This window comes from Ornithorhynchus anatinus, chromosome 1 (assembly GCF_004115215.2).
Source record: "Ornithorhynchus anatinus isolate Pmale09 chromosome 1, mOrnAna1.pri.v4, whole genome shotgun sequence".
In the NCBI taxonomy this organism is placed as follows: Eukaryota; Metazoa; Chordata; class Mammalia; order Monotremata; family Ornithorhynchidae; genus Ornithorhynchus; species Ornithorhynchus anatinus.
The window spans coordinates 33,059,164-33,127,603 of NC_041728.1; the positions used below are offsets into that span (position 1 = coordinate 33,059,164).

The 68,440-nt window shown below is 49.8% G+C and overlaps 3 long non-coding RNA genes across 3 annotated transcripts; all 3 read right to left on the reverse strand.

Moving 5' to 3' along the window:
* Positions 1 to 49,977: 49,977 nt before the first annotated feature.
* On the reverse strand, positions 49,978 to 50,718 carry LOC120638327. Its single transcript, XR_005659931.1, has 2 exons — positions 50,627 to 50,718; positions 49,978 to 50,109 (listed from the first exon to the last, which is right to left on the reverse strand). It is a non-coding gene; the product is annotated as an uncharacterized LOC120638327 (long non-coding RNA).
* Positions 50,719 to 52,129: 1,411 nt separating this feature from the next.
* Positions 52,130 to 55,271, reverse strand: LOC120638328. Its single transcript, XR_005659934.1, has 5 exons — positions 54,122 to 55,271; positions 53,690 to 53,789; positions 52,787 to 52,891; positions 52,364 to 52,432; positions 52,130 to 52,256 (listed from the first exon to the last, which is right to left on the reverse strand). It is a non-coding gene; the product is annotated as an uncharacterized LOC120638328 (long non-coding RNA).
* Position 55,272: 1 nt separating this feature from the next.
* On the reverse strand, positions 55,273 to 56,065 carry LOC114814349. The gene is made up of 3 exons (XR_003762146.2): positions 56,001 to 56,065; positions 55,620 to 55,636; positions 55,273 to 55,460 (listed from the first exon to the last, which is right to left on the reverse strand). It is a non-coding gene; the product is annotated as an uncharacterized LOC114814349 (long non-coding RNA).
* Between the last annotated feature and the right edge of the window lie 12,375 nt (positions 56,066 to 68,440).

A 68,440-nucleotide genomic window follows, 5' to 3' on the forward strand; every position in this document is an offset into this window, starting at 1 on the left:
CTCTATGTGAAACCGAAGGCTTCTCCACGACTGATCGAGAGAAGACCGCGCCGACGGACAGGTGGAACGGGAAGGGCGGAGAAGACTCCATACGCCCATAGGTTCCTTGTATCCGAGGAGGAGAGCCGAGGGAAATCGATCGCTCCCCGACCCGGAGATGCCCCGGACTTCCTCGGGTCTCCCTTTCCGCCACCGAAGCCTCCGGCCCGAAGCCATGGATCTCGGCGAGATCCCCGAGGCTGAGAGAGACCACGGGACACAGACCTCTCCAAACCCGTGGGAGAGCGTCCTCCACCTCACCCCGATCCACCCGGGATACCAAACCCACCCGGGGACCTCCCCGCACACAACTGAGGGCCGTTCTCGCCGCTCCGCGGCCACGGAACCCGAAGAGAATGAAGACGCGGAGTCAGAACCCACACAACCGGGACCGGAACCGACCGACCTTTCGCGAGAACGGGACTACCCCACCCTGGCTCCAAACTGGATCCACACCAGCACGCTAGTCCGACACTAGTATTGGTCGGGGTGATGCCAAAGATGAAACGAGTATTCACGTACACACAGGCATACAGACACCCACACAGTTTCTCTTCCTGAGGATTCTGCTGCTCTTCCTCGAGTCACAAACACATACCACTTTTCTGGGAAACTCTCCCTTCTTGGGGATCCAGTCAGGGTCCTCCAAACCACCTCTCCCCCTATAATTGGACCGATTATGATCCATCCTACACTTCCTCTATAAGCTTTTCTCCTCAATATCTGTTCCTATCCCAGATAGCCCTGGGCAAGCCCAGGGCTGCCCACTACACAAGACACCCCACCATGCTGGAGACAGACCACCTCCTTTTTCCTATCTCCAGCCGATAGGTTCGAGCCTCCTGACTCGAAAGCTCGCTCCGAGGGTCGAGACGCCCGACCTCTCGTTCCATCTCTCGCTAGTGACGTCTGGCTCACGCGCCGCTCCTCGGGATGGATTTTCCCATGAGAAAGACTAAACTGTGATCTCCCCACCCGCCCATCTCGCTACTGGGAGCCACCAGGATGACGAAAAAAACCCTTCGTGGGACACTGAGGATGGATGGTATGACTCAGAGACGGGACCTGGAACACACAGAGCAGAAACCCTGCTAAAGCTTTCAAAGTCCCCGCTCTCATCAGACCCACCACCCAACCACACTGGACCCGGTCCTGGCCCAGAGACCCAGTCTGACCTTTCCGGGAATAGATGCCGAGGACGACAACCACCTCCTCTTCTTCCCTACTCCCCCCCGCCAGACCGCTCACACTCGCTCCCCCAAGGCATTCTCACAGACACACACACACACACACACACTCAAACACCCCCCCACACACACACACACCCAATTTGACATTCCGACACGTGTCCATAAAGTTCATTTCCAAGGCTGGAGCCCCCGAATTCTACCGAGAGGGCTCCGCTCTGGCCCCTCCGAGTCCTGTCTTCACAGTCACGGTGGCCATCCATGGTCTTCCTAGAAAGGGCTCCTTGGCTGACGGACATGAAAAGAGGCTCCCGTGCCAGCCGACGGAGGCCGAGGCTGCTTCAGGCACCGCGTGCCGTACCGGGAGCCCGGGGCCGGTTAGCGAGGCTTTCCGTCCGAGGACCGATTCTCCTTTGCCAAACGCTTCAGACGGTACTCTCCACACTGTAGTCACGGCCTAAATATTCAGTGGAAGAAAGCCTCGATGCCCATACTTCTGGACTCCCAAGAACATCGAGGAAAAAGCATCACACTCATGCCCTACTTCTGAACTACGAGGTCTTGACGTCGACGAGCCCGTATTTGACATGGGGGGGGTGGGCGGTTCACAAGTTAAGACCCCACGGGGACGATCGGACGGAGTGCGTGACCTAGAGAAGCAGGGAAATACTTTCTCCACGGGACTCCGCCCGGAGGGGAAAGGCCGATGACTCCGACAGAGAGACCGAGGTGATTTCTTCTCACCCGCCATGATCCGATCGGATGATGCCGCTAGGAACAGAGAGGGAAAAAGGGTGCCACGGACAGAACCGGATGAATCTGGGGTCTTGACATATGGGCCTATACATACACACGCTCTCATTGTCCTTCTCTCCCTCTCTCGGGGACTGGCAGTTTCACGATTGACCGTGTCCACCTGCTAACCTGTAAACAACACCCGACGGAAAAGCAGAGACCCCCATTTTGAGAACCGTCTAATGCCGAAGACGATGCCCAGGAGAAAACTGCACACTAGAATCCACCCTACTCCTCCGCCCGACTCCTCTCTCCCGAAACAAATATCCCTCTCTTCAGTTTCCAGAATAGATGGCTGCTTGCACCAAGGCCAAGGAGGCTCCCCATTTCCATTTATAAGCCAGTCCAAGTCAAGGACTAGGCCTCAGTGTACAAGGCTCCGTACTGGACACTACAATCTCCATTAAACTCATACGCTAAAAATGACCCCATCCCTCACCACTGACATCCCTACCTCACACTCAAGTCCCCAGGAGTCCTTGCCTAAAAAGATGACCCAGGAAACCAGAAATCTGCCTGTCCTGCTCCTCACCAAACCGACTCTTCCCTGGTCTCTTCCCTGGAAGCAACTGTCAGAGCCAGAAAATAGTCCCTTCAAAGGAGATCGAGGATGGACAGAGTGACCCTGGAGGCGGGACCGTGAGCACCCAGAGCTGAGACCCTTCTATAGAATTAAGGGCTCGGGGTCTCCTCGGACCCACAGGCGAGCCAAACGGAACCAATTCTCTAGCTAGAGAATCGGGCCCCCACATCCGGGACCGGATTCCAACGCGATGGTGGCCTCCTCGGCCTCCGGCTCTCTCCCGGAACTCGACACGACTTCACCTTCTCAGAATGCTCGCACACGCACATGCGCATACAGCTTCACAAACCCCAACACCTTCCCTTGGATTCAGTAATTCTCCCCACCACATGGGGATGATCCTCGGAGCCAGGGAGACTCCAAGTGACCCCTATATAGCATCCACGTTGCCATGATATGGGCCCACACCCAGTTGAACACTTCAGGTTCTTTGCCCTACTGGCAAAAATGATGGTGGATCAAAAAACGTGACCCACGTGCCAGCTAAGATTTGAAAGTGGTCCCAGAATAGAGTGGGGAAGGCCTCTCCTCCTACCTAGGCCAAACTAAGAAACTAAACAGAGTCCTTGGCAGAAAAATGGTGTTTGTTCCAGACCAGACCGACCAGAAAATCTCAACATGCCTCTCTTGTCATCCTTTGGATAGGACCAAAATACATCAAACTACATCATGTTGTCACCTGTGAGTTCATGATCCACCTCACGCATCTACGTGATTCTCTCACCTTCCTCCGGAGAAGAGGAAGCGACAGAATTTAAAAAAAAAAACCCAAAAACCTTTAGCACAAAAAAAAATTGTTTTGTCCATCTCGTGAGAGAGGCTGATTTTCGTCCATTGCTGCTACAAATTCTGCTAACAGAGCAACTACAGGTCCATTCAGGGACCAAAAGATTGGAAGACTTGTTCAGGACTGACTCAGAACCTAAATGACCTTATTAAGTAAGAGCAGGGATCTTCACGATCAAAGAAGGAAGGACACAAAGATCCTGGTGCTCCTCAGACCCACAAACAAGGCCAACAAAACACTTTGAACAGAGAGATGGGCAACCCAATAAACATGACACTCCATGAGTTCCAAGAAACCTTGTTTCTGATGACCAGTGCAAAGTATTATGACTCCTCACCTACCATGAGATAGGTTGAAGTGATGCAAAGCTCCAGATTCCTCCAAACACTCTTCTGGGACATGACCATGGGAGTGGAGAGGAGGTGAGGCAGCTCTAGGCTAGCTTAAACTAAAAGGGAAAAAAAAATTTTGTTCTCACGATGCTGTTTTTCTACAGTTCGCCTGACTCCATCACCCCCAAATCAACTTCTGGATGCAAACATGAGCAAGGGCAACCCAACACACCCGAGCTTCTCTATCGTTCCCTTCTGCAACCACCGGACCGCCTCACGCCAAATCCAGGTAAGGCCTGCGTTCTCTCCTGGGCGTAGGCTGACACAACAGGGGTGGGGAAAGAACCCACTACACCCCTCCCCATGGCTGTTTTTTACTCAACCTCCTTTAAATTCGGCTAAGCCACTAGGAGAATCCACTTGAATCTGGTGTCTTGACACCCAGACATACACATACAAGCTCTCTCATTCTCCTTCCCTCGCTCCCTCAGTGACTTGTGGTTTGACTGTTGACCGTGTCCTCCCGCTCCCCTGGAAACAACCCTGGCTGGATCGGAAAACTCCCAACCCTTGGGAGCGACTCACGGTCCAGACAGCGCAAAGGAAGACACTGGATGATAGGCTCGATCCTACTCCTTCGCTCGACCCGTCTCTCCCCACAAAAATCCCCATCCCAGGGATCTGCGGGAGATGACGACCTTCCCCCGAGGCCGAGGGAGATCCCACGGTTCGCGATAGAGGACGACGGTCCGAGACGAGGAGTGGACCTCGGAGCGCCAGGCTCCCGACTCGACGCCGGACTCTCCATGAAACTCATTCCCTGCAACTTGGTCCATCGCTCAACCCTGTCATCCATCTCACACTATAATCCCCATGATTCTGCTGACATGATGCCAAAAATTAAACCAGGAACCTGCCTGTCTCGCTCCTCACCAAACACTTCCCTGGTCTCTTCCCTGGAAGCGACTGTCAGACCCAGAAAAAAAATCCCTTCAAAAGGAGACTGAGGATGGACAGAGTGACCCTGGAGACAGGACTGTCAGCACCCAGAGTTGAGACCCTTCTATAGAATTAAGGGCCCAGGGTCTCCTCAGACCCACATCAAGCCAAACAGAACCAGTTCTCTGCCCAGAGCCCCGGCCCCCAGATCCAGGATGACGTTCTGACTCGACAGTGGCCTCCTGGTTCTCTCCCCAAACCCAACTCTACCTCACCCCCTTCAAAATGCTCTCTCTCTCTCTCACACACACACACACACACACACAAAATCACAAAACCCAACACCTTCCCTTGGCTTCCGGTTTTCTTCCTGTCACAGGTCCGTGATCGTTGGAGGCGGGGACCCTCCAAATGGTCCGTGTATACAGTCGACATTGCCAAGAGATAGGCCCACACCGAGTTGATCGTGGCACGTTCGTCCAGATGCCTCCCAGCTAGTATTCTTCGTGGGTCCGTGGGAGTGAAGAAAAGCTGATGGAGCTCTGGGCTGGCTGAAAAGGAAATGCAAAAAATATCAAATAGACCAAACATTCCCTTTTTCCTACAGCACACCCGATTCTACCACCCCCAAATTGACTGCTCGGTGCACACAAGGGCAAGGACGATCAAAGACACCCTAGCTTCTCTATTCTCGCCTCCTCGACCAATGGATCGCCTCACGCCTGGGCATGAGAAGGCCTTCGTCCAAACTATAAAACCTCTCCTGGGCATGGGCTCACCCAAAAAGATGGGAGAATAACCCACTACACTCCTCCCCACCCCAGGTTTCTACTCAACCTACTTAAAACTCTGGGAGACCCCTATAGGAACCCAGATGAATCTGGGAACTTGACGTACAGACCTATACATACAAACTCTCTCATTCTCCTTCTCTCCCTCTCTCAGGGACTTGCAGTTTAACTGTGGACCGTGTCCACCCTCTCCCCTGGAAACAAACCCTGACAGAGAAGCAAACACCCCCATCTTTAGGAGCAACTAATGCTCAAGGCCATGCCCAGGAGAAAACTGGACACTAGACTCCACCCTACTCCTACACTTGACCCCTCTCTCCCCAGAGAAATCCCCACTGCTAGTTTTGGGGGTAGCTGGCTGCTTGCCCCAAGACCAAAGATACCCCACATTTCCCTATAGAGGACAATCCTAGTAAAGTCCTGAGTCTCATTGTACAAGGTCTCCTACTGAAATCTCCAGGAAACTCATGCCCTGCAAATTACTCCATCCCTCACCACTGACCTCCATATCTCACACTCAAATCCCCACGATTCCTTGTCTAAAAAGATGACCCAGGAAACCAGAAAGCTACCTGTCTTGCTCCTTACCAAAACACTTCCCTGGTCTCTTTCCTGCAAGCCACTGTCACAGCCAGAAAAAATTCCCTTCAAAAGAGACTGAGGATATACAGAGTGAGTCTGGAGACAGGACTATGAGCACCCAGAGCTGAAACCCTTATATAGAATTAAGGGCCCTGGATCTCCTCAGACCAACAGGCAAGGCAAACAGAACCATTTCCCTGCACAGAGCCCTAACCCCCAGATCCTGAAGGACATTCTGACTCTACAGTAGCCTCCTTGTTCTCTCCCCAAACCCAGGTCTACCTCACCACCTTCTAAAGACTCTCTCTCTCTCATACACACATACACAAAAACATTCTTCACAAAGCCCAACACCTTCCCTTGGTTTCTGGTTTTTTTCCCGTGACGTGTTGGTGATCCTCGAAGCCAAGGAGCCACCGAGGGGTCCGTATCTATCGTCGACATTGGCACGGGATCAGCCCACACCGAGCCCATCGTTTCAGATTCTTCCAGATTCCTCCCGGCACTCTTCTTCATAGGACGAGGGGAATGAATAAAATTGAGGGGGCTTTGGGCTAGCTGAAAAGGAAATGCAAAAACAAACAATTGACCACCCATTTAGTTTTTCCTACAGAACACCTGATTCTACCACCCCCAAATCACCTGCTCGGTGCAAACACGGGCAAGAACAACCAAAAACCCCCAAGCTTCTCTATTTTTCCCTCCCCGGACACTGGATCGCCTCACCCCTAGACGCAAGAAGGCCTGCATCCAAACTTTGAGACCTCTCCTGGGCAGAGGCTGACCCAAAAGGGGTCAGGGAAAAACCCACGACACCCCTCCCTGCCCGTGATTTCTACTCGGCCTACTTAAAATTCTACTGACCGCTACAGAAATCCAGATCCATCTGGGGTCTTGACATACAGACATGCACATACACACTCTCTCATTTGCCTTCTCTCCCTCTCTTTTTCTTTCCATTTAAATGGATGACCATGTCCTCCCACTGCCCTACAAACAACCGCTTCCTAATCGGCAAAGATCCAACCTTTGGGGCCAACTCACGGTAAAAACAAAGACCGGGATAAGACTGGACACTGGACTCGACCCCACTCCTTCACACGACTCCTCTTTCCCCACAGACATCCCCAACTCGTCTCTGCGCGGTAGAGGACAGCTTGCCCCCGAGGCCAAGGAGATCCTACATTTCTGCATAGAGGGTAGACCGAGTCGGGTACTAGGCCTCACGGTGTGAAGCTCCCAACTTGATGCTAGACTCTCCGTGAAACTCATACCCTGCAGAGTATTCCAGCCCTCTCCACGGACATCCATATCTCACACTCGAGTCCCCAGAATTCATCATCGGAAAAGATGACCGATGAAACCAGGAAGCTGCCTTTCTCCTCACTAAACACTTCCCTGGTCTCTTCCCTGGAAGCGACTGTCAGACCCAGAAAAAAGTCCCTTCAAAGGAGACTGAGGATGGACTGAGTGACCCAGAGACAGGACTGTGAGCACCCAGAGCTGAGACCCTTCTATAGAATTAAGGGCCCAGGATCTCCTCAGACCCACAGGCAAGCCAAACAGAACCAGTTCTCTGCCCAGAGCCCCGGCCCCCAGATCCGGGACCACGATCCAACTCGACAGTGGCCTCCTCGGCCTTTACGTTCTCTCCCGGAACCCAACTTAACCTCACCCCATCAAAATGCTCTCTCCGACACACACACACACACACACACACACACACACACACACACACATAAATTTCACAAAGCCCAACAACTTCCCTTCGATTCTGTTTTTCTTGACGTCACATGGTCCGAATCCTCAAAGTGGTCTGTGTACATCATCACTGTTGGCACGAGATGGGCCCACACCGAGTTGAGGTTTCTGGTTCTTCCCCCTATTAGCAAAAATGACAGTGGTATAAAAAGTATGACCCAAAGGACAGCTAAGGTTTTAAGACGGTCCTCGGACAGATTGGGAAACGCCTCGCCTCCTAGCTGGGCCGATCGAACAGACCGCACAGAGTACACGGCAGAAAGGTTGTGTTCGTTCCAGACCCGCCACGTGCCTCAACGTGGCCCTTGAGGCTTTCTTTAGAGAGAAGGATGGAGATTGCGGGTTTTTCGATACACCCTGACTCATCCGGACACAGACCCCACGGAGGACCTTCGAGGATCTACAGAGGATACAGCAGTAGTCCTAGGATGAATTCAAGCCGCCGATGAGGGTGTCGCGCACGGTCCGTCGTCTCCACGGTACGTCGGGAGAGAGGATTCCTAACTGAAGAGGACTGGTGGAAAAACTTTGGAAAGACAATAGAGCCCAGAAGGATTCCATGATTCAATGGAATCCTTGTTTCTCAGTCCAAGAGATAGCTAGCATTCCTTCTCACCGGGCAGGAGATTCCTCTAGGTTTTCCTCGTTGCTGGATTCCCCCCGGCAGTGGCCTGCGATACGATATCGAGAGTCGAGAAGATGGTCGTCTGGGGGGAGGGGAAGATAAACAGATGAAAGAAAAGCAAGCCATTCAGTTTCTCTAAAGAGGACAAACCTCCACCAGCACCGAGTCAACCTCTTCTTGAAAAAACACATAAATATTCACCCGCAGCCACCCTAGCTTCCTCACTTATCTTCCCCTGCCAGAGAGCACCACACACCCAGGCCAAAGAAAGCCTCACTGGCAAAAACAAGAGCTCTCCAAACCAAATACTCGATTCACAGGGGTGGAGGAAAATCTGCCCTACTCATCACCCTACCTGATTTCTAGAAAGCTGATGAGAAAAAACAGGTAAGCCAATAAAAGAATCCAGATCTTTCAGGCACAGTGAGACAGGCACCAAGACGCTCTCCCTCCCCACCTCCACCCACCACACACGCTCACCCTCTCCACTCTCAGGTTCTATTTACAGCGCCTTCCAATACCCCTGATAGGGAAAGATACATTCTTGGAGACCCAGAGAGGATCAAGGCACTTCCTAAAAAAACATTGTACTCTACACTCCACGCAACGGCTTGACTTGACCCCTTTTTCCCCAGAGGAATCTCTACTCCAAGTTTCAGGTGTGGAGGATTGCTCTCCCCAAAGACAAGGGCACACCAACTCTCTTGACGTAGGACACTCCAGCTCCACTACCATTCCTCGGTCGTTCTCTCTCTTCTCTCTCTAACGGATGCCCCCTGGAACCGACTCCCAACGAGTCTTCTGTCCTTCGGCACGGACGGTCACCTCCCATTCGAGGCCACATGTTCCTTTTTCTCCAAATAGGATCCAGGAGACCGGAAACCTCCCCGCCTCTCACCTCACCCGACACTACCCTGTTCTCTTCCGGGGAGGCCACCGTCCGACCCTGAAGAGTCCCCTCGAAGGAGACAGGGTCTGTATGGACCGAATCTGCAGGCGGGACCAGGAGCACCCAGAGCCGAGACCCGTCTATAGAATCGAGGGCCCCGAGTCTCCTCACACCCACGGTCCGGCCCGACGGAATCACGGCCCCGCACGGAGCCCCAGACCCCTTTCCGGGGAGCGCCTTCCCCGATGGTACCCGACACGGCCTCCGTGCCCTCACCCCCGACGCGACTTGACCTAACCTGCTCTCCTCTCCCGGCGGGGACACATGCTCACGGACGTGTTTTTTCTGAAAGCCAAACACCTCGCCTCGGATCCGGTCGCTCTGACAGCTGCACCGTCGCCCTCCTCGTCACCGTGCGGACCCCGGGGCGCCTGGATGTTTTGTCACGGTTGGCCGGCGAAGAGCCGTGACCCGGTCGAGATTTTCCGCTTTCTTCCCCCGGTTGGTACAAAACATACCGGATGCAAAAAACGATCCCCTGATATTTTTAGAGAGGCCCATCCACCCGCCCCCCATTGGACCGTGTGAGGCCCCGCCTCCTACTACGGGCCACTAGATCAAGCTACACAAACTTCTGTGTTTGCTCCCGTGGTAGTTCCCAATCCACCTCGCGCCTCAACGTGCCTCTCTCGTCTTCCTCTGAAGATGGGCAAACGACAAAATATAATAAAATATTGTATTTGTCCATCTATTAAGAGAGGCTGGTTTTTGTCCACGGCTCCTGAAAAACCTGAGAACACACCGACTACGGGACCTTCTAGGGACCGGGAAAGTGGAGGGTTTGTTCAGGACTCACTCACAGGCCAAGGACCGTATTAAGCATGGACATCGATCTTCATGATCATCCAAGATGGAGGGGCACAAGGAATTTCAAACCATTGGGAACACTTGGAACGGACCACCGAGCCGATAAGCCTGAAGCTCTAGACGTTCAAAGATTCCTCGTTTCTGATGACAAAAGCAAACTGTTAATCTTCCTCACCTGCCGTAACACTTTTGAAGTGATCCGAGGCTCCGGATTTCTCCCGAGAGTATTCTTCATAGGACCGTGGGAGTGCAGAAGAGCTGAGGGTGGTCTGGTCTAGCTGAAAAGGAAATGGAAAAAAAAAAAGGCCATTTCATTTTTCCCACGGGACACCTCCTTCCACCACGCCCCCAAAATCCACCTCTTGTAGCAAACACAAGCAAGGACAATGCAACACAACCAAACTTCTCCATTCTTCCAACCCCATGCCGCTGGATCCCCTCACGCTCCTACCCGAGAAGGTCTGCATCCAAACAACAGGACCTCTCCCAGCCAAATACTGACATAAAAGGGGTGGGAGGAAAATCTGCAACACTCCTCCCTGTCCCTGTTTTCTAGTCAACCCACAAAACTATCTGCTGGCCATTACAGGAATCCAGAACCACATGGGGGCCTGACGTTTACACATATGCAGACCTACACTCTCTCTCTCACTCTCATTCTCCTGATCTCCCTGTCTCTCTTTCCATTTCAACTGTGGACCGTGTCCTCCCACTCCCCTGCAAACCACCCCTAACAGCAAAGCTGACATCCAGTCTTGGGGACAAGCTCATGGTCAAGGCAATGCCCAGGAAAACACTGGACTACTTCTTCCCTTGACCCGTCTCTCCCCAGAGAAATACCTATCGCTAACTTTCTGGGGGGTACGGCAGGTTTCCCCGAGGCCAAGGTAGCCATATTTCCATTATTTGGGCAATTCGAGTCAAGTACTAGGCCTCAGTGCACAATGCTCCAAACTAAAACACTAGAATATCCATGAAACTCATGCCCTGAAAATTGCTCCATCCCTCATGAGTGACATGCATATCTCACACTCCAGTCCCCAGGATTCCTTTTCTGAAAAACTCACAAAGGAAACCAGAAACCTGCCTGTCTTGCTCCTCACCAAACACTTCCCTGGTCTCTTCCTTGGAAATGAGTGTCAGACCCAGAAAAAAGTCCCTTCAGAGGAGACTGAGGGTGGACAGAGTGACCCTGGAGACAGGACTGTGAGCACCCAGAGTTGAGACCCTTCTATAGAATTAAGGGCCCAGGGTCTCCTCAGACCCAGTCAAGCCAAACAGAACCAGTTCTCTGCCCGGAGCCCCAGCCCCCAGATCTAGGATGACCTTGACAGTGGACTCCTCATTCTCTCCCAGAACCCAACTCAACCTTACCCCCTCAAAATGCTTCTCTCTCTCACTCTCTCTCTGTATCTCTCTCACATGCACACACACACAGAGCACACATTTTTCCAAAAAACCAACACCTTCCCTTGGATCCAGTTGCTCTTGTTGCCACAGAGTCAACCTCCTCATCGCCATGCGGGCCCCGGGTGATCTGGAGGTTGCGTCACGGTTGACTGGAGATGAGCCACGCCCTACTCAATTTTTTCCATTTTTTTCCCCCCTGTTCGTACAAAATGTGCCCAATCCAAAAAACAATGCCCTGAGTGCCACCTGATTTTTATAAGGGGACCTCCTGATGGAGCAGCTAGGGCCCCACCTCCTACTTTGACCCATAAGAATCAAACTACCCACACAACTTTGTGTTGCATCGTGGGAGGGCCCTATCCACCTCATGCCTCAATGTGCCTCTCTCGTCTTCCACCGGAGAGGAGGAAACAACAATATTAAAAAAAAAAAAAAAACACAAAAAAATTGATTTGTCCATCCCATAAGAGAGCCTGATTTCGATCCCTTGCTCCTGAAAAATCTGCAAATGCAGCAACTACAGGACCTTCCAGGAACCAGATAATTGGAGGGTTTTTTTTTTTAAAGGACTCACTCAAAGGCTAATCACTGTCTTCAGCCCATGCAGTGACCTTCACGATCATCAAAGATGGATGGGTACGAGGCCTTTAAAGCCATGGTGAACACTTGGAATAGACCATCAGGCCAAATCAACATGACAATCCATAAGTTCAAAGAATCCTTTTTTCTGATGACACAAGCAAACTGTTATTCCTCCTCACTTTCCATGACATTGGTCAAATGATCCTAGGCTCCAGATTCCAACCCAACAGTATTCATCTTCCCTCCCAAACCCGGTCCTCTCCCAGACTTCTCTATCACCGTGGATGGCACGACCATCCTTCCCGTCTCTCGGGCCCGCAATCTCGGTGTCATCCTTGACTCGTCCCTCTCGTTCACCCCACACATCCTATCCGTTACCAAGACCTGCTGGTTTCACCTCTACAATATCGCCAAGATCCGCCCTTTCCTCTCCACCCAAACGGCTACCTTACTATTACGGGCTCTCGTTATATCCCGGCTAGACTACTGTGTCAGCCTTCTCTCTGACCTCCCTTCCTCCTCTCTCGCCCCGCTCCGGTCTATTCTTCACTCCGCTGCCCGGCTCATCTTCCTGCAGAAATGATCTGGGCATGTCACTCCCCTTCTTAAACAACTCCAGTGGTTGCCTATCGACCTCCGCTCCAAACAAAAACTCCTCACTCTAGGCTTCAAGGCTCTCCATCACCTTGCCCCTTCCTACCTCTCCTCCCTTCTCTCTTTCTACCACCCACCCCGCATGCTCCGCTCCTCCGCCGCCCACCTCCTCACTGTCCCTCGGTCTCGCCTATCCCGCCGACCCCTGGGTCACGTCCTCCCGCGGTCCTGGAACGCCCTCCCTCCTCACCTCCGCCAAACTGATTCTCTTTCCCTCTTCAAAACCCTACTTAAAAAACTCACCTCCTCCAAGAAGCGTTCCCAGACTGAGCTCCTCTTCCCCCTCTACTCCCTCTGCCATCCCCCCTTTACCTCTCCGCAGCTAAAGCCTCATTTTCCCCTTTTCCCTCTGCTCCTCCACCTCTCCCTTCCCATCCCCACAGCACTGTACTCGTCCGCTCAACTGTATATATTTTCGTTACCCTATTTATTTTGTTAATGAATTGTACATCGCCTCGATTCTATTTAGTTGCCATTGTTTTTACGAGATGTTCTTCCCCTTGACGCTGTTTATTGCCATTGTTCTTGTCTGTCCGTCTCCCCCGATTAGACTGTAAGCCCGTCAAACGGCAGGGACTGTCTCTGTTGCCGACTTGTTCATCCCAAGTGCTTAGTACAGTGCTCTGCACATAGTAAGCGCTCAATAAATACTATTGAATGAATGAATGAATGGAGAAGAGCAATTGGTGCTCTGGGTTAGCTGAAAAGGAAATGGGAACAAAAATAAAAATTGACAAACCATTCCTTTTTTCCTACTGCACACCTGCTTCCACTTCCCCTAAAATCCACCTCTGGTGACAAACCCAGGCAAGGAAACCCAAGACACCAGAGAAGCTTCTCCATTCTTCCCTCCCCATGACACTAGATCCCCTCACACTCAGTCCCAAGAAACTCTGCATCCAAACAACACCTCTCCCGACCAAATAGTGAGCCAAGTGGGGTGGGGGGGAAATCTGCAACACTCCTCCCCATTCCTGATTGATACTCAACCCACTCAACAATTTGGCACAACACTACAGGAATCCAGATCCATGTGGGGGCTTCACACAGACACACACACACCCACTGATACTCCTTATCTCCCTCTCTCTCTTGCTTTCCGTTTGAACTGTGGACCATGTCCTCCCACTGCCCTGCAAACAGGCCCTAACAGAAAAGCAAACAGCCAATCTTTGGGACCAGTTCATGGTAAAGGAAATGCCCAGGAGAACACTGGACACTCGAGCCCACCCTACTCCTTCACGTGACACCTCTCTTTCTAGAGAAATCCTAATCGCTATTTTGAAGGGTAGATGGCTGCTTGCCCCAAGGCCAAAGATACCACCCACCCCATTTCCTTAGAGAGGGTAGTCCTAGTCCAGGACTAGGCCTCAATGTACACTGCTCTATATTGGACACTACAATCTCCATGAAACTCATGTCCTGTAAATTACTCCATCCCTCCCCACTGACCTCCATATCTCACACTCAGATCCCCAGAATTCCTTGTCTGAAAAGACAACCAAGGAAACAGAAACCTGCCTGTGCTGCTCCTCACCAAACACTTCCCTAGTCTCTTCCCTGGAAGCGACTATCAGACCCAGAAAAAAGTCCCTTCAAAGGAGACTGAGGATGGACAGAGTGACCCTGGAGACAGGACTGTGAGCACCCAGAGTTGAGACCTTTCTATAGAATTAAGGGCCCAGGGTCTCCTCAGACCCACAGTCAAGCCAAACAGAACCAGTTCTCTGCCCAGAGCCCCGGCCCCCAGAGCCAGGATGATGTTCTGACTCGACAGTGGCCTCGTCGGCCTCCACGCTCTCTCTCGGAACCCAACTCAACCTCACCCCCTCAACATGCTCTCTCTCCCTCTCTCACACACACACCCCCAAAGCCCAACACCTTCCCTTCCCTTGGATTCTGTTGTTCTCCCCGTCACATGCAGATGATCCTCACAGCCAGGGAGCATCCAATTGGTCTGTGTACATCTTCCACGTTGGCACAAGATGGTGCCACACCAAAACAAATGTTTTACTCTTTTTTCCCCCCTTATTGGCAAAAAATAAAAAAGAGGGTGGATCAAAACAGCATAACCCAAATGACAACGAAGGTTTCAGACTGGTCCCCAGATAGCCTGGGAAATGTCTCAGCTCCTAGCTGGGCCAATAAAATAAACTGCACATAGTATTGCTCAGAAAAGGTATCTTTGTTCCCGACCAACTGCACAATGCAACCTGACTCTCTGGTCTTTTCTTGGACAGGACGAAAAAAAAATTATATTACCAAGGACGTGAACTCTCTCAATAGACCCTTACTGTTCTGTGAACAGAGCCAATGTGGGACCTTCCAGAATAAACAGAGAATACGACAGTCGGCCTAGGATGAATTCTAGACTCACTAACTGCAAATGGAGGGGCTTAGGCACAGTCCAGCGTCTCCGCTCCACATCAAGAAAAATGTTGCTTAACTGAATTAAGCTGGTGATAAACGTTTGGAAAGACAATGAAGCCCAGAAGCCTGGTTTCAAATTGCAAGAGAAAACTGACATTCCTTCTCACCTGCCTTAACATTCCTTGAAGTTTTCCTCATTTCAGGATTTCCCCCTGAGGTGCTCTGCGATACAAGATGAGGAACAGACAGGATGGTGGTCTGGAGAGGATGAACAACAAAAGGTGAAAAAAGGCAAGCCATTCAGTTTCTGTAAATGAGACAAGTCTCTACCCAGCACCACATCAACCTCTTCTTAAAAATACACAGATTTGAACCCACAGACACCCAAGCTTCCTCACTTAGTTCCCCCGCCACAGAGCACCAGAAACCCATGCCAAAGAAAGCCTCGATGCAGAGGTGAAGAGTTCTCCAAGGCAAATACTGCATCAACAATGAAAGGGGAAAATCGGCAATCTTACTTGAAAAGTCAGGTAGGCCGATAAAGGAATGCAGATCTATCTGGAGTGGAGAGATAGATGGACAGACAGACAGACAAACACACCAACACATACTCCCTGATTTTCATTTTCCTGATTTCTCCCTCTCTCTCTTTCCATTTCAACTGTGGACCGTGTCCTCCCACTCCTCAGCAAACAACTCCTGACAGAAAAGACGACATCCAATCTTGGGAACCAGCTAATGGTCAAGGCAATGCCCAGGAAAAAAAAGACTGGACACTACACTCGACCTTACTTCTTCCATAGGCCCGTCTCTCCCCACAGAAATCCCTATCGCTACATGCTTGGGGGTATGGCAGGTTTCCCCGAGACCAAGGTACCCACATTTCCATAGTTCAGACAGTCTTATTCAAGTACTAGGCCTCAGTGCACAAAGCTCCATACTAGACACTAAAATCCCCATTAAACTCATGCCCAGAAAATTCTTCCATCCCTCACCACTGACATTCATGTCTCACACTCCAGTCCCCAGGATTCCTTTTCTGAAAAAATCACAATGGAAACCAGAAACCGGCCTGTGCTGCACCTCACCAAACATTTCCCTGGTCTCTTCCCTGGAAGCGACTGTCAGACCCAGAAAAAAGTCCCTTCAAAGGAGACTGAGGATGGATGGGGTGACCCTGGAGACAGGACTGTGAGCACCCAGAGATGAGACCCTTCTATAGAATTAAGGGCCCAGGGTCTCCTCAGACCCACAGTCAAGCCAAACAGAACCAGTTCTCTGCCCAGGAGCCCCAGCCCCCAGATCCAGGACAACATTCTGACTGGACAGTGGCCTCCTCGGCCTCCATGCTCTCTCCCGGAACCCAACTCAACCTCACCCCCTCAAAATGCTGTCTCTCTCTCTCTCACACACACACACACACACAAACACATTCCCTTCCCTTGGATTCTGCTTTTCTCCCCATCACATGTAGATGATCATCACAGCCAGGGAACCTCCAATTGGTCTCTGTACATCGTCGACGTTGATACAAGAAGGGCCCAGATCGAAACGAACATTTTCCATTTTTCCCCCCTATTGGCAAAAAAAAAAAAAAAAAAAAGGTGGCAGATCTAAACAGCATAGCCCGCATGACAGCTAAAGGTTACAGGCTGGTCTCCCGATGGACTGGGGAATGCCTCGCCTCCTAGCTAGGCCAATAAAAGAAACTGCACAGACTACTGGCAGAAAGGGTGTCTTTGTTCCCAACCAACGGTACACCTCAACGTGGCTCTCTGGTCTTTCCTTGTAGAGGAGGAAAAAACACAGAATTCTAATCCTGAGAAGATGAACTCTCTCAGTACACCCTTACGAGAATGGAGACGGAGCTGGGAACGGAGCTGATGCGGGACCTTGCAGAATGTACAGAGAATACGACAGTCATCCTAGGATGAATTCTAGACTCGCTAACTGCAAACGGAGGGTGTTACACACAGTCCATCGTCTCCGCGCCACATCAGGAAAAATGTTTCCTAACTGAATTAAGCTGGTGAAAAAGGTTTGGAAATACAGTGAAGCCCAGAAGCCTGGTTTCAAAGTGCAAGAGAAAACCTACATCCCTTCTCACCTGCCGTGACATTCCTTGAAGTTTTCTTTGTTTTGCAATTCCCTGCGGCAGTGCCCTGCAATACGAAATAAGGTGCAGACACGACGGTGGTCTGTGGAGGGGATGAAAAACAAAAGGGGAAAAAAGGCAAGCACGTTCAGTTTCTCTAAATGAGACAGGTCTCTACCCATCACCACATCAGCCTCTTCATAAAAATACACAGATTTGAACCCACAGACACCCTAGCTTCCTTAGTTTCCCCCCACCACAGAGCACCACAAACCCATGCCAAAGAAAGCCTCGATGAAAAGGACAAGAGTTCTCCAAGGCAAATACTGCATCAACAATGAAAGGGGAAAATTGGCACTACCTGTCATTTCTAGGAATCTTACTTGAAAAATCAGATAGACTATTAAAGGAATCCAGATCTATCTGGAGTGGTGAGACAGATGGACAGACAGAAACACACGCACCCACTCCCTGATTCTCCTCATCTCCCTCTCTCTCTCTTTCCATTTCAATTGTGGAGCGTGTCCTCGAACTCCCCTGTAAACAACCCCTGACAGAAAAGCAGACATCCAATCATGGGGACCAGCTCATGGTCAAGCCAATGCCCAGGAAAAGACTGGAGACTAGACTCAACCCTACCTCTTCCCTGAACCCCTCTCTCCCCAAAGAAATCCCTATCGTTGCTTTCTGAGGGTATGGCAGGTTTCCCTCTGGCCAAGGTACCCACATTTCCATAGTTCCGGCAGTCTTAGTCATGTACTAGGCCTCCGTGCACAAGGCTCCTTACGAGACACTAGAATCTCCATGAAACTCATGCACTGGAAATTACTCCATCTCTCTCCACTGACCTCCATATCTCACACTCAAGTCTCCAGAATTCCTTGTCTGAAAAGATCACAAAGGAAACCAGAAACCTACCTGTGCTGCTCCTCACCAAACACTTCCCTAGTCTCTTCCCTGGAAGCGACTGTCAGACCCAGAAAAAAGTCCCTTCAAAAAGGAGACTGAGGATGGACAGAATGACCCTGGAGACAGGCCTGTGAGCACCCAGAGATGAGACCTTTCTATAGAATTAAGGGCCCAGGGTCTCCTCAGACCCACAGTCAAGCCAAACAGAACCAGTTCTCTGCCCAGAGCCCTGGCCCCCAGATCCAGGACAACCTTCTGACTCGACAGTGGCCTCCTCACCCTCCACGCTCTCTCCCGGAACCCAACTCAACCTCACCCCCTCAAAATACTGTCTCTCTCTCTCTCACACACACATACACACACACAAAGCCCAACATGTTCCCTTCCCTTGGATTCTGTTTTTCTCCCCGTCACATGTAGATCATCGTCGCAGCCAGGGAGCTTCCAATTGGTCTCTGTACATCATCGACGTTGGCACGAGATGGGCCCACTCCAAAACGAACGTTTTTCGCTTTTTACCCCTTATTGGCCTAAAAAAAAAAAAAAAGATGGTGGATCAAAAAAGCATAACCCGCATGACAGCTAAGGTTACAGGCTGGTCTCCCGATAGACTGGAGAATGTCTCGCCTCCTAGCTAGGCCAATAAAAGAAACTGCACAGAATACCAGCAGAAAGAGAGTCTTTGTTCCCGACCAATGGTACACCTCAGCGTGGCTCTCTTGTTTTTCCTTGGAGAGGAGGAAAAACAGAATTCTATTCCAGAGAAGGTGAACTCTCTCAATTCACCCTTACGGTTCTGGGAACGGAGCCCATGCAGGACCTTCCAGAATTTACAGAGAATACGACAGTCGTCTTAGGATGAATTCTAGACTCACTAACTGCAAATGGAGGGGGTTACACAGTCCGTCGTCTCTGTGCCACATCACAAAAAGTGTTTCCTAACTGAATTAAGCTGGTGAAAAAAGTTTGCAAAGACAGTGAAGCCCAGAAGCCTGGTTTCAAAGTGCAAGAGAAAAATCGACATTGCTTCTCACCTGCCGTGACATTCCTTGAAGTTTACTTTGTTTTGCAATTCCCTCCTGCGGTGCCCTGCGATATGAGATGAGGAGCAGACAGGACAGTGGACTGGGGGGTGATGAAAAACAAAAGGTGAAAAAGGGCAAGTCGTTCAGTTTCTTTAAATGAGACAGGTCTCTACCCATCACCACATCAACCTCTTCTTAAAAATATGCAGATTTGAACCCACAGACACCTTAGCTTCCTGACTTAGTTCCCCCCCACCACAGAGCACCACAAACCCATGTCAAAGAAAGCCTTGATGCAAAGGACAAGAGTTCTCCAAGGCAAATACTGCATCAACAATGAAAGGGGAAAATTGGCACTTCCCATCATTTCTAGGAATCTTACTTGAAAAACCTAGTAGGCCATAAAAGGAATCCAGATCTAACTGAAATAGTGAGAAAGATGGACAGACACACACACACACACACACACTCCCTGATTCTCCTCATCTCCCTCTCATTCTTTCCGTTTCAACTGTGGACCATGTCCTCCCACTCCCCTGCAAACAACCTCTGACAGAAAAACAGACATCCAATCTTGGGGACCAGCTCATGGTCAAGGTAATGCCCAGGAAAAGACTGGACACTACACTCGACCCTACTTCTTCCCTGGACCCTTCTCTCCCCAGAGGAAATCCCTATCGCTACTTCCTGGGGCATACGGCAGGTTTCCCCGAGGCCAAGGTACCCACATTTCCATAGTTCCGGCAGTCTTAGTCATGTACTAGGCCTCTGTGCACAAGGCTCCATACGAGAGAGTAGAATCTCCATGAAACTCATGCACTAGAAATTACTCCATCCCTCCCCACTGACATCCATCTCACACTCAAGTCTCCAGAATTCCTTGTCTGAAAAGATCACAAAGGAAACCAGAAACCTGCTTGTGCTGCTCCTCACCAAACACTTCCCTGGTCTCTTCCCTGGAAGCGACTGTCAGACCCAGAAAAAAGTCCCTTCAAAGGAGACTGAGGATGGACAGAGTGACCCTGGAGACAGGACTGTGAGCACCCAGAGATGAGACCTTTCTATAGAATTAAGGGCCCAGGGTCTCCTCAGACCCACAGTCAAGCCAAACAGAACCAGTTCTCTGCCCAGAGTCCCGGCCTCCAGATCCAGGACAACCTTCTGACTCGACAGTGGCCTCCTCGTTCTCTCCCAGAACCCAACTCAACCTTACCCCTTCAAAATGCTCTCTCTCTCTCACACACACACACACACCACACACATTTTTCTGAAAACCCAACACCTTCCCTTGGATCCAGTTGTTCTTGTGGCCACAGAGTCACCCTGCTCATCGCCATGCGGACCCCGGGTGATCTGCAAGTTGCATCACAGTTGACCGGAGTTCAGCCAAGCCCAACTCAGTTTTTTCAACTTTCTTCCCCCTGTTCCTACAAAACATGCCGAGTACAAAAACAAACAATCCCCTGAATGCCACCTGAAATTTATAAGGGGACCTCTCGATGGACCAGCTAAGGCCCCACCTCCTACTTTGACCCATAAAAATCCAACTACCCACACTACTTTGTGTTGCATTGGAGGAGTTCCCTATCCACCTCATGACTCAACATGCCTCTCTCCTCTTCCACCAGACAGGAGGCAGCAACAAAATTTTAAAAAAAAAATTCACAAAAAAAATTGATTTGTTCATCGCACAAGAAAGCCTGATTTTCATCCCTTGCTCCTGAAAAATCTGCAAATGCAGCAACTACAGGACCTTCCAGGAACCAGAAAATTGGAAGGTTTGTTGAGGACTCACTCAAAGGCTAATACTGTATTCACTGTATTCTGCACAGGCAGTGATCTTCATGATCAGCAAAGATGGACAGGCACGAGGTGTTTAAAGCCACGGTCAACACTTGGAATGGATCATCAGGCCAAATCAACATGACAATTCATAAGTTCAAAGAATTCTTATTTCTGATGACAAAAGCAAATGGTTATTTCTCCTCACCTTTCATGACATTTTCAAGTGATCCTAGGCTCCAGATTCCAACCCAACAGTATTTTCTTCATAGAAAATAGAAGAGCTACTGGGGCTCTGAGCTACCTGAAAAGGAAATGGAAACAAAAAAACAAGCTGACAAACCTTTCCATTTTTCCTACAGCACACCTGCTTCCACCTCCCCTAAAATCCACCTCTGGTGGCACACCCAGGCAAGGAAACCAAACACACCATAGCTTCCCCATTTTTCCCTCCCCATGACACTGGAACCCCTCACACCCATTCCCAAGAAAGCCTACATCCAAACAAGACCTCTCCCGACCAAATACTGACCCAAGTGTGGTGGGGGGAAATCTGCAACACTTATCCCCATTCATGTTTGATACTCAACCCACTAAACAATTTGGTACACCACTACAAGAATCCATATCCATGTGGGGGCTGCACACACACACACTCCCTGATTCTCCTGATCTCCCGCTCTCTCTTTCTTTCAACTGTGGACCATGTCCTCCCAGTCCCCTGCAAACAACCCCTGGCAGCAAAGCAGACATCCAATCATGGGGACCAGCTCATGGTCAAGCCAATGCCCAGGAAAGACTGGAGACTAGACTCAACCCTACCTCTTCCCTGAACCCCTCTCTCCCCAAAGAAATCCCTATCGTTACTTTCTGAGGGTATGGCAAGTTTCCCTCTGGCCAAGGTACCCACATTTCCATAGTTAGGGGAATCCTAGTTAAATACTAGCCCTCCTTGCACATACTAGACAATAGAACCTCCATGAAACTCATACCCTGAAAATTGCTCCATCCCTCACCACTGACCTCCATATCTCACACTCGAGTCCCCAGGATTCCTTTTCTGAAAAGATCACAAAGGAAACCAGAAACCTGCCTGTCCTGCGCCTCACCAAACACTTCCCTGGTCTCTTCCCTGGAAGCGACTGTCAGACCCAGAAAAAAGTCCCTTCAAAGGAAACTGAGGATGGACAGAGTGACCCTGGAGACAGGACTGTGAGCACCCAGAGATGAGACCCTTCTATAGAATTAAGGGCCCAGGGTCTCCTCAGACCCACAGTCAAGCCAAACAGAACCAGTTCTCTGCCCAGAGCTCCGGCCCCCAGATCCAGGACAACATTCTGACTCGACAGTGGCCTCCTCACCCTCCACACTCTCTCCCAGAACCCAACTCAAACTCACCCCCTCAAAATGCTGTCTCTCTCTCTCTCTCTCTCTCACACACACACACAAAGCCCAACACATTCCCTCCCCTTGGATTCTGCTTTTCTCCCCATCACACGTAGATGATCGTCACAGCCAGGGAGCCTCCAATTGGTCTCCGTACATCGTCAACGTTGGCACAAGATGGGCCCACACCGAAACGAACGTTTTCCATTTCCCCCCCCCGGCATTGGCAAAAAAAAAAAAAAAAAATAGGTGGTAGATCAAAACAGCATAGCCCGCTTGACAGCTAATGCTTCAGGCTGGTCCCCAGATAGACCTCCTAGCTAGGCCAATAAACAAAACTGCACAGAGTACTGGCAAAAAAGGTGTCTTTGTTCCCGGACCAACAGTACACCTCAGCGTGGCTCTCTGGTCTTTCCTTGGAGAGAAGGAAAAACACAGAATTCTATTCCCGAGAAGGTAAACTCTCTCAATACACCCTTACGGTTTTGGGAACTGAGCCCATGCGGGACCTTCCAGAATATACAGAGAATACGACAGTTGTCCTAGGATGAATTCTAGACTCACTAACTGCAAATGGAGAGGGTTACGCACAGTCCGTCATCTCCGCACCACATCAGGAAAAATGTTTCCTAACTGAATTAAGCTGCTGAAACAAGTTTGCAAAGACAGTGAAGCCCAGAAGCCTGTTTCAAAGTGCAAGAGAAAACTGACATTCCTTCTCACCTGCCGTGACATTCCTTGAAGTTTTCTTCATTTTGCAATTCCCTCCTGCGGTGCCCTGCGATACGAGATGAGGAGCATACAGGACGGTGGTCTGGGGGGGGGGATGAACAACAAAAGGGGAAAAAAGGCAAGCCGTTCAGTTTCTTTAAATGAGACAGGTCTCTACCCATCAACACATCAACCTCTTTTTAAAAATACACAGATTTGAACCCACAGACACCCTAGCTTCCTCACTTAGTTCCCCCCACCACAGAGCACCACAAACTCATGCCAAACAAAGCCTCAATGCAAACGACAAGAATTCTCCAAAGCAAATAATGCATCAACAGGGAAAGGGGAAAATCGGCACTCCCCGTCATTTCTAGGAATCTTACTTGAAAAATCAAGTAGGCCGATAAAGGAATCCAGATCTATCTGGAGTGGTGAGACAGATGGAGAGACAAACACACACACACACACACACACACACAACTCCTTGATTCTCCTTATCTTCCTCTCTCTCTTTCTTTCCGTTTCAACTGTGGACCGTGTCCTTCCGCTCCCCTGCAAAAAACCCGACAGCAAAGCAGACATCCAATCTTTGGGACCAGCTCATGGTCAAGCCAATGCCCAGGAGAAGACTGGACAATCAACTCCACCCTACTTCTTCACGTGACGCCTCTCTCTCTAAAGAAATCCCTATTGCTAGTTGGAGGGGTAGATGGCTGCTTGCCCCAAAGCCAAAAGGTACCCCACCATTTCCCTGGAGAGGGCAGTCCTAGTCCAGTACTAGGCCTAAATGTACACTGCTCCATAGTGGACACTACAATCTCCATGAAACTCATGCCCTGGAAATTACTCCATCCCTCCCCACTGACCTCCATATTTCACACTCAAGTTTCCAAAATTCCTTGTCTGAAAAGATGACCAAGGAAACCAGAAACCTGCCTGTCTTGCTCCACACCAAACCAACACTTCCCTGATCTCTTCCCTGGAGGCGACTGTCAGAACCAGAACAAAGTCCCTTCAAAGGAGACTGAGGATGGACAGAGTGACCCTGGAGACAGGACTGTGAGCACCCAGAGTTGAGACCCTTCTATAGAATTAAGGGACCAGGGTCTTCTCAGACCCACAATCAAGCCAAACAGAACCAGTTGTCTGCCCAGAGCCCTGGCCCCCAGATCCAGGACAACCTCCTCAGCCTCCACGCTCTCTCCCAAAACCCAACTCAACCCCACCCCCTCAAAATGCTGTCCCTCTCTCTCGCACACTCACACACACAGGCAAAGCCCAGCACGTTCCCTTCCCTTGGATTCTGTTTTTCTCCCCGTCACATGTAGATGATTGGCGCTGCCAGGGAGCCTACAATTGGTCTCTCTTCATCGTCGACGTTGGCACGAGATGGGCCCATGCATAAACGAACGTTTTACGTTTTTCCCCCCTATTGGCAAAAAAAATAATAAAAAAAAAATGATGGATCAAAGAAACATAGCCCACATGACAGCTAAGATTTCAGGCTGGACCCTATATAGCCTGGGGAATGCCTGACCTCCTAGCTAGGCCAATGAAAGAAACTGCACAGAGTACTGGCCGAAAAGGTGTCTTTGTTCCCGACCAAAGGTACACCTCAACCTGGCTCTCTGGTCTGTCCTTGAAGAGGAGGAAAGCACAAAATTCTATTCCCGAGGAGGTGAACGCTCTCAATACACCCTCACGGTTCTGGGAACGAAGCCGATGCGGGGCCTTCCAAAATGTACAGAGAATATAACAGTCGTCCTAGGATTAATTCTAGACTCACTAACTGCAAATGGAAGGGTTACACACACACAGTCTGTCATCTCCGCACTACATCAGGAAAAATGTTTCCTAACTGAATTAAGCTGCTGAAACAAGTTTGCAAAGACAGTGAAGCCCAGAAGCCTGGTCTCAAAGTGCAAGAGAAAACTGACATTCCTTCTCACCTGCCATGACATTCCTTGAAGTTTTCTTCATTTCAGGATTCCCCCCTGCGGTGCCCTGCGATACAAGATGAGGAGCAGAGAGGACAATGGTCGGGGGGCATGAAAAACAAAAGGGGAAAAAAGGCAAGCACGTTCAGTTTCTCTAAATGAGACAGGTCTCTACCCAGCACCACATCAACCTCTTCATAAAAATACACAGATTTGAACACAGACCCCCTGGCTTCGTCATTTATTCCCCCTGCCACAGAGCACCACAAACCCATGCCAAAGAAAGCCTATATACAAAGGACAAGAGTTCTCCAAGGCAAATACTGCATCAACAGGGAAAGGGGAAAATTGGTACTACGTCATTCCTAGAAATGCTTTCTTGAAAAATCAGGTAGGCCATTAAAGGATTCCAGATCTATCTGGAGTGGTGAGACAGATGGACAGACAGACACACACATACACACACACACTGATTCTCCTCATCTCCCACTCTCTCTCTTTCCGTTTCAACTGTGGACCGTGTTCCCCCACTCCCCTGCAAACAACCCCTGACAGCAGACATTCAATCCTGGGGACCAGCTGATGGTCAAGGCAATGCCCAGGGCAAGACTGGAGACTAGACTCCACCCTACTTCTTTCCTGGATCCCTCTCTCTCCAGAGAAATCCCTATCTCTAATTTCTGTGGGGTGCAGAAGATTTCCCCGAGGCCAAGATACCCACATTTCAGTAGTTCAGGCAATCTTAGTCATGTACTAGGCCTCCGTGCACAAGGCTCCATACGAGACACTAGAATCTCCATGAAACCCATGGCCTGAAAATTGCTCCATCCCTCCCCACTGACCTCCATATCTCACACTCAAGTCTCCAAAATTCCTTGTCTGAAAAGATGACCAAGGAAACCAGAAACCTGCCTGTCTTGCTCCACACCAAACCAACACTTCCCTGGTCTCTTCCCTGGAAGCGACTGTCAGACCCAGAAAAAAGTCCCTTCAAAAGGAGACTGAGGATGGACAAAGTGACCCTGAAGACAGGACTGTAAGCACCCAGAGATGAGACCCTTCTATAGAATTAAGGGCCCAGGGCCTCCTCAGACCCACAGTCAAGCCAAATAGAACCAGTTCTCTGCCCAGAGCCCCGGCCCCCAGATCCAGGACAACCTTCTGACTCGACAGTGGCCTCTTGCTCTCCCAAAACCCAACTCAGCCTTACCCCCTCAAAATGCTCTCTCTCTCACACACACAAATACACACACACACCACACTTTTTCTGTAAACCCCACATCTTCCCTTAGATCCAGTTGCTCTTGTAGCCACAGGCCCTCCTCATGGCCGTACAGGCCCCAGGTGATCGGGAAGTTGCAGCATAGATGACCGAAGATGAGCCACACCCAACTCAATTCTTTCCATTTTCTTTCCCCTGTTGGGACACAACATGACAAATCCAAAAACCAATCCCCTGAGTGCCACCTGATTTTGATAAGGGGACCTCCCGATGGACCAGCTAAGGCCCCGCCTCCTACTTTGACCCATAAAAATCAAACTACCCACATGACTTTGTGTTGCGTCCTGGGAGTTCCCTATCCACCTCATGCCTCAACGTGCCTCTCTCGTCTTCCACCGGAGAGGAGGAAGCAACAAAAGTAAAAAAAAAAAAATCACACATAAAAATTGATTTGTCCATCCCATAAGAGAGACTGATTTTCATCCTTTGCTCCTGAAAAATCTGCAAGTGCAGCAACTACAGGACCTTCCAAAAACCAGAAAATTGGAGGGTTTGTTGAAAAATCACCCAAAAGCTAATGACTGTATTCAGCACAGGCAGTGATCTTCACAATCATCAAAGATGGAGAGGCACGAGGCCTTTAAAGCCACGGTGAACACTTGGAATGGACCATCAGGCCGAATCTACATGACAATCCATAAATTCACAAAATCCTTGTTTCTGATGACAAAAGCAAACTGTTATTGCTCCTCACCTTCCATGACATTGTCCAGTGATCCTAGGCTCCAGGGGCCAACCCAAAGTTATTCTTCATTGGATCACGGGAGAGGCTAAGAGCTACTGGGGCTCTGAGCTAGCTGAAAAGCAAATGGAAAAAAAAACCAAATTGACAAACCATTCCGCTTTTCATACTGCACACCTGCTTCCACCTCCCCTAAAATCCACCTCTGGTGGCAAACCCAGCCAAGGAAACCCAAGACACCAGAGAAGCTTCTCCATTCTTCCCTACCCGTGACACTGGATCCCATTGCACCCAATCCCAAGAAACCCTGCATCCAAACAAGACCTCTCCCGACCAAATAGTGATTCAACTGAGGTGGGGAGAAAATCTGCAACACTCCTCCCCATCCCTATTTGATACTCAACCCACTGAACAATTTAATCACGACTACTGGAATCCAGATCCATGTGGAGGCTTGACACACACATACACTCCCTGATTTTCCTTATCTCCCTCTCTCTCTCTTTCCGCTTAAACAATGGACCGTGTCCTCCCACTGCCCTGCAAACAGCTCCTGACAGAAAAGCAAACATACAATTTTTGAGACCAGATCATGGTCAAGGCAATCCCCAGGAGAACACTGGACACTCAACTCCACCCTACTCCTTCACGTGACCCCTCTCTCTCTAGAAAAATCCCAATCGCTAGTTTGAGGGGTAGATGGCTGTTTGCCCCAAGGCCGAAGATACCACCCACCCATTTCACTAGAGAGAGTAGTCCTAGTCCAGTACTAGGACTAGGCCTCAATGTACACTGCTCTATACTGGACACTACAATCTCCATTAAACTCATTCCCTGGAAATTATTCCATCACTCCCCACTAACACCCATATCTCACAATCCAGTATCCAGAATTCCTTGTCTGAAAATATGACCAAGAAAACACTTCCCTAGTCTCTTCCCTGGAAGCGACTGTCAGACCCAGAAAAAAGTCCCTTTAAAGGAGACGGAGGATGGACAGAGTGACCCTGGAGACAGGACTGTGAGCACCCAGAGATGAGACCCTTCTATAGAATTAAGGGCCCAGGGTCTCCTCAGACCCACAGTCAAGCCAAACAGAACCAGTTCTCTGCCCAGAGCCCTGGCCCCCAGATCCAGGACAACCTTCTGACTCGACAGTGGCCTCCTCTTGCTCTCCCAGAACCCAGCTCAGCCTTATCCGCTCAAAATGCTCTCTTTCTCTCTCTCACACACACACACGCGCACACACACCACACATTTGTCTGAAAACCCAACACCTTTCCTTGGATCCAGTTGCTCTTGTGGCCGCAGAATCACCCTCCTCATCGCCATGCTGGCCCCGGGTAATCTGGAAGTTGCATCACGGTTGACTGGAGATGAGCCACGCATGACTCAATTTTGTCCACTTTCTTCCCCCATTCGTACAAAACATGCCCAATCCAAAAAAAAAAAAAAAAAAAATCCCCTGATTACCACCTGAATTTGATAAGGGGACCTTCCTATGGACCAGCTAAGGCCCTGCCTGCTACTGTGACCTATAAAAATCAAACTACCCACACGATTTTGCGTTGCATTGTGGGAGTTCCCTATGCACCTCATACCTCAACGTGCCTCTCGTTTTCCACCGGAGAGGAGGAAGTAACAAAATTAAAAAAAAAAAAAACACACACAAAAAAAATGATTTGTCCATCCCATAAGAGACACTGATTTTCATCCCTTACTCCTGAAAAATCTGGAAATGGAGCAACTAACTACAGGACCTTCCGGGAACCAGAAAATTGGAGGGTTTGGTGAGGACTCACTCCAAGGCTAATCACTGTATTCAACAGAGGCAGTGATCTTCATGATCATCACAGATGGAGGGGCACGAATGGACCATCAGGCCAAATCAACATGACAATCCATAAGTTCAAAAAATACTTGTTTCTGATGACAAAAGCAAACTGTTATTCCTCCTCACCTTCCATGACATTGTCAAGTGATCCTAGGCTCCAAGGGCCAACCCAACGGTATTCTTCATAGGATCACGGGAGAGGAGAAGAGCTATTGGGGCTCTGAGCTAGCTGAAAAGGAAATGGAAAAAAACAAATTGACAAGCCATTCTGTTTTTACTACAGCCCACCCGCTTCCACCTCCCCTAAAATCCACCTCTGGTAACAAACCCAGGCAAGCAAACCCAAGACACCAGAACTTCTCCATTCTTCCCTGGCCAGGACACGGAATCCCCTCACATCCAAGAAAGCCTGCATCCAGACAAGACTTGGCCCGACCAAATACTAACACAGGTGGAATGGGGGGAAAATCTGCAAAAATCCTCCCCATCCCTGTTTGATACCCAGAGATGAGACCCTTCTATAGAATTAAGGGCCCAGGGTCTCCTCAGACCCACAGTCAAGCCACACAGAACCAGTTCTCTGCCCAGAGCCCTGGCCCCCAGATTCAGGACAACCTTCTGACTCGACAGTGGCCTCCTCGTTCTCTCCCCGACAAGAATCCAGATCCATGTGGGGGCTTCACAGACACACACACACACACACACACACACACACACACACACACTCCCTGCCTCTCCTTATCTCCCACTCTCTCTCTGTTGAAACTGTGGACCGTGTCTTCCCACTCCTCTGCAAACAACCCCTGACAGCAAAGCACGCATCCAATCTTGGGGAGCAGCTCATGATCAAGGCAATGCCCAGGAAAAAAGACTGGAGACTACACTCGACCTTACGTCTTCCCTGGACCCCTCTCTCCCCAGAGAAACCCCTATCTCTACTTTCTGGAGGGTGCAGCAGATTTCCCCAAGGCCAAGGTACCCACAATTCCATAGTTCGGGCAGTCTTAGTCAAGCACTAGGCCTCCGTGCACAACGCTCCATACGAGACACTAGAATCTCCATAAAGCTCATGCCCTGTAAATTGCTCCACCCCTCCCCTCTGACCTCCATATCTCACACTCCAGTCCCCAGGATTCCTTTTCTGAAAAGATCACAAAGGAAACCAGAAACCTACCTGTCCTGCTCCCCACAAAACAAACACTTCCCTAGACACCTCCCTGGAAGCGACTGTCAGAGCCAGAAAAAAGTCCCTTCAAAGGAGACTGAGGATGGTCAGAGTGACCCTGGAGACAGGACTGTGAGCACCCAGAGATGAGACCTTTCTATAGAATTAAGGGCCCAGGGTCTCCTCAGACCCATAGTCAAGCCAAACAGAACCAGTTCTCTGCCCAGAGCTCTGGCCCCCAGATCCAGGACAGCCTTCTGACTCGACAGTGGCCTCCTCGTTCTCTCCCAGAACCCAACTCAACCTTACCCCCTCTAAAGGGTCTCTTGCTCTCTCTCTCTCTCTCTCTCACACACACACATTTTTCTGAAAACCCAACACCTTCCCTTGGATACAGGTACTCTTGTGGCTGCAGAGTCACCCTCCTCATTGCCATACGCGCCCCAGGTGATCTGGAAGTTGCATCACAGATGACCAAAGATGAGCCACACCCGACTCAATTCTTTCCATTTTCTTCCCCCTGTTGGGACAAAACATGACGAATGCAAAAAACAATCCCCCGAGTGCCACCTGAATTTGATAAGGGGACCTCCCGAAGTACCACCTAAAGCCCCGCCTCCTACTTTGACCCATTAAAATCAACCTACCCACACTCCTTTGTATTGTGTCGTAGAAGTTCCCTAACCACATCATGGCTCTCGCCTTCCACCGGAGAGGAGCAACTAAATTTAAAAAAAAAAAAATTGATTTGTCCATCCCATAAGAGAGACTTATTTTCATCCCCTGCTCCTGAAAAAACTGCAAATGCAGCAACTACAGAACCTTCCAGGAACCAAAAAAAAAATTGGAGGGTTTGTTGAAGAAGCACTCAAAAGCTAATGACTGCATTCAACACAGGCAGTGATCTTCACGATCATCAAAGATGGAGAGGCACGAGGCGTTTAAAGCCATAGTGAACGCTTGGAACGGACCATAAGGCCGAATCAACGTGAGAATCCATAAGTTCAAGGAATCTTTGTTTCTGATGACAAATACAAACAGTAATTCCTCCTCACCTTCCGTGACATTTTTGAAGTGATCCTAGGCTCCAGAGTCCAACCCAACAGAATATTCTTCAGCGTACCATGGGAGTGGAGAAGAGCTATTGGGGCTCGTGGCTAGCTGAAAAGAAAACAGAAAATAAAATTGACAAACCTTTCCATTTTCCCTAATACCCGCCGGCTTCCACCTCCCCTAAAATCCACCTCTGGTGACAAACACAAGCAAGGAAACCCAAGACACCAGAGCTTCTCCATTTTTCCCTCCCCAGGACACTGGATCCCCCACACCCAGTCCCAAGAAAGCCTGCATCCAGACAAGACTTCACCCGACCAAATACTGCCCCAAGTTGGGTGGAGGGAAAATCTGCAACAATCCTCCTCATCCCTGTTTGATACTCAACCCACTGAACAATTGGGTACACCACTATAGGAATCCAAATCCATGTGGGGGCTTCACACACACACATACACCCCTACACACACAGTCCCTGAATCTCCTCAGCTCCCTCTCTCTCTTTCTTTCCGTTGAAACTGTGGACCATGTCCTCCCACTCCCCTGCAAACAAACCCTGACAGCCAAGCAGACATCCAATCTTGTGACCAGCTAATACTCAAGGCAATGCCCAAGAGAAGACTGGACACTCGACCCCACCCTACTCCTTCACGCGACCCCTCTCTCTCCTAGAGATATCTTAATCACTAGTTTGAGGGTTAGAGGGCTGCTTACCCCAAGGACAAACATATCACCTGACCCATATCCTTAGGGAGGGCAGTCCTACTCCTGTACTAGGCCTCAATATACACTGCTCTATATTGGACACTACGATCTCTCCATGAAACTCATGCCCTAGAAATTACTCCATCCCTCCCCACTGACCTCCATATCTCACACTCCAGTCCCCAGGATTCCTTGTCTGAAAAGATCACAAAGGAAACAAGAAACTAGCCTGTGCTGCTCCTCACCAAACACTTCCCTGGTCTCTTCCCTGGAAGCGACTGTCAGAGCCAGAAAATAGTCCCTTCAAAGGAGACTGAGGATGGACAGAGTGACCCTGGAGACAGGGCTGTGAGCACCCAGAGATGAGACCCTTGTATAGAATTAAGGGCCCAGGGCCTCCTCAGACCCACAGTCAAGCCAAACAGAACCAGTTCTCTGCCCAGAGCCCCCACCCCCAGGTCCAGGACAACCTTCTGACTCGACAGTGGCCTCCTCTTGCTCTCCCAACTCAGCCTTATCCACTCAAAATGCTTTCTCTCTCTCTCTCTCTCTCTCTCACACACACACACACACACACACACACACACACACACCCCACAGATTTTTCTGAAAACCCAACACCTTCCCTTGGATCCACTTGCTCTTGTGGCCACAAAATCACCCTCTTCATTACCATACATGCCCCGGGTGGTCTGGAAGTTGTGTCATGGATGACCGGAGATGAGCCACGCCCGACTCCCTTCTTTCCGTTTTCTTTCCCCTGTTGGGACAAAACATGATGAATCCAAAAAACAATCCCCTGAGTGCCACCTGAATTTTATAAAGGGACCTCCCAAAGGACCACTTTAGGCCCCGCCTACTTTGACCCATCAAAATCAAACTACCCACACTACTTTGTATTGTGTCATGGGAGTTCCCGAACCACGTCATGCCTCTCTCGCCTTCCACCGCAGAGGAGGAAGCAACAAAATTAAAATAAAATTGGATTTGTCCATCCCATAATAGAGACTGATTTTCATCCTTGCTCCTGAAAAATCTGCAAAGGCAGCAACTACAGAACCTTCCAGGAACCAGAAAATTGGAGAGTTTGTTGAAGAAGCCCTCAAAAGCTAATGACTGTATTCAACACAGGCAGTGATTTTCACGATCATCAAAGATGAAGAGGCACGAGGCATTTAAAGCTGTGAACACTTGGAACGGACCATCAGTCCAAATCAATGTGAGAATCCATAAGTTCAAGGAATCCTTGTTTCTGATGACAAAAGCAAACTGTTATTGCTCCTCACCTTCCATGACATTTAATTGATCCTAGGCTCTGTATTCCAACCCAAAGGGATTCTTCATAGGATCATGGGAGTTGAGAAGAGCTATTGGGGCACTGGGCTAGCTGAAAAGGAAACAGGAAAAAAAAATTGGACAAACCATTCCTTTTTTCAAACTGCACACCTGCTTCCACCTCCCCTAAAATCCACCTCTGATGGCAAACCCAGGCAAGGTAACCAAAGACACCCGAGAAGCTGATCCATGCTTCCCTCCCCGTGACACTGGATCCCGTCACAACCAATCCCAAAAAAACCTGCATCCAAACAAGACCTCTGCCGACCAAATACTGATCCAACTGAGGTGGGGGGAAAATCTGCAACACCACTCCCCATCCCTGTTTGATACTCAACCCACTGAACAATTTAATATACCACTACCGGAATCTAGATCCATGTGGGAGCTTGACACACACACTCCCTGATTTTCCTTATCTCCCTCTCTCTCTTTCTGTTTAAACAACAGACCCTGTCCTCCCATTGCCCTGCAAACAGCCCCTGACAGAAAAGCAGAAAATTGGAGGGTTTGCTGAGGACTCACTCAAAGGCTAATCACTGTATACAGCACAGACAGCACAGATGATCTTCACGATCATCACAGATGGAGGAGCACAAGGCGTTTAAAGCCACGGTGAACACTTGGAATGGACCATCAGGCCATATCAACATGACACTCCACAAGTTCAACGAATCCTTGTTTCTGGTGACAAAACCAAACTGTTACTCCTCCTCACCTTCCATGACATTTTTCAAGTGATCCTAAGCTCCAGATTCCAACCCAACAGTATTCTTCATAGGCCCACTGGAGTTGAGAAGAGCAATTGGAGCTCTGGACTAGCTGAAAAGGAAATTGAAAAAAAAAACAATTGATAAACCATTCCATTTTTCTTACTGCACACCTGCTTCCATCTCCCCTAAAATCCACCTCTGGTGGCAAACACAGGCAAGGAAACCCAAGACACCAGAGCGTCTTCATTCTTCCCTCCCCAGGACACTGGATCCCCTCACACCCAGTCCCAAGAAAGCCTGCATCCAAACAAGACCTCTCCTGACCAAATACTGAACCAACTGGGGTGGGGACGGTGGGGGGGGGGTGAAGGGGGGGTCATCCATCGCTTCCCCATCGCCATTTATACTCAACCCACACTGAACAATTTGGCACACCACTACAGGAAGCCAGATCCAATTGGGAGCTTCACACACACACACACACATCCCTGATTCTCCTCATCTCCCTCTCTCTCTTTCCGTTTCAACTGTGGACCGTGTCCTCCCAATGCCCTGCAAACAGCCCCTGACAGAAAAGCAAACATCCAATCTTTGGTACCAGTTAAGGCTCAAGGCAATGCCCAGGAGAAGACTGGACACTCGACTCCACCCTACTCCTTCACATGACCCCTCTCTCTCTAGAGAAATCCAAATCCCGAGTTTAAGAGGTAGATGGCTGCTTGCCCCAAGGCCAAAAGTACGCCCCCATTTCGCTAGAGAGGGCAGTCATACTCCACTATGATGCCTCAATTTATACTGCTCTAAACTGGACACGACAATCTCCATGACACGCATAACCTGTAAATTACTCCATCCCCCACCACTGACATCCATATCTCACACTCAGGTCCCCAGAATTTCTGGTCTGAAAAGATGACCAAGGAAACCAAAAACCTACCTGTCTTGCTCCTCACCAAACACTTCCCTAGTCTCTTCCCTGGAAGCAACTGTCAGACCCAGAAAAAAGTCCCTTCCAAAGGAGACTGAGGATGGACAGAGTGACCCTGGAGACAGGACTGTGAGCACCCAGAGATGAGAACCTTCTATAGAATTAAGGGCCCAGGGTCTCCTCAGACCCACAGTCAAGCCAAACAGAACCAGTTCTCTGCCCAGAGCCCCGGCCCCCAGATCCAGGACAACCTTCTGACTGGACAGTGGCCTCCTCACCCTCCACACTCTCTCCCAGAACTCAACTCAACCTCACCCCCTCAAAATGTTCTCTCTCTCTCTCTCTCTCACACACACACACACACACACACACACACACACAAAGCCAAACACGTTCCCTTCCCTTGGATTCTCTTTTTCTCCCCATCACATGTAGATTATCTTCGCAGCCAGGGAGCCTCCAATTGGTCTCTATACATCGTCAACAATGGCACAAGATGGGCCCACTCCAAACCAAATATTTTACGTTTTTTCCCCACAATGGCAAAAAAAAATAAAATAAAATAAATAAATGTTGGATCAAAGAAGCATACCCAGCATGACAGCCAAGGTTTCAGGCTGGTATCCAGATAGACTGGGGAATGCCTTGCCTCTTAGCTAGGCCATTAAAACAAACTGCACAGAGTACTGACAGAAAGGGTGTTTTTGTTCCCTACCAACAGGACACTTCAACGTGGCTCTCTGGTCTTTCCTTGAAGAGGAGGAAAACAAAGAAATCTATTCCTGAAGAGGTGAACTCTCTCAATACACCCTTACGATTCTGGGAAAGAATCCGATGTGTTACTTTCCAGAATGTCCAGAGAAGACGACAGTCATCCTAGGATTAATTCTAGACTCACTAACTGCAAATGGAGGGGGTTATGCACAGTCCGTCGTCTCCACGCCAAATCAGGAAAAATGTTTCCTAACTGAATTAAGCTGCTGAAAAAATTTTGGAAAGACAATGAGGGGCATAAGCCTGGTTTCAATGAGCAAGACAAAACGGACATTCCTCCTCACCTGCCATGACATTCCTTGAAGTTTTCTTAGTTTCACGATTGCCCCCTGCGGTGCCCTGCTATACGAGATGAGGAGCAGAGAGGACGTTGGTCTGGGGGAGGATGAAAAACAAAAGGGGAAAAAAGGCAAACCGTTCAGTTGCTCTAAATAAGATAGGTCGGTAGCCAGCACCACATCATCCTCTTCTGAAAAATACACAGATTGGAAGCCACAGACATCCTAGCTTCCTCACTTAGTTGCCCCCACCACAGAGCACCACAAACCCATGTCAAAGAAAGCCTCCATGCAAAGGACAAGAGTTGTCCAAAGCAAATACTGCATCAACAGAAAAATGAGAAAAACGGCACTACCCATCATTTCTAGGAATCTTACTTAAAAAATCAGGTAGGCCATTAAAATAATCCAGATCTATCTCAAGTGGTGAGACAGATGGAAAGACACACACACGCACACACTCCCTGATTCTCCTTATCTCCCTCTCTCTCTCTTTCCATTTCAACTATGGACCGGGCCCTACCACTCCCTGCAAACAAACCCTGACAGCAAAGCAGACATCCAATCCTGGAGACCAGCTAATGGTCAAGGCAATGCCAGGGAAAAGATTGGACACTACATTTGACCCTACTTCTTCCCTGGACCCCTCTCTCCCCAGAGAAATCCCTATCGCTACTTTCTGGGGGTACGGCACGTTTCCCCGAGGCCAAGGAACCCACATTTCTAGAGTTCGGGCAGTCTTAGTAAAGTACTAAGCCTCCGTGCAAAACGCTCCATACTAGACACTAGAATCTCTAGGAAACTCATAGCCTGTAAATTACGCCATCCCTCCCCACTGTCCTCCATATCTCACACTCAAGTCTCCATAATTCCTTGTCTGAAAAGATGACCAAGGAAGCCAGAAAGCTGCCTGTCCTGCTTCTCACCAAAACACTTCCCTAACTTCTTCGCTGGAGGCGACTGTCAGAACCAGAAAAAAGTCCTTTCAAAGGAGACTGAGGATGGACAAAGTGACCCTGGAGACAGGACTGTGAGCACCCAGAGTTGAGACCTTTCTATAGAATTAAGGGCCCAGGGTCTCCTCAGACCCACAGTCAAGCCAAACAGAACCAGTTCTCTCCCCAGGAGCCCAGCCCCCATATCCAGGACAACGTTCTGACTCGACAGTGACTTCCTCGTTCTCTCCCAGAACCCAACTCAACCTTACCCCCTAAAAATGCTCTCGCTCTCTCTCTGTCTCTCACACGGATACACACACACACACAACACACATTTTTCTGAAAACACAACACCTTCCCTTGGATCCAGTTGCTCTTGTGGCCGCAGAACCACCCTCCTCATCGCCGTGCTGGGCCCGGGTGATCTGGAAGTTGCATCATGGTTAACCAGAGAAGAACCACGCCCGATTCAGTTTTTTCCATTTTCTTCCCCCTGTTCGTACAAAACATGCCCGATCCAAACAAACGATCCACTGAATGCCACCTGAATTTGATAAGGGGACCTCCCGATGGACCAACTAAGACCCCGCCTCCTACTTTGACCCATAAAAATCAAACTACCCACACTACTGTGTGTTGTATCGTGGGAGTTCTGTATCCACCTCATGCCTCAACGTGCCTCTCTCATCTTCCACCGGAGAGGAGGAAGCAACAAAATTAAAAAAAAAAAATCACACAAAAAAAATTGATTTGTCCATCCCATAAGAGAGACTGATTATCATCCCTTGCTCCTGAAAAATCTGGAAATGGAGCAACTACAGGACTTTCCAGGAACCAGAAAATTCTAAGGTTTGTGGAGGACTCACTCAAAGACTAATACTGTATTCACTGTATTCAGCACAGTCAGTGATCTTCACGATCATCAAAGATGGAGGGACACGAGGCGTTTAAAGCCACGGTCAACACTTGGAACTGACCATCAGGCCAAATCAACATGACAATCCATAAGTTCAAGGAATCCTTGTTTCTGATGACAAAAGCAAACGGTTATTCCTCCTTACCTTCCATGACATTTTTCAAGTGATCCTAGGCTCCAGAGTCCAAACCCACAGTATATTCTTCATAGGACCATGGAAGTGGAGAAGAGCTACTGGGGCTCAGGGCTAGCTAAAAAGGAAATGGAAAAAAAAAATTTAACAAACCATGCCATTTTTCCTACTGCACACCTGCTTCCACCTCCCCTAAAATCCACCTCTGGTGACAAACACAGGCAAGAAAACCCAAGATACCAGAGACGTTTTTCTATGCTTCCCTCCCCAGGACACTGGATCACTCACACCCAGGCCCAAGAAAGCCTGCATCCCAACAAGATCTCTCCCGACCAAATATGGACCCAACAGGGGTGAGGGGAAAATCTGCAACACTCCTCCCCATCCCTGTTTGATACTCAACACACTGAAAAATTGGGTACACCACTACAAGAATCCAGATCCACGTGGGAGCTTCACACACACACACACACCCTGACTCTACTTATCTCCCTCTCTCTCTTTCTTTCCATTGAAACTGTGGACTGTGTCCTCCCACTCCCCTGCAAACAACCCCTGACAGAAAAGCAAACATCCAATCTTGGGGACCAGCTCATGGTCAAGGCAATGCCCAGGAGAAGACTGGACACTCGACTCCACCCTATTCCTTCACGTGACCCCTCTCTCTCTAGAGAAATCCCTATTGCTAGTTGGAGGGGTAGATGACTACTTGCCCCAAAGCCAAAAGATACCTCCCCCCACTTCCCTAGAGAAGGCAGTCCTAGTCCAGTACTAGAACTCAATGTACACTGCTCTATACTGGACACTACAATCACCATGAAACTCAAGTCCTGTAAATTACTCCATCCCTCCCCACTGACCTCCATATATAGCACTCAAGTCTCCAGAAGTCCTTGTCTGAAAAGATGACCAAGAAACCAGAAACCTGCCAGTCCTGCTCCTCACCAAACAAATCACTTCCCTTATCCCTTGCCTGGAAGCAACTGTTAGACCCAGAAAAAAGTCCTTTCAAAAGGAGACTGAGGATAGATGGAGTGACCCTGGAGACAGGACTGTGAGCACCCAGAGATGAGACCCTTCTATAGAATTAAGGGCCCAGGGCCTCCTCAAACCCACAGTCAAGCCAAACAGAACCAGTTCTCTGCCCAGAGCCCCGGCCCCCAGATTTAGGACAACCTTCTGACTCGACAGTGGCCTCCTCTTACTCTCCCAGAACCCAACTCAACCTTACCCCCTCAAAATGCTCTCTTTCTCTCTCTCTTACACACACACACAGACAGACACGCACACAACACACTTTTCTGAAAACACAACACCTTCCCTTAGATCCAGTTGCTCTTGTGGCTGCAGAGTCACTCTCCTCATCACCGTGCTGGCCCCGGGAGATCTGGAAGTTGCATCACGGTTGACCGGAGATGAGCCACGCCCGACTCAATTTTTTTTCCATTTCTTCCCCCTGTTCGTACAAAACATGCTCGATCCAAACAAACGATCCACTGAATGCCACCTGAATTTGATAAGGGGACCTCCCGATGGAACAGCTAAGGCCCCGCCTCCTACTTTGGCCAATAAATCAAACTACCCACACAACTTTGTGTTGCTTTGTGGGAGTTACCTATCCACCTCATGCCTCGACGTGCCTCTCTCGTCTTCCACTGGAGAGGAGGAAGCAACAAAGTTTAAAAAAAAAATACACGCAAAAATTTTGATTTGTCCATCCCATAAGAGACACTGATTTTCATTCCTTGCTCCTGAAAAATCTGGAAATGGAGCAACTACAGGACCTTCCAGGAACCAGAAAATTGGAGGGTTTGATGAGGACTCACTCCAAGGCTAATCACTATATTCACAAAAGGCAGTCCTCTTCACGATCATCAGAGAGGGAGGGGCACGAGGAGTTTCAAACCATGAGGAACACTTGGAACAGACCATCAAGCCAAATCTACATGACGATCCTTAAAAATCAAGGAATCCTTGTTTCTGATGAAAAAAGCAGTTATTCCTCCTCACCTTCCATGACATTTTTCAAGAGATCCTATGCTCCAGATTCCACACCCAACAGTATTCTTCAAAGGATCACAGGAGTGGAGAAGAGCTATTGGGGCTCTGGGCTAGCTGAAAAGGAAATGGAAAAAAAAAAAATTGACAAACCATTCCGTTTTTTACTGCACACCTGCTTCCACCTCCGCTAAAATCCACCTCTGGTGGCAAACACAGGCAAGGAAACCCAAGACAGCAGAGCTTCTCCATTCTTCCCTCCCCGGGACACTGGATCCCCTCACACCCAGTCCCAAGAAAGCCTGCATCCAAACAAGACCTCTCCCGACCAAATACTGATCCAACTGGGGGGGGGGTGTCATCCATCCCTTCCCCATCCCTGTTTGGTACTCAACCCACTGAACAATTTGGCACACCACTACAGGAAGGCAGATCCATGTGAGGGCTGGACCGCCCCCCCCCCCCCCACACACACATCCCTGATTCTCCTCATCTCCCTCTCTCTCTTTCTTTCCGTTTCAACTGTGGACCATATCCTCCCAATGCCCTGCAAACAGCCCCCGACAGAAAATCAAGCATCCAATCTTTGGAACCAGCTAATGGTCAAGGCAATGTCCAGGAGAACACTCGACACCACCCTACTCCTTCATGTGAGAGAAGCAGCGTGGCTCAGTGGAAAGAGCACAGGCTTTGGAGTCAGGGCTCATGAATTCGAATCCCAGCTCTGCCACTTGTCGGCTGTGTGACTGTGGGTAAGTCACTTAACTTCTCTGTGCCTCAGTTCCCTCACCTGTAAAATGGGGATGAAGACTGTGAGCCCCTCGTGGGACAACCTGATTCCTCTATGTCTACCCTTACCCTTAGAACAGTGCTCGGCCCATAGTAAGCGCTTAATAAATACCAACATTATTATTATTCTCTCTCTAGAGAAATCCCAATCGCTAGTTGAAGGGATAGATGGCTGCTTGCCCCAAGGCCAAAAATACGCTCCCATTTCCCTAGAGAGTGCAGTCGTACTCCACTACGATGCCTCAATTTACACTGCTCTAAACTGCACACTACAATCTCCATGACACGCATACCCTTTAAATTACTCAGTGCCCTGTAAATTACTCCATCCCTCACCACTGACATCCATATCTCACACTCAGGTCCCCAGAATTCCTTGTCTGCAAAGATGACCAAGGAAACCCAAAATCTGCCTGTCTTGCTACTCACCAAACACTTCCCTAGACTCTTCCCTGGAAGCGACTGTCAGACCCAGAAAAAAGTCAGACCCAGAACCAGTTCTCTCCCCAGAGCCCCGGCCCCCAGATCCACGACAACGTTCTGACTCGACAGTGGCCTCCTCGCTCTCTCCCAGAACCCAACTCAACCTTACCCCCTCAAAATGCTCTCTCTCTCTCTCTCACACACACACAAACACACACACACAATTTTCTGAAAACGCAACACCTTCCCTTAGATCCAGTTGCTCTTGTGGCCGCAGAGTCACCCTCTCATTTCCTCATCACCGTGCGGGCCCCAGGTGATCAGGAAGTTGCATCACGATTGACCGGAGTTGAACCACGCCCGACTCAGTTTTTTCAACTTTCTTCCCCCTGTTTGTACAAAACATGCCGAGTCCAAAAAACAATCCGCTGAATGCCACCTGAATTTTATAAGGGGACTTCCCGATGGACCAGCTAAGGCTCCACCTCAGACTTGGACCAATAAAAATCAAACTATCCAAACTATTTTGTGTTGCATCGTGGGATTCCCTATCCACCTCCTGCCTCAACGTGCCTCTCTCGTCTTCCACCGCAAAGGAGGAAGCAATAAAATTGAAGAAAAAAAATCACGCAAAAAAATTCATTTGTCCATCCCCTAAGAGACTGATTTTCATCCCTCACTCCTGAAAAATCTGCAAATGGAGCAACTACAGGACCTTCTAGGAACCAGAAAATTGCAGGGTTTGTTGAGGACTCACTCAAAGGCTAATTACTGTATTCAGCACAGGCAGTGATCTTCACAATCATCAAAGATGGAGGGGCACGAGTAGTTTCAAGCTACTGTGAACACTTGGAACAGACCATCAAGCCAGATCTACATGAGAATCCATAAGTTCAAGGAATCCTTGTTTCTGATGACAACAGCAAACTGTTATTCCTCCTCACCTTCCATGACATTTTTCAAGTGATCCTAGGCTCCAGTTTCCAACCCAACAGTATATTCTTCAGAGGACCATAGGAGTGGAGAAGAGCTATTGAAGCACTGGGCTAGCTGAAAAGGAAATGAAAAAAAAAAAAGTTGGCAAGCCATTCTGTTTTTCCTGCTGCACACCTGCTTCCACCTCCCCTAAACTCCACCTCTGGTGACAAACACAGGCAAGGAAACCCAGGACACCAGAGAAGCTTCTCCATTCTTCCCTCCCCGTGACACTGGGTCCCCTCACACCCAGTCCCAAGAAAGCCTGCATCCAAACAAGGCCTCTCCTGACCAAATACTGAGCCAAGTGGGGTGCGGGGCAGGTGGAGGGGGGGAATCTGCAACACTCCTCCCCATCCCTGTTTGATACTCAACCCACTGAACCATTTGATATACCACTACAGGAATCCAGATGCATGTGGAGGCTGCGTGCGCACACACACACACTCCCTGATTCTCCTCATCTCCCTCTCTCTCTCTCTTTCCATTGAAACTGTCAACCATGTCCTCCCACTCCCCTGCAAACAACCCCTGACAGAAAAGCAGACATCCAATCTTGGGCACCAGCTAATGGTCAAGGCAATGCCCTGGAGAAGACTGGACACTACACTCAACCCTACTTCTTCCCTGGACCCCTCTCTCCCCAGAGAAATCCCTATCGCTACTTTCTGGGGGGTACAGCACGTTTCTCCAAGTGACCCACATTTCCATAGCTCGGGTAGGCCTAGTCAAGTACTAGGCCTCAGTGCACAGTGTTCCATACTACACACTAGAATCTCCATGAAACTCATGCGCTGAAAGTTGCTCCATCCCTCACCTCCATATCTCACTCTCCAATCCCCAGGATTCCTTGTGCCTTGTGCCCGCGATACAAGGTGAGGAGCAGCGAGGATGGTGGTCTCGGGGGGGGGGCAGGGAGGAGATGGAAAACAAAGGGGAAAAAGAGGCAAGCCGTTCAGTTTCTTTAAAGGAGACAGGTCTCTACCAGCACCCCATCAACCTCTTCTTAAAAATACATAGATTTGAGCCCACAGACACCCTAGCTTCCTCACTTACTTCCCCCTGCCACAGAGCACCACAAACCCATGCCAAACAAAGCCTCAATGCAAAGGACAAGAGTTCTCCAAGGCAAATACTGCATCAACAGGGAAAGGGGAAAAATCAGCACTACCCGTCATTTCTAGGAATCTTACTTCAAAAATCAGGTAGGCCGATTAAGGAATCCAGATCTATCTGGAGTGGTGAGACAGATGGACAGACACACACACACACACCCTGATTCTCCTTATCACCCTCTCTTTCTGTTTACACTGTGGACCGTGTCCTCCCACTCCCCTGCAAACAACCCGTGACAGCAAAGCAGGCATCTAATCTTGGGGACCAGCTAATAGTCAAGGCAATGCCCCGGAAAAGCCTGGACACTAGACTCGACCCTACTTCTTCCCTGGACCCGTCTCTCCCCAGAGAAATCCCTATTGCTACTTTCTGGGGGGGGTACAGCAGGTTTCCCCGAGGTCAAGGTACACACATTTCCATAGTTAGGCTGTCTTAGTCAAGTCCTAGGTCTCCGTGCACAACGCTCCATACGAGAGAGTAGAATCTCCATGAAACTCATGGCCTGATACTTGCTCCATCCCTCACCACTGACCTCCTTATCTCACGCTCAAGTCTCCAGAATTCCTTGTCTGAAAAGATGACCAAGGAAACCAGAAACCTGCCTGTCTTGCTCCTCACCAAACACTTCCCTGGTCTCTTCCCTGGAAGCGACTGTCAGACCCAGAAAAAAGTCCCTTCAAAGGAGACGGAGGATGGACAGAGTGACCCTGCAGACAGGACTGTGAGCACCCAGAGTTGAGACCTTTCTATAGAATTAAGGGCCCAGGGTCTCCTCAGACCCACAGTCAAGCCAAACAGAACCAGTTCTCTGCCCAGAGCCCCGGCCCCCAGATCCAGGACAACGTTCTGACTCGACAGTGACTTCCTCGTTCTCTCCCAGAACCCAACTCAACCTTACCCCCTCAAAATGCTCTCGCTCTCTGTCTCTCACACGGATACACACACACACACACACCACACATTTTTCTGAAAACACAACACCTTCCCTTGGATCCAGTTGCTCTTGTGGCCGCGCAGTCACCCTCCTCATCGCCGTGAGGGCCCCAGGTTATCGGGAAGTTGCGTCACGTTTGACCGGAGATGAACCACGCCTGACTCCGTTTTTCCCATTTTCTTCCCCCTATTGGTACAAAACGTGCCCAATCCAAAAAACAATCCCCTGAATGCCACCTGAATTTTATAAGCGGACCTCCCGATGGACCAGCTAAGGCCCCACCTCCTACTTTGATCAATAAAAATCAAACTGCCCACACTACTTTGTGTTGCGTCGTGTGAATTCCATCTCCACGTCATGCCTCAGTGTGCCTCTCTCGTTTCCTCCTCTCCGGTGGAAGACAACAAAATTAAAAAAAAAAAAAAACACAAAAAAAAATGGATTTGTCCATCCCATAAGAGAGACTTATTTTCATCCATTGCTCCTGAAAGATCTGTAAATGGAGCCACTACAGGACCTTCCAGGAACCAGAAAATTGGAGCGTTTGTTGAGGACTCACTCAAAGGCTAATATTGTATTCACTGTATTCAGCACAGGCAGTGATCTTCACGATCAGAGATGGAGGGACACGAGGCGTTTAAAGCCAAGGTGAACACTTGGAACAGACCAGCAGGCCAAATCAACATGACAATCCATAAGTTCAAAGAACCCTTGGTTCTGATGACAAAAGCAAACTGTTATTCCTCCTCACCTTCCATGACATTTTTCAAGTGATCCTAAGCTCCATATTCCAACCCAACAGTATATTCTTCATAGGATCATGGGAGAGGAGAAGAGCTATTCGGGCTCTGGGATAGCTGAAAAGAAAATGGAAAAAAATAAACACACAAATTGACAAACCATTCCGTTTTTCCTACAGCACACCTGCTTCCACCTCCTCTAAAATCCACCTCTGGTGGCAAACCCAGGAAAGGAAACCCAAGACACCAGAGAAGTTTCTCCATTCTTCCCTCCCCATGACACTGGATCCCCTCACACCCAGCCCCAAGAAAGCCTGCATCCAAACAAGACCTTCCCCGATCAAATACTGAGCCAACAGGGGTGGGGGGGCAATCTGCAACACTCCTCCCCATCCCTGTTTGATACTCAACCCACTGAACAATTTGGGACACCACTACAGGAATCCAGATCCATGTGGGGGCTTGATACACATACACACACACAAACACACACTCCCTGATTCTCCTCATCTCCCTCTCTCTCTTTCTTTCCATTTACACTGTGCACAGTGTCCTCCCACTCCCATGCAAACAACCCCTGACAGAAAAGCAGACATCCAATCGTGGGGACCAGATAATGGTCAAGGTAATGCCCCGGAAAAGCCTGGACCCTACACTCAACCCTACTTATTCCCTGGACCCCTCTCTCCCCAGAGGAATCCCTATCCCTACTTTCTGGGGGGTATGGCAGGTTTCCCCAAGGCTCAGGTACCCACATTTCCATACGGCGGGTGGTCTTAGTCAAGTCCTAGGCCTCCGTGCACAACGCTCCATACGAGACACTACAATCTTCATGAAACTCATGCCCTGATACTTGCTCCATCCCTCACCACTGATCTCCCTATCTCACGCTCAAGTCTCCAGAATTCCTAGTCTGAAAAGATGACCAAGGAAACCAGAAGCCTGCCTGTCCTGCTCCTCTCCAAACACTTCCCTGGTCTCTTCCCTGGAAGTGACTGTCAGACCCAGAAAAAAGTCCTTTCAAAGGAGACTGAGGATGGACAGAGTGACCCTGGAGACAGGACTGTGAGCACCCAGAGTTGAGACCTTTCTATAGAATTAAGGGCCCAGGGTCTCCTCAGATCCACAGTCAAGCCAAACAGAACCAGTTCTCTGCCCAGGAGCCCAGCCCCCATATCCAGGACAACGTTTTGACTCGACAGTGGCCTTCTTGACCTCCCTGCTCTCTCCCAGAACTCAACTCAACCTCCCCCCTCAAAATGCTCTCTCTCTCACACACACACACACACACACACGAAGTCCAACACGCTCGCTTCCCTTGGACAGGTGTTTTTCTCCCCATCACATGTAGATGATCATCACAGCCAGGGAGACTCCAATTGCTCTCTGTACATCGTTGAAGTTGGCACGAGATGGGCCCCCACCGAAACGAACGTTTTACGTTTTGTGCCCCCTATTGGCAAAAAAAAAAAAAGATGGTGGATCAAAAAAGCATAGCCCGAATGACAGCTAAGGTTTCAGGATGGTTCTGTGGTAGACTGGGGAATGCCTCAAGTCCTAGCTGGGCCAGTAAAAGAAACTGCACAGAGTACTGCCAGAAAGGGTGTCTTTGTTCCCAACCAACTGTATACCTTAACGTGGCTCTCTGGTCTTTCCTTGGAGAGAAGGAAAACACAGAATTCTATTCCTGAGGAAGTGAACTCTCTCAACACACCCTTACAGTTCTAGGAACGGAATCGATGCAGGACCTTCCAGAATGTACAGAGAATACGACAGTCGTCCTAGGATGAATTCTAGACTCACTAACTGCAAATGGAGAGTGTTACGCATAGTCCGTCATCTCCGTGCAACATGAGGAAAAATGTTTCCTAACTGAATTAAGCTGGTGAAAAAAGTTTGGAAAGACAATGAAGCCCAGAAGCCTGAGTTCAAAGAGCAAGAGAAAACTGACATTCCTTCTCACCTGCCATGACATTCCTTGAAGCCACAGGATGCCCTCCTGTGGTGCCCTGCGATGCGAGATGAGGAGCTGAGAGGATGGTGGTCTCGGGGGAGATGAAAAACAAAGGGGAAAAAAGGCAAGGTGCTCAGTTTCTCTAAAATGACACCGGTCTCTACCCAGCACCACATCAACCTCTTCTTAAAAATACACACAGATTTGAACCCACAGACACCCTAGCTTCCTCACTTAGTTCCCCCTACCACAGAGCACCACAAAACCATGCCAAACAAGGCCTCGATGCAAAAGACAAGAGTTCTCCAAGGCAAATACTGCGTCAACGGGGAAAGGGGAAAATCGGCACTACCCGTCATTTCTAGGAATCTTACTTGAAAAATCAGGTAAGCCATTAAAGGAATCCAGATCTATTTGGAGTGGTGAGACAGATCACACACACACACACACACACACACACTCCCTGAATCTCCCTCTCTCTCTTTCTTTCTGTTTCAACTGTGGACCGTGTCTCCTCCCACTCCCCTGCCAACAACCCCTAGCAGCAAAGCAGGCATCCAATCTTGGCGACCAGCTAATGGTCAAGCCAATGCCCCGGAAAACACTGGACACTCGACTCCACCCTACTCCTTCACATGACCCCTCTCTTAGAGAAATCCCTATCACTAGTTTGAGGGGTAGATGGCTGCTTGCCCCAAGGCCAAAGATACCCCTCCTCCCCATTTCCCTAGAGAGGGCAGTCCTAGTCCAGAACAAGGCCTCAATGTAAACTGCTCTATACTGGACACTACCATCTCCATGAAACTCAGGCCCTGTAAATTACTCCATCCCTCCCCACTGACCTCCATGTCACACTCAGATCCCCAGAATTCCTTGTCTGAAAAGATCACAAAGGAAACCAGAAACCTGCCTGTCTTGCTCCTCACCAAACACTTCCCTGGTCTCTTCCCTGGAAGTGACTGTCAGACCCAGAAAAAAGTCCCTTCAAAGGAGATGGAGGATGGACAGAGTGACCCTGGAGACAGGACTGTGAGCACCCAGAGTTGAGACCTTTCTATAGAATTAAGGGCCCAGGATCTCCTCAGACCCACAGTCAAGCCAAACAGAACCAGTTCTCTGCCCAGAGCCCCGCCCCCCAGATCCAGGACAACCTTCTGACTCGACAGTGGCCTCCTCGTAATCTCCCAGAACTCAACTTAACCTTACCCCCTCAAAATGCTCTCTCTCTCACACACACACAACACACATTTTTCTTAAAACTTAACACCTTCCCTTGGATCCAGTTGCTCTTGTGGCCACGCAGTCACCCTCCTCCTCGCCGAGCAGGTCTCAGGTGATCGGGAAGTTGCGTCACGGTTGACCAGAGATGAACCACGTCTGACTCAATTTTTTCCGCTTTCTTCCCCCTGTTGGTACAAAACGTGCCCAATCCAAAAAACAATCCCCTGAGTACCACGTGAATTTTATAAGGGGACCTCCCGATGGACCAGCTAATGCCCCGCCTCCTACTTTGATCAATAAAAAACAAACTACCCACACTACTTTGTGTTGTGTCGTGTGAATTCCCTATCCATGTCATGCCTCAACGTGCCTCTCTCGTCTTCCCCCGGAGAGGAGGAAACAACAAAAGAAAAAAAAATTACACAAAAAAATTGATTTGTCCATCCCATAAGAGAGACTTGTTTTCATCCATTGCTCCTGAAAAATTTGCCAATGGACCAACTATAGGACCTTCCAGGAACCAGAAAATTGCACAGTTTGTTGAGGACTCACTCAAAGGCTAATCGCTGTATTCAGCACAGTCAGTGATCTTCGCGATCAAAGATGGAGGGGCACGAGCGTTTAAAGCCAAGGTGAACACTTGGAACAGACCATCAGGTCAAATCAACATGACAATCCATAAGTTCAAAGAACCCTTATTTCTGATGACAAAAGCAAACTGTTATTCCTCCTCACCTTCCATGACATTTTCAAGTGATCCTGGGCTCCAGATTCCAACCCAACAGTATATTCTTCATAGGATCATGGGAGAGGAGAAGAGCTACTGGGGCTCTGGGATAGCTGAAAAGGAAATGGAAAAAAAAAAAAAATTGACAAACCCTTCCCTTTTTCCTACAGCACACCTGCTTCCACCTCCCCTAAAATCCACCTCTGGTGGCAAACCCAGGCAAGGAAACCCAAGACACCAGAGAAGCATCTGCATTCTTCCCTCCCCATGACACTGGATACCCTCACAGCCAGTCCCAAGAAACCCTACATCCAAACAAGACCTCTCCCAACCAAACTCTGACCCAAGTGGGGTGGAGAGAAAATCGCAACACTCCTCCCCATCCCTGTTTGATACTCAACCCACTGAACAATTTGGTACACCACTACAGGAAGCCAGATCCATGTGGGAGCTTGACACACACACACACCCCCTGATTCTCCTCATCTCCCTCTCACTCTTTCGTTCCGTTTCAACTGTGGACCGTGCCCTCCCACTCCCCTACAAACAACCCCTGACAGCAAAGCAGACATCCAATCTTGGGGACCAGCTAATGGTCAAGGCAATGCCCAGGAGAAGACTGGACACTCGACTCCACCCTACTCCTTCACGTGACCCCTCTCTCTCTCTCTAGAGAAATCCCTATCGCTAGTTTGGGGGGGTTAGATGGCTGCTTGCCCCAAGGCCAAAGATACCCCCCCCATTTCCGTAGAGAGGGCAGGCCTAGTCCAGTACTAGGCTTCAATGTACGCTGCTCTATAGTGGACACTACAATCGCGATGAAACTCAGGCCCTGTAAATTACTCCATCTCTCCCCACTGACATCCATATCTCTCACTCAAATCTCCAGAATTCCTTGTCTGAAAAGATGACCCAGGAAACCAGAAACCTACCTGTCCTGCTCCTCACCAAACACTTCCCTAATCTCTTCCCTGGAAGCAACTGTCAGACCCAGAAAAAAGTCCCTTCAAAGGAGACGGAGGATGGACAGAGTGACCCTGCAGACAGGACTGTGAGCACCCAGAGTTGAGACCCTTCTATAGAATTAAGGGCCCAGGGTCTCCTCAGACCTACAGTCAAGCCAAACAGAACCAGTTCTCTCCCCAGAGCCCCGGCCCCCAGATCCAGAACGACGTTCTGACTCCACAGTGGCCTCCTCGTTCTCTCCCAGAACGTAACTCAACCTTACCCCCTCAAAACACTCTCTCTCTCACTCTGACACACACACACACACACACACACACACACACACACGCACAAATTCACAAAGCCCAACGCCTTCCCTTGGTTTCCATTTTTATTCCCGTCACATCTGGATGATCCTCGGAGCCAAGAAACCTCCAAGGGGTCTGTGTATACTGCCAACGTTGGCACGAGGTGGACCTACACCGAGTCGGTCATTTCAGGTTCTTCCCCCTGTTGGCAAAAATGATAGTGGGTCAAAAGGGATGACTCAAGTGACAGCTAAGGAGGGTCTCCGGATAAACTGGGAAACACCCTGCCCCCTAGCTCGGCCAATAAATGACACCGCACAGACTACTTGGCAAAAAAAGTTATGTTTGTTCCAGACCAACCACAAACCTCAACATGGCTCTCTGGTATTTCTTTGTAGAGGAGGAAAAAAAAAGAAAAAAAAAAAAACCAGAATTTGATTCCCGAGGAGAAGGTGATCTCTCTCAATACACCATGACTCATTGGGGAACAGAGCCAGCGCAGGACCTTTCAGGATCTATAGAGGATGCGACAGGAATCCTAAAATGAATTCTAGACTCAATAACTGCAAATGAGGGTGTGACGCACAGTCCGCTGTCTCCGCGTAATGTCAGGAGAAAGGATTCCTAACTGAAGAAGTCTGGTGCAAAAGGTATGGAAACATTATGAAACCCAGAATCCTTGTTTCTAAGTACAAGAGATAACTAGCATTCCTTCTCACCTGCCATGAGTTTCTTTGAAGTTTTCCTCCTTTCTCGATTCCCCCCTGCTGGGGCCTGTGATTGGAGATGAGGAGTGGAGACAATGGTGCCCTTGGCTGGGGGGGGGAGGGGGGGGTGGTGAAAAAAGCAAATGGGAAAAAAAGGCAAGCCTTTCATTCTCTCTGAAGAAGACAGGTTTCCACCTGCACCAAAACAACCTCTTGTTGAGAACCCACAAATTTTAACCCACAGACACCCAAGCTTCCTCACTTAGCTCCCCCCCTGACACCACACCACACATCCATGCCAAAAAAGGCCTGGATGCAAAGGACAAGAGCTCTACAAGGCAAATACTGGATCAAACAGAGGTAGACGAAAATCTGCACTACTGATCACAGTACCTTCTATCTAGGAATCTTACTTGAAAAATCAGGTACGCCAATCAAGGAAACCAGATTAATCTGGAATGTTGACCCCCACACACACACACACACACACCCTCCACTCTCTCTCTCATACTCTCTCTCTTGACAATGCCCTACAATACCCCTGACAGACAGGGAAAGATCCATTCCTGGGAGCAATAGATGGTCAAGGCAATTCCCAAGAGAACCCTGTTCACTACAACCCACTCGACTGCTTGATTTCACCCCTCTTTGCCCAGAGGACACGCTATCCCAAATTTCAGGTGCGGAGCATTGCTTTCCCTGAGGACAAGGGCACACCATCTTTCTTGAGGTATGATGGTCCAACTCTGCTACTGTGCATCTGGGCTCCATTTTCCCCTCACTCTAGGCTTGACCCTTCACAGAACTGACTGCCACCAATGCATTCTGCCCTTCACCACTGACCGCCACCTCCCCTTCTAGGCCCCATATTTCAGTTTCTCTAAAGATGATCCAGGAGACCAGGAACCTCCCTACCGCTCTCACCCATCACCTCCCTGTTCTTTCCGGGGAAGCAACTGCCCCACCCAAAATGGTCCCTTCGAAGGAGACAGAGTCGGTCCAGAGTGATTCTGGAGACAGGACTGTGAGCACCCAGAGCTGAGACCCATCTATAGAATTAAGGGCCCTGGGTCTCCTCAGACCCACAGGCCAGCCAAACAGAATCACTGCCCTGCACAGAGCCCTGGACCCCTTTTCCAGGAGTACATTAAAATCGTTGGAGAGGCAGCGTGGCTCAGTGGAAAGAGCACGGGCTTTGGAGTCAGGGCTCATGAGTTCGAATCCCAGCTCTGCCACTTGTCGGCTGTGTGACTGTGGGCAAGTCACTTAACTTCTCCATGCCTCAGTTCCCTCATCTGTAAAATGGGGATTAAGACTGTGAGCCCCACGTGGGACAACCTGATTCCCCTATGTCTACCCCAGCGCTTAGAACAGTGCTCGGCACATTGTAAGCGCTTAACAAATACCAACATTATTAAAAGGTCTCAGTGCCCTCTTACCCAACATAACCTAACACGCTCTAGTCTCTCTCTCACTCACACACACACACATTTTGTGAAAAAAACTTAACTTGGATCTAGTTGCTGCAGTCACCGTCCTCATCGCCGTAGGGATGCCTTCAGGAGGTCCGTAGGCTTCGTCACGGTTAAGAGATGAGCTAGTGATTTTTTCCACAATCTTCCCCTTGTTTGGACCAGAGATCCTAAAAACAGTGAACTGAATGTCACCTGAGTTGTATGAGGGGACCTCCCGATGGACCACGTCAAGCCCCGCCTCCTAGTTCGGCCAAAGCAATCAAACTACACAAACCGCTTTGGGGAATTCCGTGTTAGTTTTCGATCCACCTTGGGCCACGGCATACCTCTCTCTCGTCTTCCTCTGGAAAATGGAAAAAAAATTTTTTTAAAAGAAATCCAAATATATTCTTTTGTCCATCTCAGAGGAGGGACTGATATTCTTTCAATTGCTTCTGCAATACCTGCACCCAGATCAAGCACTGGACCTTCCAGTGACCAGATACTTGGAGGGTTTGTTCAGGACTCAGTAAAAGGCAAAATGACTGGATTAAGCATAGGCAGTAATTTTCAAAATCATCAGAAGAGGAAGGGGCCCTAGGCATTTAAGGCAGTTGTCAACACTTTGAAAACACCGTCAAGCTAATACGCACGACAACCCACGAGTTCCAGGAATCCTTGTTTCTGATGACTTGACAAAACTATTATTCCTCCTCACCTGTCATGACATTTTGAAGTGATCTGAGGCTCCTGATTCCACCCAACAGTGCTCCTTGACATGACCGGGGGTGGGGAGAAAAGAGCTGATGATCATCTGGGCTAGCTGAAAAGTAAATGGAAGAAACAAATATTTACAAACCATTTGGTTTTTACAACAGCACACCTTAATTCCACTACCCCCAAATCAACTTCTCATTTCAAACACATGCAAGGACAACCAGGGACATCCTAGTTTCTCTATTATTCCATCCCCGGCCACCGGATCGTTGTCCGACAAGCCAACGGTGGAAACCAGAAACCCACCCTTCTTTCACCTCAGCAAGCACCTCCCTGGTCTCTACCCTGCAAGCAACTGTCAGACCCAGAAAGGTCCTTTCAAAAGATAACTGAGGATGGACAGATTGAGTCTTTAGACAGGACTGTGAGCACCCAGAGTTGAGACCCTTCTATAGAATTAAGGGCCCAGGGTTTCCTCAGACCCACAGGAAAGCCAAACAGAGCCAATTCTCTGCCCAGAGCCCCTGCTCCCAGATCCAGGACGACATTCTGACTTGACAGTGACCTCCTCGGCTTCCATGCTGTCTCTCCAAAAACCTACTGAACTTCACCCCCTGAAAATGCACATACACACACACAGACACACATTCCAAATTCACAAAGCCCAACACCTTCCCTTGCATTCCTGTTGTCTCCCCATTGCATGTTGATCATCCTCATAGCCAGGGAGACTTCAAGTGGTCTGCATATTTTGTCAACGTTGGCACAAGATGGGGCCATGCCGAGGCGATTCTTCCAGGTTCTTGCCCCTATCTCCAACAGATGATGGTAGCTCTAAAGAGATGACCCCAGTGACACCTAAGGTTTGAGTACGGGACCCCTGGATGGCGGGGGAAGGCCTCACCTCCTAGCTAGTTCGATAAAACAAACTGCACAGGCTGCTTGGCAGAGTGTTGTGCCTGTTCCAGATCCACTGCGAGTCTCAGTGTGGCTCTCTGGGCTTTCTTTAAAGAGGAAGAAAAAACAGTATTACTGTTCCAGGGGAGAAGGTGATCTTTCTCAATACAACCTGACTCATCTGGGGACAGAACAAAGGCAGGACCATCCAGGATCCACAGAGGATACAACAGTAGTCCTAGGATGGATTCAAGACTCACTAACTGCAAATGAGGGTGTGACACACTCGTTTATCTCCACGCTACGTCAGGGGAAAGGAATCCTAACTGAAGAAGGCCAGTGGGAAAACTTCGGAAAGGCAATGAAGCCCATAAGCCTAGGATTCCATGACAGAATGGAATCCCCATCTCTAAGGACAAGACCTATCATTCCTTCTCACCGGTCAGTAAGATTTCTTGAAGTTCTCGTCATCTCTGGATCCTACTCAAGGATTGGCGAGCAACATGAGATGAGGAGTGAAGATCGGCTGGTGGTCTGGGGGGGGCTGAAAAACAAACGGGAGAAGAAGCAAACCATTCAGTTTTTCTAAAGGAGACAGGCTTCCACCAGCACCTAATCAACTTCTTGTGGAATACACATCAATTTCACACCACTGATACCCTAGCTTCCTCACTCTGACCTCCCCCTGCCACGGAGCACCATACACCCATTCCAAAGAAAGCCTAGATGCCAAGGACAAGAGCTCTCCAAGGCAAACAATGGATCAACAGGGATAGTGCATATTTTCTACCCATCACCTTACCTTCTATCTAGCAATCTTACCTGAAAAATCAGGTAGGCCAATAAAGGAAGCCAGATTAATCTGGAGTGTTGACCCACACACACACAGACTCCACTCTTGCTCTCATACTCTGTCTGTTGACCAAGTCCTCCCACACCCCTGACAGATAAAGATCCATTCCTGGGGAGCAATAGACCATCAAGGCCATTCCCAAAAGAACCTTGTTCACTCCAATCCACTCGACTGCTTGATTTGACCCCTCTTTCTCCTGAGGATGCTCTACCCCAAGTTTGAGGTGGGGAGGGTTGCTTTCCCTGAGGACAAGGGCACATCACCTTTCTTGAGGTACGACAGTCCAACTCTGCTGTGCCTCAGGGCTCCATTTTCCCCTCACTCTAGGCTTGGCCCTTCATGGAAGTGACTCCCACCAACGCATTCTGCCCTTCACCACTGACCGCCACCTCCCCTTCTAGGCCCCATATTTCACTTTCTCTAAAGAGGATCCAGGAGACCAGGAACCTCCCTTCCTCTCTCCTCACCCATCACCTTCCTATTCTTTTCAGGAGACAGGGTTGGTACAGAGCGATTCTGCAGGCAGGACTTTGAGCACCCAGAGCTGAGACCCATCTATAGAATTAAGGGCCCTGGATCTCCTCAGACCCACAGGCCAGACAAACAGAATCACTACGTTGCACAGAACCCTGGACTCTGTTCCCAGAAGCAGCTTCTCTCTAACTACCTAGCAGTAACTAACATGGACTCAATGCCCTCCTGCCCAACCCAACCCTGTTTGGTCCCTCAAACAGACACACACACGCACACACACAAGTTTTCCACAAACCCAAACACTTAACTACGATCCAGTTGCTGCACCATCCTCATCGCCGTGGAGACCTTAGGAGGTCTGTAGGCTTTGTCATGCTGGGTCAGAGATGAGCCCGGACCAAGGCAATTTTTTCCACAATCTTCCCCTTGCTTGGACCAAAGATGGCAGATCCTAAAAACAGTGAACTGAATGTCACCTGAGTCGTATGAGGGGAACTCCCAATAGACCAGGTAAAGCCCCGCCTCCTAGTTTGGCCAAATCGATCCAACTGCACAAACCCCTTTGGGGAGTCCCGTGCTAGTTTCCGATCCACCTCGGGCCATGGCATACCTCTCTCTCGTCTTTTTCTGGAAAATGGAAACAGAAAAAATTTCATAAACAAAAAAAAACACTTAAAAACAATATATTCTTTTGTCCATCCCAGGGGAGGGGCTGATATTTCAGGAGCAATGAAGGGCTATCAGCAAACAGATCAAGTACAGGACCTTCCAGGGACCAGATACATGGAAGCTTTCTTCAGGACTTAGTAAAAGGCAAATGACTGGATTAGGCATGGGCAGTGATCAAAGAGGAAAGGGCACTAGGAGTTTAAACCTAGTTAAATCAGTTGTCAACATTTTGAAAACAGAGTCAAGCCAATAAGCAGGACAATCAATCAATGAGTTCAAGGAATCATGGTTTCTGATGATCTGACCTATTATTCCTCCTCACCTGCTATGAGATTTTTGAAGTGATCTGAGGCTCCAAATTCTGCCCAACAGTGCTCTGTGACATGACCATGGGTGGGGCTGGGGGGAGAGCTGATGGTACTCTAGGCTAGCTGAAATGAAAGAGGAAAAAAAAAATTTTCTTCAAACCATTCAGTTTTTCTACACCACACCTGATTCCACCACCTCCAAATCAACTTCTTGTTGCAAAACACAAGCAAGAACAACCCAAGACACCCTAGCTTCCCTATTCTTCCCCTCTCCAGCCACTGGATTCCCTCACTTGCAGTCCCAAGAAGGCCTGCATCCAAAACTACAAGACCTGTCCACAGCAAATGTTGGCCAAACGGGGTGGGGGGGGGGGGGGGAACTTGCAACACTCATTCCCACACCTCATTTCTCATCAACCCACTTAAAGTTCTGGTAGGCCGCGACAGGATTCTAAATCACTCTGGGGTGTTGACGCACAGACACGCACATACACACTCTCTCATTCTCCTTTTCTCCCTCTCTCTGTTTCTTTCCGTTTCACTGTAGACCGTGTCTTCCTACTCCCATGGAAACAATCCTTGCCAGATAAGCCAAGATCCAACCTTTGGGAGCTACTAAGGGTCAAAGCAATGCCCAGGAAAAGAATGGACACTAGACTCAACCCTATTCCTTCATTTTACCTGTCTCTTCCCAGAGAAATCTCTATCACAAGTTTCTGGGGTGGAAGGCCACTTGCCCCCGAGGCCAAGGACTTCCCACATTTTGGGATAGAGGGCAGTCCGATTCGAGTACTAGGCCTCAGGGTCCAATACTCCAAACCTGACTCTATACTCTCCATAAAAAACTCATTCTCCTCAACTCATTCCACTGCTCCCCACTGACATCCATCTCACGCTAAAATCCCCAAGGATTTTTTTTTCTAAAATGATGCCAAAGGAAACCAGGAACCTGCCTGTCTTGCTCCTCACCAAAACACTTCCCTGATCTCTTCCCTGGAAGCCACCGTCAGACCCAGAAAAAAGTCCCTTCAAAAGAGACTGAGGATATACAGAGTGACTCTGGAGACAGGACTGTGAGCACCCAGAGCTGAGACCCATCTATAGAATTAAGGGCCCTGGGTCTCCTCAGACCCACAGACAAGCCAAACAGAACCAGTTCCCTGCACAGAGGCCCGGCCCCTAGATCCAGAACAACTTTCTGGCTTGACAGTGGCCTCCTCATTCTCTCCCCAAACCCAACTCTACCTCACCTCATCAAAAATGTTCTCTCTCTCTCTCTCTCTCTCTCTCTCACACACACACACACTCAAAATTCACAAAAGCCCAACACCTTCCCTTGGGTTCTATTTTTCTCCCCTTCACATGTGGATGATCCTTGGAGCCAGGGAGCCTCCAAGTGGCCTTTGTATTTCATCAGCGTGGGTACAAGATGGGGCCATGCCGAGTCGATCATTTCTGGTTCTTCCCCCTGTTGGCAAAAATGATGGGGGGAGTCAAAAAGGACGACCCGAATGACAGCTAAGGTTTTAGGATGGTCCCCGGATGGACTGGGGAAGGCCTTGCCTCCTAGCTAAGCCGATCAGAAAAACCGCACAGACTACTCGGCAGAAGGTTGTGCTTGTTCCAGATCCACCCCATGCCTCACTGTGACTCTCCGGGCTTCATTTGGAGAAGACGAATAAACAGAATTTCTGTTCCCGAGGAAGAGGTGATCTTTCTCAATACATCCTGACTACCCTGGGGACAGAGCCAATGCAGGACCTTCCAGGATCTGCAGAGGATGCAACAATAGTCCTAGGATGAACTCAAGACACACTAACTGCAAATGAGTCTCCGCGATATGTCAGGAGAAAGTATTCCTAACTGAAGAAGGCTCTTGGGAAAACTTGGGAGAGACGATGAAGCCCAGAAGCCTAGAATTCCATGACCAAATGGAATCCTTGTTTTCAAGTACAAGAGATGACTCTACTTCCTTCTCACCTGCCATGAGATGTTTTTGAAGTTTTCCTCATTTCTGGATTCCCCCCTGCGGTGGCTTGCGATTGGAGATGAGGAGTGGAGAGGATGATGGCCTGGGGGGTGGGGGGTGGGGTGAAAAACAAATGGGGGAAAAAAAGCGGCAAAACCGTTCAGTTTCTCTGAAGACAGGTCTCCACCTGCACCAAAACAACCTCTTGTTGAAACCACACAAATTTTAACCCACCGACACCCGAGATTCCTCACTTAGCTCCCCCTGGCACAGAGCACCACACACCCATGCAGAAAAAAAGCCTGGAAGCAAAAAGGACAAGCACTCTCTAAGGCAAATACCGGATTCACAGGGGTGTGGTGAAATCTGCTCTAATCTTCACCGTACCTGATTTCTAGGAAGCTTACTTGAAAAATCTGGTAGGCCAATAAAGGAATCCAGAGAGTAATAATAATGATGGTATTGGTTAAATGCTTACTAAGTGCCAAGCACTGTTCTAAGCCCTGATAAATCTCCTTTTGTCCTTCAGATAAATCCTATCTCCCTACTACCCTTCCTTTCCAAAATCCTAGAATGAGTCGTCTACAATCGATGCCTAGAATTCCTTAACTCCCATTCTCTCCTAGACCCCCTCCAATCTGGCTTCCGTCCCCTCCACTCTACCGAGACTGCTCTCTCTAAGGTCACCCGTGACCTCCTTCTTGCCAAATCCAATGGCTCCTACTCCATTCTGATCCTCCTTGACCTCTCTGCTGCCTTTGACACTGTCGACCATCCCCTCCTCCTCCATACCTTATCTCACCTTGGCTTCACGGACTCTGTCCTCTCTTGGTTCTCCTCTTACCTCTCTGGCCGATCATTCTCGGTCTCCTACGCTGGAGCCTCCTCCCCCTCCCATCCTTTAACTGTTGGAGTTCCTCAAGGGTCAGTTCTTGGCCCTCTTCTGTTCTCCATTTACACTCACTCCCTCGGTGAACTCATCCGCTCTCACGGCTTTGACTACCATCTCTACGCAGATGACATGCAGATCTACATCTCCGCCCCTGTCCTCTCCCCCTCCCTTCAGGCTCGCATCTCCTCCTGCCTCCGGGACGTCTCCACCTGGATGTCGGCCCGCCACCTAAAACTCAACATGAGCAAGACTGAGCTCCTCATCTTCCCTCCCAAGCCCGGTCCGCTTCCAGACTTCTCCATCACCGTGGATGGCACGACCATCCTTCCCGTCCCGCAGGCCCGCAATCTCGGTGTCATCCTTGACTCGTCCCTCTCGTTCACCCCACACATCCTATCCATTACCAAGACCTGCCGGTTTCACCTCTACAATATCGCCAAGATCCGCCCTTTCCTCTCCACCCAAACGGTTACCTTACTATTACGGGCTCTCGTTATATCCCGGCTAGACTACTGTGTCGGCCTTCTCTCTGACCTCCCTTCCTCCTCTCTCGCCCCGCTCCGGTCTATTCTTCACTCCGCTGCCCGGCTCATCTTCCTGCAGAAACGATCTGGGCATGTCACTCCCCTTCTTAAACAACTCCAGTGGTTGCCTATCGACCTCCGCTCCAAACAAAAACTCCTCACTCTAGGCTTCAAGGCTCTCCATCACCTTGCCCCTTCCTACCTCTCCTCCCTTCTCTCTTTCTACCGCCCACCCCGCACGCTCCACTCCTCTGCCGCCCACCTCCTCGCCGTCCCTCGGTCTCGCCTATCCCGCCGTCGACCCCTGGGTCACGTCCTCCCGTGGTCCTGGAACGCCCTCCCTCCTGACCTCCGCCAAACTGATTCTCTTTCCCTCTTCAAAACCTTACTTAAAAATCACCTCCTCCAAGAGGCGTTCCCAGACTGAGCTCCTCTTCCCCCTCTACTCCCTCTGCCATCCCCCCTTTACCTCTCCGCAGCTAAAGCCTCATTTTCCCCTTTTTCCCTCTGCTCCTCCACCTCTCCCTTCCCATCCCCACAGCACTGTACTTGTCCGCTCAACTGTATATATTTTCGTTACCCTATTTATTTTGTTAATGAATTGTACATCGCCTTGATTCTATTTAGTTGCCATTGTTTTTACGAGATGTTCTTCCCCTTGACGCTGTTTAGTGCCATTGTTCTTGTCTGTCCGTCTCCCCCGATTAGACTGTAAGCCCGTCAAACGGCAGGGACTGTCTCTATCTGTTGCTGACTTGTTCATCCCAAGCGCTTAGTACAGTGCTCTGCACATAGTAAGCGCTCAATAAATACTATTGAATGAATGAATGAAATGTTGACATAGACTGACACACACACACCCACCCTCCACTCTCCCTCACAGGCTCTGTCTGTTTACAATGCCTCCCACACCCCTGATAGATAGGGAAAGATCCATTCTTGGGGACCAACAGATGGTCAAGGTAATTCCCAAGAGAACAAGGTTGACTCCACTTCATGCTACTGCTTGACTTGACCCCTCTTTCCCCAGAGGAATCTCTACTCCAAGTGTATAGGGTTGCTTTCCCTGAGGCACACCACCTTTCTTGAGGTAAGGCAATCCAACTCCACTGCTGTTCCTCAGGGGTTCGTTTTCCTTACTCTATACTTGACGCTTCATGGAACCGACTCCCAACAACTCACTCTGTCCTTCAGCACTGATCTCCACCTCCCATTCAAGGCCCCACATGTCTTGTTCTCCATAAGGGATCCAGGACACCAGGAACCTCCCTGCCTCTCTCCTCACCAAAACACTGCCCTGTTCTCTTCCAAGGAAGCCACTGTCCAACCCAGAAGAGTCCCTTCGAAGGAGATGGTGTCTGTACAGGCTGATTCTGTCCACAGGACTGGGAGCACGCAGAGCTGAGACCCATCTATAGAATTAAGGGCCCTGAGTCTCCTCACACCCACAATCCAAACAAACAGGATCACTGCCCTGCACAGAGCCCTGGACCTGTTTTCCAGGAATCAGTTCTGTTTCACAGTAGCTGACTGCCCTAATGCCCTCTTGTCCAATCTAACTCCCCCTAACCACATCCATTCTCTCTCTCACACATGTACATACACAAAAATTTACACACAAATTTACAATGCAAAACCTTCCTTCTGGATCCAGTTTTCACACCAGCTGCCCAGTGACGATCCTCATGGCTGTGGAGACACTATGCCTTCTCTTCTCTGTGTCATACTCAGGGATATGGATTACTTTGGAGAACAAACCAATGCAGTACCTTAGGAGTCCAGACTATTTTTTTGGTGGGGGGAGGGGGGGCGGTGGCAGCGGGGAGGAATAGTCTTAGAATGTACTCAATATTTGTTCTAAGTGGATGTCACTAAATGCCCTACTTACAGATGGATTCTTGGCAAGTAAGAAGAAATGGGCATTAGGGGTGTAGGAGGTTCTGAAAATTTTGGACATACAATCCAGGTCATAGTCATAGGAGTCCATGATATAGTGGAGTCTGTGTTTCTAAGGACAAAAGCAAACTATCATTCCTTCTCACCTACCGTGAGATGACACTACAATCCAGATGCCTCCCAACAGGGCTCTTTGGCACTACAGTAGGAGTGGAGAAGACATAGCATTCTTAAGAACTCCCCCCCCCCCCAAAAAAAAAATAGGGAAAAAACAGGTCAGCCCTCCAGAGTATGGCTAAGAGACATCCCTCCCCAACTCCAATAGCCATCAATCTCACCTTCCAAATATATCAGAGGACACGGACACTCTGGCTTCTCCATTTGACCCACCAGGACAAGACCAGGCCAAGGAAGACCTGGAATGAAAACTAGAGATCTCCAAAGCAATTGTGAATTGAACAGGGGTGGGGGACCCATGACTGAACTGAACTTCTTGGGTCCTTACTGCAAAAACTGGTAGGATGCTACAGGACTCCAGATTAAGATGGTTTCCTGAAACACACAAAGACTATCTTACAGTTTACAGTGTCCTCCCACTCACCTGGGAACAACCCCTTATAGATGGGGAAAACTCCATTATTTGCAAGCAACACAAGGTTCAAGTAAGGGCCAGGAAAGGACTGTTCAGTAGACTCAACCCTACACTTTCACTGCACCCCTCTTTCCTCTGAAAAATCCATCTCCCGTATCAGGCGGGCATGGCTGGTCTACCCGATGCCCAAAAGTTCCTGGTAGTTTGGGAGTTGGGTCACTCAGCTCCTACTGTCCTACCTGCACTTTCAGCTCTCCCAACTCAATGCTAAACTCTCAACGCCACTGACGTTACGCACCTCATTCAGGCTCTCACCGATCACGTCCGTCTCATGCTAAAAATTGCCCACAACTCATTATCTGAGAAGAACGTAATGACCTCACTGCCCCTCTCCTTACTCATCAACCACAACCAAAAGTACCCTGCAAGCTACTGTGGTATTCAGAAGAGTCCCTTCGAAGGCAAACGAGGAGGGACAGGGTGACTCTGAAGACAGGGCTGTGAGCACCCAGAGTTGAGACCCGTCTGCAGAATTAAGGGCCCCGGGTCCCCTCAGACCTGCAGTCAAGCCCAACAGAACCAGTTCCCTCCACCAAGCCCCAACCACCTAACCCAGAACCTGCTTCTGAGTCCACAGTGGCATCCTCCTCTTCCATGCTCTCCCCCTCAACCCAGCTCACCCTGAACCCCTAGCCCTCAACCCCACCCTACTCTTAAGCAACCAAGTGTGTTACTCCCTTAGGGCCCTGTACTACACGTAGAAAAAAAATTATATATGCTTTTAAATAATAAAAAAAAGGTTCCACTCAAAATAGATCAGATTCAGCTAATAGCTCCGCCCAGGGTGCATCCAAACAGCCGCACAACTGAGAAGCGACATCACGCTGGGAAGTCTGAGGATAGAGAGGACGAAGCACAGAGCGGAGACTCAGAACTTCGAGGGGCTTCATCGCGGCTCCACCAATCCTCTACTGTACGTCCTGGGGACGGGCACTTCACTTCTCTCGGCCTCAGGGTCCTCAGCGGGGAAATGTGGTAGAAGACTGTGAGCCCTAGATGGTACAATGAATGTGCGCAAACCGATGGGATCGTCTCCATCAGGCAGAAGATTACTCCTCCAGGCACGTACTGAGGGCTTATTTATTACTCTGATTATGATCCTGATGATTTTTTTTTAAACTCATGATGATCTGAGAACACACCATCTCATAATGCTCCTTTTCAAAGAGGAATAGAATTAGTGGGAGACAGGCGGGGTCTTCCAGCTTCATTCCTCAAACTCGACTCCCAGAAACCAACACGGGCCAGAATAAGGAGAACCCTGCTCGGGGACCCCGAAGTGTCCAGGGTCACCTCGCACGCAGGATTTGAGGCCCAAGGAGGTGACATCCTTTTAAAAGAGAAATTCTGGAACCCAGTTCTTCTCCACTCCACAGGCCACGCAGACACAGCCACGGCCCCACACAGAGAGCCCCAGGCCCCTTGTCCAAAACCCACCTCCTCCCTCTCGGGGAGAGGCTGCACGTCCAGGTCCTGCCCCTGAAAGCTCATCCCACGACTCCCAGGGCGAACCCATACAGAAAAGAAAACAAAACCTCCTCTTTCCGAGGAGCACCAGATCCTGATTTGGGAGCCGGAATTGCAGGCAGCTGCGGAGATGGCCCGCGGGAAGCAAGAGCTCCAAAGCAGGGCGAATGCAGGCGACGGCTGAAGCTCTCCACCTCCGGGACGATGTGACAGATAACAGAAGGCAGAATCGACACCTCCACTCCAGCACGGAGCAGATCGCCGCCCTGCAAAGGCTCCTGTCAGAGAGACAAATCGCCCCTCCGCCCCGGGACATTCCCGGAAAAAGCCAAAAAAGCGTGGGCCGAAACGGGGACGCCCCTCCCCGCCCAGCCCGGGCCGCTCACTCCCGCCGTAGTCACCCTTCGAACAGGACAAAAGTTCCTCCCCTCCCCCGTCTTCACCGCTCGCACAAACCGAAGGCTCCGTGCCAGTGTCCACCTGCCGCGGGCAGCGTCCGTCCGTCCTCCAGCGCCCCGACAAACCGCAGCCTCCCCCCCCCGGGCAGACCGAGGTCCGGCCGGTCCGGCCGGCCCGGCCAGGAGGTCCCAAAGACCGATGAGAGGCAGGTCCTCCCCACGGCCTTTATCTAGCCAGGGGAAGGGGCGGAGTCCAGCACCCGCGCCCACCCTTCATTCCCAACACCTGGCAAAATCGCCTACCCGGGATGAGGCGGGGGGAGGAAAGATCCCCGGGGATCTGCGTGTCCGGGAAAAGACGATGGAGGGTGGGCTCCGGGCCCCTGGGAATCCCGGCCCGCCGATGGGCGGAGCCCGGAGGTTCGGACAAGGCGGGGGACCAGGCGGCGATGCCCTTTCTCTCTTAGGCTGGTCCGGGATTTCCCTCCGGGGGATGGGGATGTCCCCCCGGACCACCGGGGGACAAGAGGAATCGGGACCTTCCCCACACGACCCCGGACAAGACCGGAGCGAAAGGGAACGGGAGGGTCTCAAGCCCCTCGACCCAGGTGTAGCCTACCCGCTCCGTTCCAGCCGCATCCTCAGCTTCTAAAACGCCTCCCCGCCACCCTCCGCACCCCCAACAGGGAAGAAACCGAATTCCCGTCCGGTCTCTATCTCCTCCATCTCACCGGCAATGTCTGAGCCCGAAGGATAAAGACTCTCATCCCGACTGCACCCAAAATTCGCTGTGGAATTTCAGGCGAGTCACTGCACGTCTCTGTGCCTCAGCCCCCCCCCCCCCCCCATCCCTCCCCCAAAAAACTTAATGAGAGTGAGGGTACAGAGAGATGGCATCTGGCTCGATGACCTGACGTCTGTGCGAACGCTCAGTATAGTGACAGCCACACCTCTGTGAAATGACTCTGATCGGGATGATCCGGGAATAGGGGCTGGAGAGGGCCATCGTGGCCTGGGATGGAATCGAACCCTCCTGTTGATGGCATTTGAGGAGGCGTGCAAGGGACTGATGAGGAGTAAAGGAGAAGACCCAAAGAGATCAGAGATGCAAACCCTCTCTAAGTCCCCCGCCCCACCAACCTGCCAAGGTGGAACCACGCTCCCCCCACAAACCCAACCCTGAAACTCAACAGTGACCTCACCCTAACCCATCTATCACCCAATGAAATCCTCGCCATTCCTTGAAAACATCCTACTACTCCTCCTGCCTTCAGGACATGACCACTTGGATGTCCACCTTTCACCTCCAACTTCACATGGCTAAATCTGAGCTGCTTCTCTTCCCACCCAAACCCTGACCTCCTGCCCACATTCCCATCACTGCGGACAGGACCACCATCCTGCCTGTCTCATAAACCCGAAACGTCGCTAGGATCCTTGCCTCCTCTCTCTCATTACGCCCGCATATTTCAGCTACTGCGAAATCCTGTCAGTTCTACCTTGACGACAGCGCCAAAATCCACCCCTTCCTCTCCATCCAAAACGCTACAGCAGGAATGCCAGCTCTGATCCTATCCCACGTGGATTACTGTTTCAGCCTCCTTACTGACCTCCCTGCCTCCTATCTCTTTCCACTCCAGTCCATACCGATTCTGCTTCGGAAATGATTCTGCTGTCCAAATCATTCTCCTACAAAAGAGGTCTGACTAGGATTCCCCCCCTCCTCAAGAAACTCCAGGGATTAAATAAATAAATAAAAAATAAATTGTGGTATTTGTTAAGCACTTACTATGTGCAAAAACACTGTTCTAAGCGCTGGGGGATACAAGGTGATCAGGTTGTCCCACGTGAGGCTCACAGTTTTAATCCCCATTTGACAGATGAAGTAACTGAGGCACAGAGAAGTTAAGTGACTTGCCCAAGGTCACACAGCTGACTAGCAGCGGAGCCGGAATTATTACCCATTCACCTCCGCATCAAGCAGAAACTCCTCACCACTGGCTTTAAAGCCCTTCACCACCTTGTCCTTTCCTGTCTCACCTCGCTGCTCTCCTAGAACGCAGCCCCTACACTGGGGTTCCTCTGGTGCAAAAGACCTCACTCTTCCTTGACCTCACTTATCTCACTGCCACCCTCTTGCCCACATCTTGCTTCTGGCCTGGAACACCCTCGCTCCTCCTATCAGACAGATCATTCATCTTCCTGGCTTCAATACTGCCCCTTGTCAGCTGTGTTACTGTGGGTGAGTCACTTCACTTCTCTGTGCCTCAGTGACCTCAACTGAAAATGGGGATGAAGACTGTGAGCCTCACGTGGGACAACCTGATTACCCTGTATCTACCCCAGCGCTTACAACAGTGCTCTGCATGTAGTAAGTGCTTAACAAATACCAACATTATCATTATTATTATTATTACCTTAGTGAAGAGACATCTCCTCCAGGAAGCCTGCCCTGACTGAGCCCTCCTCTCCTCTTCTACTACTCCCTCCTGTGCCGCTCGTACTTGCTCCTTCATTCATCATCCTTCCCTTCCCCACAGAACATAGGGATAGCTCTGCACCTATGGCTCCTTTCTGTATTTCTCTGTTTATTTACTCCTTTTAATATTGATGTTGATCTCCCTCTCTAGACTGTAACATCGTTGTAGGCAGGGTCTTTGCTGTTAGACTGTACTCTCCCAAATGCTTAGTACAGCGTTTAGTACGGCACCCAAACACTTAGTACAGTAAGTGTTCAATCCATACGATTGAACGAATGAATGAGTGAATCCTAACCCTAACACAAAACCTCCACCGGGAACTGACCCAAAACCCCAACCCATCCCCCTGACACACCTCCCAACCTGCACCAAACAAAAACCCTCATCCTTACAAGTGATTTCACGTGAACCTGAACCCAGACCTTTCACCCTCGGCATCTCGGAAATCGAAATGAAACCCAAACCCCCAACCACATCCTAACCCGGACCCAAAATGGACCCAAAAGCTGTCCCAGAAGGATTCCCTGCCCCTAACCCCACCCTGATGTGGAACCCTACACCTAGCCCTATCCTGGACGCTCACCGGCATGACCCTGACCCTCATCCTCCCAAGAGTCCCAAGTCACCCTAGCCCCAAACTGAACTCTAACCCCAGCCCTAGCCCTAAACCTACCCCTAGCACTAGCCCTAATCCTGAACTAGCCCTCATTCTAACCTTACACTTGACCCAAACCCTAATCCTAAACCAAGCCCTAACCCAAACTCTAATCCGACCAATGGGACGGAGCCCATTTCCCGTTTGACAGAGCCTTTTCTGGAGGCCCGGAGGGGAGCGGCCTGGTGGAAATGAGAGGATGCATAGTGGGCTAGAGCATGGGCCTTGGAGCCCGATAGGTCCGCTTGTCTGCTGTGTGACCTGGAGACGGTCAGTTTACATCTCTGTGCCTCAGTGACCTCACTGGGGAAATGGGGATTGAGACGGGGAGTGCACAACCATGCACATGACCCACGTGGAGCAGGGACTGGGGTCAAACCTATTGGCTTGGATGTACTCCAGCACTGAGGACAGTGCAGGCACTGCCCATCATGAGCGCTTCACAAATCCCATCGTTATTATGGCTTCTAATCCCAGCCCCACCATTTGACTGCTGTGTGATCTGGGCCAAGTCACTTCTCTTCTCTGGCCCTCCATTCCCTCATCTGTCAAATGAGGACTAACGTCCCATGTGGGATGGGGACTGTGTCCAAACGGCTTGGTGTGGATCCATCCCAGTGCCTAGAACAGTGCCTGGCACGTGGTACACCTGCTTAATACATACCATTAGTCTTATTATTACTAGGATTATTCTGGTGGTGATTACTATGATTCATTAAACCCCACCCATGTAGGGGGAGAGACCACAGAAGCTAATTTATCTGGGTGCTTTCTGGGAGCACATGCTGTGCTGAGCAGTCGCTAAAGGACAAAGGAGGAGCCATGGTGGGTGCTGTGGTGGTCCGTGAGTTTGCACCCTCTTTCCCCCCTGCCACACACCCACAGTGCCTCAACACTTACATATCCCTCATTTGGTCAGAATAATCCTGATCATTCTGGTACTTGTTAGAAACTTACTATGTGTCAAGGACAGTTCTAAGCACTGGGGGAGGTACCAATGAACCCAGCTGGGCACAGTCCCTGTCCCATATGGGTCTCACAGTTGACATGGAAGGGAGTAGGATTTCATTCCCATGTTACAGATGAAGTCATAGAGGAGGGAACTGACTCGTCCAAGGTCACACAGCATAGGACTCTGACTCCCAGCCTTCTGCTTTATCCACTAGGCCACATTGCTTCTCCCCATTTAGACTGTAAGCATCTTATGGGCAGGGAATGTCGCTAAGAACTGTGATGTATTGTGCTCTCCCAAGTTCTTAGGGTAACTAGCTAGACTTTTAATTCTCTCCATTCACATCTGACTCGCCAGCTAGACTGTAAGATTCTCGGAGGTAGGGAAGGTGCGTACGGATTCTTTTCCTGGCTCGGCCACTTGTCTGCTGGGTGACTTGGGTCCATTCACTGATCTTCTTGGTGCCTCAGTGACCGCCTCTATAAAATGGGATTAAGCCTGGAAACCCCATGGGGGACAGAGACAGTATTCAGCCTGATTGGCTTGTGCCCCCCTCCCCACCCAGGGCT